General features: G+C 35.4%; 3 protein-coding genes, 2 long non-coding RNA genes and 2 pseudogenes across 11 annotated transcripts; 3 read left to right on the top strand and 4 right to left on the bottom strand.

Moving 5' to 3' along the window:
- The first annotated feature begins 298 nt into the window (after window positions 1-298).
- On the top strand, window positions 299-4,755 carry LOC147540145 (uncharacterized). Of its 4 annotated transcripts, XR_015226010.1 has the most exons (11): window positions 538-644; window positions 1,026-1,072; window positions 1,166-1,394; window positions 1,528-1,600; window positions 1,931-1,981; window positions 2,335-2,490; window positions 2,851-3,527; window positions 3,682-3,766; window positions 3,901-3,967; window positions 4,225-4,299; window positions 4,401-4,755. It is a non-coding gene; the product is annotated as an uncharacterized LOC147540145 (long non-coding RNA). The 4 variants fall into 4 exon arrangements; XR_015226009.1 differs by lacking the exon at window positions 1,026-1,072 and having other exon boundaries at window positions 528-644; window positions 2,851-2,914; XR_015226008.1 differs by lacking the exon at window positions 1,026-1,072 and having other exon boundaries at window positions 528-644.
- A 7,901-nt stretch (window positions 4,756-12,656) lies between these two features.
- Window positions 12,657-16,648, top strand: LOC147540144 (spindle/kinetochore-associated-like protein). Of its 2 annotated transcripts, none has more exons than XM_086643455.1 (9): window positions 12,657-13,048; window positions 13,157-13,281; window positions 13,405-13,511; window positions 13,642-13,723; window positions 14,931-14,998; window positions 15,190-15,295; window positions 15,386-15,415; window positions 15,630-15,743; window positions 16,369-16,648. In XM_086643455.1, exons 1-9 carry the CDS (start codon window positions 12,952-12,954, stop codon window positions 16,444-16,446), a joined length of 807 nt encoding a protein of 268 aa, XP_086499581.1. In that variant the 5' UTR covers window positions 12,657-12,951; the 3' UTR covers window positions 16,447-16,648. The 2 variants fall into 2 exon arrangements, with proteins under 2 accessions (XP_086499581.1, XP_086499580.1); XM_086643454.1 differs by having other exon boundaries at window positions 14,925-14,998.
- Window positions 16,649-17,960: 1,312 nt separating this feature from the next.
- On the bottom strand, window positions 17,961-18,728 carry LOC147540143 (uncharacterized). The gene has a single exon (XM_086643200.1). The coding sequence runs from the start codon at window positions 18,726-18,728 to the stop codon at window positions 17,961-17,963; it is 768 nt and encodes a 255-aa protein (XP_086499326.1).
- Window positions 18,729-23,215: 4,487 nt separating this feature from the next.
- On the bottom strand, window positions 23,216-24,057 carry LOC147540142 (14 kDa proline-rich protein DC2.15 pseudogene; annotated as a pseudogene).
- A 2,396-nt stretch (window positions 24,058-26,453) lies between these two features.
- LOC147540141 (14 kDa proline-rich protein DC2.15 pseudogene) lies at window positions 26,454-27,106 on the bottom strand (annotated as a pseudogene). The gene has a single exon (XR_015226005.1). The product of XR_015226005.1 is annotated as a 14 kDa proline-rich protein DC2.15 pseudogene (transcript).
- Window positions 27,107-29,164: 2,058 nt separating this feature from the next.
- LOC147540140 (uncharacterized) lies at window positions 29,165-33,293 on the top strand. The gene is made up of 2 exons (XR_015226006.1): window positions 29,165-30,558; window positions 30,646-33,293. It is a non-coding gene; the product is annotated as an uncharacterized LOC147540140 (long non-coding RNA).
- On the bottom strand, window positions 32,091-43,399 carry LOC147540139 (Transducin/WD40 repeat-like superfamily protein). Of its 2 annotated transcripts, none has more exons than XM_086643492.1 (18): window positions 43,163-43,399; window positions 43,026-43,078; window positions 42,644-42,766; window positions 42,384-42,569; window positions 41,150-41,320; window positions 39,726-40,125; window positions 39,306-39,424; window positions 39,105-39,182; window positions 38,364-38,501; window positions 37,049-37,093; window positions 36,421-36,587; window positions 35,647-35,725; window positions 35,479-35,555; window positions 34,856-34,985; window positions 34,343-34,475; window positions 33,745-33,908; window positions 33,302-33,497; window positions 32,091-32,620 (listed from the first exon to the last, which is right to left on the bottom strand). In XM_086643492.1, exons 3-18 carry the CDS (start codon window positions 42,761-42,763, stop codon window positions 32,415-32,417), a joined length of 2,409 nt encoding a protein of 802 aa, XP_086499618.1. In that variant the 5' UTR covers window positions 42,764-42,766; window positions 43,026-43,078; window positions 43,163-43,399; the 3' UTR covers window positions 32,091-32,414. The 2 variants fall into 2 exon arrangements, with proteins under 2 accessions (XP_086499618.1, XP_086499619.1); XM_086643493.1 differs by having other exon boundaries at window positions 43,030-43,078; window positions 43,163-43,304.
- Window positions 43,400-60,948: the final 17,549 nt, after the last annotated feature.

The following is a 60,948-nucleotide window of genomic DNA, read 5'->3' as shown; positions in this document are numbered from 1 at the left end:
AATTTTTTTTTTTTATATCAATGCACATGTGGGCCCGGCCAACATTAGTGGGCAGTTATTAGGAACTTTTAATCTCCTCTTCTCCAGTATCGCCCCACGGAAAACTACTTTGACTGGCACAAATTTTTTAATTAATAACAATGTGTTGTGGGCCCCACTGGTTGGGAGGCCGTGCGGGCGCCCTGCCCGCACTGGGTCATGCACGGCTCTGAGTTTGTAACAAGAAAGATTAATAGTTCGATAAATCCAGTAAAAACAGTTAGCATAGTCGGTTTTGTTAACAACATATCTATATAATAAGGGAGGAGGGTATCTTTCCCCCTCCTCCCAAAGGTTAGGATTTATCCTCACAAGTTATATCAAGTGGTGGAAATACAACTGATTAAATTTGGAGGGTGAGGATTTAATTACTATTCATCAAAGTGTTCAGATCGTAACAAAGAGCATCTTTAGATAGATGCCCTTTTTGAAAAAAAAAAAAAAACATACCCCCAAACAGGTCCTTCCCTCATTCCCTCCCATTCTTTGAGTCTTCTCACGCACGCACCCTCTCTCTCTTCTTCATGTCTCAAATTTTTTTTCCCGCTCACCTCCTCTCTCTCTCATGTTCCTCAAAATTTCATCTCATCGCACCACACAAACCCGTAAGTATTCTCTCTGTCGCTTTCTCTTGCTCTCTCTCTCTCTCTCTCTCTCTCTCTTTCTAACTATTTTCTGTCTTATAATCTTCTTCTTTTTTATCAAATTGTGAGGGTTTTTGCTACTTTTATCATGTTAGTAATTTAGGGTTTTTATCAAGAAAAAGTCTCTTAGGATTTGTAGAGGGTTTCTGCTGCTCTTATCAATTCAGTAATTATTAGGGTTTTATCAAGAAAAAAACTGACCTAAATCTATACAAAGTCTATTAGGGTTTTATCAATTCAGTAATTAATTAGGGTTTTATTAATTCAGTAATTATTAGGGTTTTATGAACATCTTACCAACAACTAGGATTTGAGGTTTTTTCTGCTTCACTATCTAACCAGGGATCAGTTGGTGCTACTTTTTACCTTAACAATTTTCTGATGCAAGGGTATGCTGAAATAATGACTTCTTGAACATTTTTTTGTTGAAAATCTGGGTGTGTGGTGTTATTCCTGTGCTTTACGTTTATTTTCTTTTTCAGAAGTTATTACTAGCCAAGAGAGGCGGAGATTCAATGCCGAACGAGTATGGCCCAACTAGAAGAGATAATTAGAGGGACCGTTTATGTATCTGAGCTTGATCACCAGGCAAAGCAAGATACATATGGTTCCCCCGAACTCGACATCTGATCTAATTTTGTTTTGTTCCATTGTCAACTTGCGTCTTGCGCAGCTAGCTGACTTTCTTATTGCTTGAAAGTTGGAACCAAGGTATTGAAGAACAGTTTGCTGCCCTTTTCACCATCTGTGGGCAGGTTATACGTGTTTCATTGGGTAATTTGACAGTAATTTTCATTGGGTAATTTGACAGTAAAGTTGGAACAAATTTTGTTTCTGGCTGAAGGTTGTAGATGTTGCATTTGTGGTGATCCAAACTCTATTCTCCATTCTGCTTATATGGAGTTTAACTAATGAGGGTATCTCTTGCAACCTTAAAACTTCCATTTATTTTTTGTGGGTTGTCTGAGAATTCATGAATTTCCGACATGGTATTACATTTAAACTTGATTCTGGCAGGGACTATGCTTGGGTACTACTACCCTATAAGGGTTTTGCCTTCATAAATCTGTTTACATAATCTCATTTGATTGACTATCTACATTTCAAAAATTTCCTTAAATATGAATCTCTTCACTGTTGTTTCATATGATTGTTAGGTTTGAAATCTGATGCAATCATGCAATAGTTAAAATGCCATTTTTTTTTCTGTTAAGGTATTTATTCTATTCTCTTTTTTTTGTTGACAGAGTTTGAAGAATGTGTCTGTGACAACATGCCGAACTATTACCTTAGACTTTGTAAGCATCCTTTTTGTTTTTTTTGTTTTGCTTTTTTAATGGAGTGTAATTGGTTTTTTGTACTTTTTTGATTTGTTAAGTCTACAGACTCAAACATTTTCACTGATACGTCAACACCATTTTTTTTAAGTTTAATAGTGATTGTGTGTTAAAATAACTTAGCTTTCTTTTTATCAGGTGAAGTGTTTAAGGTCAATTTTTTTAAGAGTTCTAATTTTTGTATGTGATCTCCGTATGAAATTCGGTTTGAAGTTTTGGTTGTTAAGGCCTTCAGAATATAAGCTTTCCGGCAAGTGGCTTGGTGTGAAAATCAATTCGATTTGTTTTGATACAGGTTCCTCTCTCTCATGCAGGTTTTGTCTTCCTCTCCCGAAGTCGATTTGATGTCCGTAAGATCTACCAGTCGATTTGATGTCCGTAAGATCTACCAGTCGATTTGAATGTCCGTAAGATCTACCAGTCGATTTGGCCGAAATCATTCTAAATAGCACTTTAAATCTATCAGAAAGGTACTAAGGAACTTCAGTTTCGGTTTTGTTTCATTTTGACTACAATTCATCTTTTCAGGTTTTTTACGATGTTATAATAACTTAGCTTTCTTTTTGTCATAACTATACATTACCTCTTAGCATTGTTTTCCGTTCAACGGGTAGAACATAATTATGAGGAAAATTGAAGTGCTTAACCTATGTGTATGAGTTTAATTGTTTAGGTGAAGTGTCATACCTTCAAGTTTGTTGTTTGTTTTGGATTCTATCCAAATCTATTTTGTGTGGTTAATCCGTATCCTATCTTGACAATTTTTTCGTTAATTTTCCTTGCATAATCCGAAGCCTATGTTGACAATTATTTTTCTTTCACTTAAACAGTTTCTACTCCATTTTCCTATAGTCCAGCATTAACCAATCGCAGTAAAGATATACTCGAAAACAGGTACCCCCATTATAATTGATTTAACCATTTAGAATATTGCACCTTCTTTCTTTTCTTTAAAGTTCTTTTAGGAAAAAAGTTATGTGTACTTTTTTTTCCTTGAATCTCTTCCTTTATGACTGTTCTAACGAGTTCGAGTGGAGGAAGGAATATTCTCTTTTTGTAAGAAATACCTCCTTTTTCCACCAGGTAACTCTATCTCTATGTTCTTATGTCTCTCTCACACATCCTGTTAGCATCTCCCTCTGTCGCTCTTTTTCTCTCTGCCCCCTCCCCTCTCTCGCGCGAACTACAAGGGATCGAGTAGGGATTTGATTTGGGCAGGTTGGTGACCTTTAGATGTTACGATTCAAGGTGAATCTTCTTTAGTGTTGGTGTTAACCACAGCATACCTTCGGTTCAGCTGAAGTGGTTAGAGAGAGAGTGAAATGCATTTAGGGGAATTTTAGGGGTTATTTAGTTCGCATCTTATAAGGACCTTCCGTTGTTTAGGTTGATTATTTAGTTTGATTAATGGTGATCTGTTTCATAACTTCTACCCGTTGTTTAGTAACTTCTACCAATTGCTGATACTTGAACTATTCAAAGCTCCGAGCATGCTACTATCTTTCAGGTAAATGATGAAATGCCTGAATCATTTTTGAATTCTCAGTAGGCTTATAGTGTTACTATTTCAACATTTCTTTACATGAATTATATTAGAACTGATGATGAGATAGTTGAAAGTTTAAGATATACTAAAAGAATAAAAGGGTTTAATTTTATAGGAATTCTATTGGAAGTAGTTCAACTTCTCACAAATATGAACCTGATTATAACAAAGGAATTCTAATGGTGGATGGTTCATGGATGGTAATCTCAGAGACCTACAAATTTCAGAGCAATTCAACACTTTTCGAAGTTCAAATTTGACATGTTTAAGTGTTCTATGTTACTAATCAAGATGGGTTGTGGTGCACATGGCCGTCTATGAATAATTTCTAAAGAACTGTCTGTGCCCCAAACTCCGCCCCTCTATCGTTCTCAACATTTCATCTCTCCGCCAGCCCCCAGGTATCTCATTGTCTCCCGGTTTCTCTCTCTCACACACGTTGAACAATTGATTTAGAGCTTCAAATTAAACATACATTCTGCTTCTCTCTCTGGCTCTTCCCTCTCTGAATTTATTTCACATCAAATCGATTTAGGGTTTTAAGTTAGAGTTATCGAATAGAAAACATTTCTCTTCTCATTTGTCGAGCACATCATTAACTTTGATTGAGGACCTATTTGTCGAGCACTCACTTACTCGGATTAAATCCTTTCTGCAGGTTTCAGTTTGTGTTCCCTATTTGGGCGGTAGAAATTGCTCATCAAAACCAACCTTGGGGACTTTATGAAGATAGGTAAGATACAATTTATCATTGATAAAAAGGACGTCATATGTACTGCGATCATGATATTTTTTGATGGTATTGTCAAAATTAATAACAATACGAGTGTACAGATTCATTCAAGGCAATAAATGACGGGAAATGTCGATATACTAGAGGCCATTAATGATGGATAAACTATACATACATTTCAAGAAATAGATGATCCTTCTGTACCAAGTAGCTCCAGCTCAATAGGCATACGAAGAGGATGAAGATATGCATGTTGGTGCTAATATGGTCCAATGTGCCAGTAGGAAGCTGAATGAATTCATTTCGATTTTTTTTTGTCGATTGTTTACTTTAATTAGTTTTGAATGTTTAGTTCATGGTTGTATTTATAAATGTCTGAGATTGTAAGTTTAGTTCTCAAATGCATTCATAAGAACATGACTATATTTTCTAATGAAGTCCCATGACTTTATTTCATTGCAAGTGTTTCTTATTGAACTTAGTTGTTAAAGTAGGTAAACAGTGAACCGATATGATGAATAAATACGAAAACAGTCATCCGATTGTAAAATAGATGATGTTACACATAATTTGTTCGATCTGTAACGCGTTCGAAAGAACTGTCCGTGCCCCACGGGCACGGGTTACACCCTCGTAGTAATATATGTCGTCAACAGTTTATAACAAGTCAAATAAAATAAAACGGATAAAAAAAAGATTATGGGAAAATATGACTCTTTTGTTAACAACATAATTATATATGTTGTCCACCGTTTAAAAAGTGGGTTTTAAAAAAAAAAAATTCTTGTTGGTATTTTCCTATTTGGACCCGTTTTTCGAGCTTTTCATTGAAAAATCCTTTAGAGCATCTCCAATGCAAAACTCAAAAAAAATCTCTAATCGTCCTATTTGTCAAGTTCCAATTGAGATTCTCACTCCTAGGTGTCGAAAATAGAGATCCTTAATTCTTGTATGTCTCCAATGCAACACTCTAAACTCTTTTATTTTACTTACGTGTCATGGTTATTTTTGTAAAAAAATAATGAGTTATTTTGAAAATATACGAAGACTTGATTTTTATTGGTTGAAATTTAAATATTGATGAGTTGGACAATTAGAGATATCTCAAGAGGATTCTCTGAAAATAGAGTGTCCTCTTGAGATATCTCTATTCCACTCTCGACACATCATCTTTGAGATCTTAGTTGAGTTTTGCATTGGAGATGATTGTTTAAGAAAAACTCAGAAAATCTTATGTGGCACTCCGAGTTTGTAAGATTGAGTTTTGCATTGGAGATGCTCTTAGTTAATGGGCAATAGGCCAAGGGTTTAAACCTTCCCGTAAGCACTATTAAAAATTTTATTTACTATTTTTTAACATATGTTATACGTAACCCCAATTTTAGTTCTGCTTGGGGGCTCCCAAATATTTGGAGCGTTTGCACACAATTGTTGTCTTTCATCGGATCACATTTCTACAACACGAAATTTTTTAAAAAATAAAACTGTACTACATAGATTAGAAAAATTGCCACTAATTAGTAACATTTTTTCTAAGAAAATTTGGTTATATATCAGAAGAACGTCTGGAGAAAATACTCCGTGTAGCAATCACAACGACCACGTAAAAGGAAAAGTGTATTGAAATACAAAAATGACAGTTATTGTATAACAGTTATTTAAGATATATAGCTACACTTTTTTAAACTAGTTTGGGGTTTGACAATTCAAATTTATTCAGATTCCCATGAAATAATGATAATTTTATAAGTATTTTAATATCATGAGGGAGGCAAGAGCTACAAACACTGAGCCAGAATCCATGCAGATAGTAGTTAAAATATCTTACACAAAGACAAGGAATCGAGTTCCTCCTCGATTCGAACAAGTTTGCTAAAATACCCCCTCAACCTTTTTGTTCCTCTGTTCCCATTTCTTAAATTTAACTATAAAAAAACAACTAATTTAACTTCTAACTACATAAAATACTCTCTTACCAAAAAGTCTATTTACCCCACCCAAATCCCACCTATCTCCCACCAGCCGACATGGACGTGCCACGTCTGCAGGTTAGAGCAATGCTAGAAGAGAAAATTATCAAAGCTTTACTCCAGAACTACTTTTTTCCTCTGGATGGACGGTAGATTTCTAATTACGTCTGAGGTATGTTCATGTTGCAGTCTCTTCTACTATCATTTTTCTTCGGATTAGCTCATCTTAGTTACTTTCGGATAGTGTTTATGTGGCGTGACTACTTCAGTTTTATCTTAGTCTGATGTAGAGTGGCACTAGTTAATTAGCTGGAAATTTCATATTAACTTCTGATTCGACGTCATTCTACACCTGACACGATCAGCTGATGACGTGGTTGTGCCACATGAGCTAGTGGGAGATTATTGGATTTTCTATTGGGATGAATAGAATTTGTAATACTATTATAAGCTCTAGATGTATATATACATATATATTCTTCTTTCTTATTATTCTTCTCATCTGGCTTATCTGAGAGTACTAGGGTCAATATCTCAATATCTAGGGTCCCAGTTTTGATTGAAGAGTGAGAGATTTAGGAGACAAGAAAGGTTACCCAGCCATATCTTCATTTTCATATCCTTCAATTCTCCTCATCACTTTTCATTCATTAACCCCACACCATCTCCTTCATGTTCTCTTTCTCAACCTCTTTCCATTTCTTCATAAACTGCATTTATTGCTTCTTTCATCCCTCCCCTTTTCTGCATATACTCCTACAAACTACTAATCTTCTCTACTGATCAAGAAATACATTTTGATCATATCCAAAAAGAGTCCTAAATAGTACACTATATATAAAATGTCATCAATCATGATTTCTAGTCTTATTTTTCTACTCTTCCTTTTGTGTCATTTTATGCATGCTTGTGAAGGTCGTCGAATCGGTGTGGTTAAGGAAATCAGTAAACATGTCCATCATCATTCAAGCAAGGTTAGTTTCTTTTTTATAATTTCTTTTCCAATTCATAGTTTGTTTGATGTGAAACCCACTTTAATTAGTTGGGTGGTAAGATGGGTGTCTCTATTTTGGAGACTAGGGTTTGAATCTTACTATATTAAAAAAGTATGATCAAGATATAAGTTCGATTAGTACTCATCGGTATATCAATATATATATGTTGCAGGGTATAGAGAAGGCAATAATCGGCGAAGAAATCCCAAAGGTGAAAACCTACTCAAAGAAGAAACTTAAACGAAAGCCAAGACATCGAAAAGCTACTATTACTAGTAGTAGTCCTTCTGTTGGAAGTGTTGTGTTGAATGGCAAGAGTGATGGAGATGGTACTATAGCTCATCAAAATCAGAATCAAGATGCCTTATTGAAAGAAGATCAAGAAAAGAAAGAAATTACTCAAGGTGATGATAATACCAAATCCTTTGTTTCCTTTTCTTGGAGAGTACCAAAGAAGAAACCCAAAGAACAACCAGGGTTTAGCCTAGATTATGCTCCTCCAAAGACTCATCCTCCTTCTCACAACTAATCATCATTATCAATCCTACCCAATATATAGGTCTTTTTGTCTTTTATCTTCATATCTCAGGTGCTGATTTTCTCTCTAACAGCTAGCTATTCTCCCTCCTTGATTTTATTTAGTCTTCTAGGTCTTAATTACATGTAACCCTAATTAACACTAGATCTCTTTTTTTTAACTCAAGAAAGTCTTAGGAGATAGATTGGTAGCTAGTTGCTTGGATGAGTAGTACTACAAACATAAGTACAACAAATCTTCATATATAATCTTTATATTAAAACATATGTTTCTTTAAGTTTTATGGTTCAATTCAAGTCTCTTCTTTATTGTACATCATATTATATATCTATTTTTACTGAAATATATATTACCCATTTCAGTAATCAATCCGATTACAGTGTATTCTTCGTCTTCTTGGTTTTAGTTTCTTCTTTCTTAATCTCATGTTCATGATGATGGATAGTAATTTATAGAGATTATTTACTATAGTGCTATTATGGATTCACTACTCAATAAACTGTCTCTTTTACGGCTTAAATTCGTAATAATAAGTTATAAGTGAGAAATCGTAGCAAATGATACTATAGAGAGTGGAATTTAGGAAGTGAACTTGTAGATGTGTGAGGGACTAGTACTCATGGCCCCATGATGTTAACAATTTGTCCCTTGGAAGGGGTTACAAGTGCAGATGGTTTGCTCCTAAATGGATACCATGTATTAATCATACACAATATTTTTTGTTTCTTTCTTTTCGCCCGCTAGAAAAAACTAAAAAATATAACATGGTGAAGCGGCGATGAAAAATCAAACAAATTAAACCGAATTGGCCTAGATGAGTTTGGAGAAGCAACTTAGTTTGTTGTTTGGAAATTTAATTTCTTCTGGTAAATGATCATGCCCTCTATCTATATTGGTACAAACCACAAAGGTATGTTAGAGGGGAACTCTAGGGAGTAAGGTTTGTGGATAAGAAATATGTACGAAATGCCTTAAATATAAGTGCAGGATGCCTATTCGCAAACTGAAAAATCGTTCTAAAATTTTGACTCAGACTCGTTTATTTATGTTTGTCTTAATCTTGTAAAGGATTGATATCAATGTTAAGGATGTATCATGAATTCAATTTTTGGGGAGAGAGTTAAGAGGCAGCTAAGTGCTAGGGTTTAGTTAGCTACAAATACTAAACTTTTGAGCTAGCTCTCTCTGTAATCTTGTTCTTCATTCCTAGTGAAAATCATTAGGTCATAGTTCGCGGTAGAGTAGGTCTCACCAATTGAACCATGTAGATATCTTGTGTTTGTGATTGTTCTCTTCTATTTTGTTTTTCTTTGTTTACTTGTTCTTCGTCATAGAAAAGTCAAGAAATTGAAGTCGTATGATAATGTTGCGTGAAATTCGAATTGTTGATGGAAAAGCTTTTTGATCAAAATTCATATCACATAAAGACGGTTCTTCTACAAATTGTATTCAATCAGTTTGAGCTAATCGTAATAATTCAATAGTTTATCTTATTTGAATTGTTCTTTTTATGAAGTTAAGCAGACGTCCTAAAACTTTACAATTCTTTCACTCCCTCGAAAAGATTACACGCGATGTACTTCATCACTCTACTTCATTTGAAAATGTAAAACACCTATAGCACAACATGGACAAGGACATCCTATAATATAAAATATAAAAGACTTTTTACTCATTATTCTTTTATGCGTTCACAACATTTTTAGAAACTTCTATTCCATATTTAACTTGACTAAAATATAGTCAAGTACTCGAGTAGTACACTAATGTTATCTTAGTTTGTGATTTTCTGATTCGAACTACCAACCAATACAAAAGAATATAAGTTATTGACCCTAACAAGATTAAAATATAAGAAAGAAACCTAAACTATCCTTATTCGGATCTTATATTTTATTCGTTTACTCCAACAACATATTATATTTAACCCTTTTTTTTTAATGAGAGATACACATAAGGTTAATTTAGCACCTAACCAGAGACACATCTTGAAACCAAATCAAGAATGTCTCCTAAATAAACAAGTTGAAGACACAAATGTTTCAACTTTTTAACCCTAATTTCATCAAAATCCCAACAAACTAAAACTACAAAGAATGAAAGACTAAATTCTTACTCTAAAAGAATGAATACCCACATCCCAAAACAAAATGGACAAACATTTCAAAACAAAAAAATTGCAGACATCGAAGCAAACGAACGGACGAGATTTCATCTTGGTCTGTTTCCCACTTGACGGTCCTAAATTTTATCACTAACATTTTGGAGTTATCAAGAACTACTTAAAAACTGAAACAAATCCCCAACTTCTCAACTTGGGATTAAGCTCTGATATTTTTGGAAAATTGAGTTGACTGTTTAAAAGTGTTTTTCTTTTTTCCTTTTAATAATCTCTAAGGGTTTTGATTCAAATAGGATAAATACTATGAACTACTAAATGTTCAACCTTAAGTCATTGACTCAAATGCACATTGTCAAGATGTATAAAATTAATTTTGCTATTTGACCCGTGTTCTTTGTTTCTATGATTTAGCTAAACAAAATGATTCAAATGTTTTTGAGTGATTCATATTTGCTGTTTGACCTTCACTCTTCAAAACATAATTAAAAATGTTTATGTCTTATATTTTTACTACACGGTGGGTGCACGATGAGACCGTAGGGATGGGAAAACAACAGCGCCGCTACATGTGGAAATGACTCCATCGAGTAGTCTGGGTCGAGTAGAAAATCCAATTCCGCATTAGGTTTATCAGGCGAGCGTGAGGCAAGGAGGGTTGGGCACTTGGGTGAAATTCAAATCACGTCATTGTCCAACGGCAAAGTAGGTTCGCGTTATCTTGAGATTTCGAGCCGAAGTGGTTTTCTCCAAGTCCCAAGTTAGCTGAACAGAGTTGTGCACTTGAAAATATTTATTTCTTACTAACCTTTTTCTCTAAATAGGGCCAAGAACCTTTAACAAGAATACATGTCTCTCATATATATATATATTCCCACAAAGGTGTGATTTTGTTACCACTAGATCGGCCAACCCGGTCCCAGGCAAACCCACAGATCGGCCAGGCGTGAGAAAAAATGGGTTGGACACAGGCTAGGCTTGAGTCGACCAGCCTATTTGATACCACTAGCTTAACATGCTTAGCGCCTCAATAACTTCCAATGTGGAACTAAAGTTATAGCATTAGTGTCATACGGTATGTGGTTTGGGATTTGAGAAAGTTTAGGATCTTATGAAGTCTCACATGAATAAGTGAGCTCGGAGGGGCAATGACTGTCACGATTTTGGTCCAGGGAGTGCGAATTGTATACCAAACGGAAAAATTACAAACACAAATAACGGTAGAAAAATTGTCTACACAAATACATTATATAGCACAGAGTGTTGTAGGGCGGAGCTAAAATTTTACGTTAAACATGTTGATTGTCAAACAAATATATTTGTTTCTTTCTTCAAGTCCAAGTGATAAGTTTGAAGTTAGGACCTCTTATGCCATAACTAAACTAATAACCACTAAGCTACCACTATTTTTAAGATAGAGTTATGCACATAGGTGTTTATGTATCATACTTTGTTTCCCCTTTTTATAAAAATTGGCGGAGATTCAACTGTTCGATGAAGTTTTGTTGAAGCTTCGACAACACGTTGAACGAACACTGTTGAACGAACACTATTGAAGCTTCAACAACCCTGGTTTGGGTTTTCCCCAAACTAGATTTAGAGTTTGGGGAAACCAAAACCCTAGCGGAAAGAGAAAAAAGAAGAAGAAGAAACGAACAAATCTTTTTTTAGTTTGAAGGTCGCCAACCGGTCGTCGGAAATTTCGGTCGGTCGGTGACTTTGCCAGATAAGATGATGAGGTGGTGAGAGGGGTGAAGTGGAGGTGAGTGGTGATAAAATGGAGGATGGAGGGAGGGATGAAGTGGAGTTTATGTTTTAAATTTGTTTGGATTAATTCTATTTTGGTCCCTAAGGGTAGTTCGGGAAAAAGTTGAAATGTTTTTGGTCTTTCGGAACCCAATCTAACTGCCAGACACTTATGGGACTAAAACGGTGAGTTGGTCACAAATTGGGGGCCAAAACAGAATTAACCCTAATATTAAATAAAAATGGTAAATTAAAAGGAGAGATTTTATAGACAATGCCAAATTTTTTATAGGTTGTCTCACTAAAGGCAATTCCTAATTTGGTTGAAGGAAATGTGCGTTTAAGAGGGAATGCCTCAACCAAGGTTTGACCAAATGGCGACGGTCGCCGGCTGGTTCCGGGCAAGAGCCTTGACTGAATTTTGTTTCTCTCTCTACCTTCCTCGTCCTCCTCCTTCTTCTTCCCAGTCTGTTAAGAAGATGGAGAGGGATTTTGTTTTTCTTATCAAAGTCGCCGACCGGAGATGGTAGGCCGACAACTTTTTATCGGGTGAGCGAAAATAATCCTCAAAAGTAGCATTGCCTTTAACCATGGTCATGATGAGTTGAGCAAGTCAAACTTGCAAAATACATTGCCTTTCACAAATAAAAGACAATGCCTACAAAATCTCCCAACTAAGAAAATTGAGTTTTTGTTGTGGCAGCAATCTCACATTGGTGGTGAGACGGAGTGTGGTGTTCCTCTTAAGAGGTTAAGCACCCTTCAATATTGAGGCCTTTTAATACAGTGAGGCTCAGGGGTGTCAAATCGGACAATATCACTAGCAGTCCGGAAGGCTGGTCCGCACCATCCTATAAAAGTTTTTAGGAACTCAGACTTATAATAGTTTAAAGATTGACTTTAAATCCGAGTCTCTATTCTTCTTGCTTACTTTCACTTTATTTCTCACGCTTGATATTATTAATTTAATTCGGTCAGATCGACCAACCAAATTCAATCGAGTCAAACCGAACTAGGCCGAAAAAAAAAGTTGATCAGCTGAGCTTCGGGTAACGGACCGCTGCTCACTCTTACATCCCACAGGCACAGTTCAAGGAACGCCTTTTCTTGGACCACTTGGTAGGACGTTGGTCGATATCTATGCCTCTGCCTGGTAGTCCCGCCAGATAGATTTTGAAATTTCGAGATATAAACAAACTCATGAAAAAAATTATAAAGATCAAAATTCATACTACTAGTTAAGAAGAAGAAAACGAAACAATTTCTTGAGATAGAGAGAGAGAGATGGATCTGAAACAGGCAGGTTCTTCACTCGATTCACTTATATCTTCCTTCAATACTCGAATTCTAGAACTCCAAGAACTGGTGATTGGTCGTAACAGTAAGTTCTACACCAAAAAAAAAAACCTAATTTTGTTTTACTTTCTCTATTTTGAATCAAATAAACAGATATTGAATACTATTAACACTTAACTCTTTGATTTCTCAGTGTATGCAGCAACCAGTATCGCGGATTTATCAGCAATTGATACAGCAGTTAAATCTATGGAGTTTCAAATGCAATCCATCAAAGATAGATTACGAGAAGAAACTGAAGCCATTCCTAAAGCTAAAGTATCAACTCTCTCTCTCTTTGAATGTTTTAATGTTCTCGAAAGAAAAAAAAATTAGGGTTTCTTTTGTTACGTATAAACAACTCTTACATTAGTTGTGCTTAATTATAATGTTGGTAATCAGAAACTAATTGATATGTCGACGCGTCAACAAAAGAAATTGCAACATATGTTGGCCAATTTGCCTCCACGAATGCCTGATTTGATGGTTCCAAGTAAGAACCCTAATAGGTATGAATTTATAGAAGTTTGTCCAATTGATCTATAAGAAGAATTGTATCTTTTGTATGAGTTAAAATTATATTGAAATTGGGCTTCCAATTCATTCATTGAAGTTGACTATAGAGATATTGTTTTGCAGTTTACCGCAGGAAACTTCTTCTAGTTATAACATTGTTACTAGTAGTTTAAAGCTTGATGAGGAGCCAGTGGCACAACCCAAGGTTAGAAATTCTTGGTTTTGTTGTTAGTTAATACTACTTAATAGTACTAGAACTTTTACTTGATGGAATTGTTATAAAGTTAAGACCTTTTAATTTGATAGGTTTTGTATAACAAACCATGTATATGCTCAGAGAGAACTTTGTATTACAGGGCTAATCATGATAGAGAGTTCCGATCAAAACTGTTACTTTAAAATATTATTCAAGTGTAAATTAGACATTTTGGATTCTCAATTCTTATAGTCGTTCATATTTTGTCTGAACCTATGGAAGACAGTTGTTGTCCAAAGGATTAGGACATGCTCGCACGGAGCAAATTTGTACTCCTTCCCATGAGTAAAGTATCCAGATTTCTCTCAAAGTCCACATAAACATAATTGCGACTAGTTGATTGGTTATCTTTGAGGTTGACAGAGAATGCCTTGTCTCCTGCCATGTATACAAGGAAAATCGTTAACAAAACAATAAGTCCTGGTTAAACTGACATTAAAATCATCGTTCATTTTGTGAATATCCATGAAATAACAACGTATTTAATACGAAGGCAAAAATAACAACACGTGTAGGACACATTCATCACAAGATGTATATTAGAATAGCAATAAAAATATCTTATCTTCGAAAGGCTTGGTGAGTAAGATTTAGGGCAATTCCATGCTTGGCCAACTTGCGGATGGTTAAGGTTCACTTGTTGTTGATGGCAATATTTTTATGGTTAAGACTTCCACAGAGGAATCAAGTAATGGAGATGAACATTGCCCAAGCAAACCACCAAAAGGTGCTGTTGTGAGTTGTCGATTTCCAGTTTCAAATACATTTTGGATATTCGTATACGTGATTTACCTGGATTGACTTTGAGCATAGGTTGTTCTGACTCTGTAATTGTGAACATTTCATCATGTCCTTCTGTGGTTAGTGGGTATGAATATTTCAACTTCCCAATTATCCTCATAAAATTGACATTCTTCTCTCGTTAGTCAAATTCTTTCTTTGTTCAGTTCTATTATTTGAAATGCGTTAGAAAAACTAGATACAAAAGCGAAAATATTAGTACCTACTAGGCTACTACCAAGTTGTTGGGCTGCTTTGACCAAGAAATGGAGAAAATAACAATTTTAAGATTCATTTGCTTTCAAGTACTAGATTAAGGACTTGTTGGATTCTTGGTTAATATCGGAGGTTGACTGATGATTCGTGTTAGTTGCAGGAGAAAAAGGGTCGTGGCTCTGCACCAATCTGGTATGTCACTGCTGATGAGCTTCTTTCGTTATCCTCGTAAGTACATTGTTCCTTTTCAGATTGAAATTCCTTCGGAAGAACACGTATACACAGGTTTCAAGCAATTATCTGTCCTCAAATCGTAATTAAACACATCATCAGTTATATCTTTATAACTTGTTATATTTAGTTTCTTGCCTATTTCAGCTTTCTCTTTCAATCTGTATCACCATACTTTCACCTTGCAGTTATATGAGGGGAAGGCTCACACTTGACAAAGTGAATGCAGCTATTAATGACATGGCTGCTTACGCGGACACTAATTCTCAACTTATATCAGCTCCAAAAAAGAAGGTTTTATTCTAATTTCCATTCACTTTTTGTTTACTTTCTAGTTCATTATTTTTCATGGCTTACTGATTAGAATAATTTTTGCTCGTAAAGTTGGCAGAAAATACTTGGGAAAGGGCACTTGTAAGTAAACTCTTTTAAGCTTACACTCTCTTTTGTTTCCTTTTGATTAAAATCTATTAAAAGTTCAAACATCGTAAAAATTCTTCTGTTTTCAGTTGATATGTGTCTCTTACTTTCCAAAACAGTTGAACCATTATTTCAAATGAAACGAATACAAGTGTTGAATACAAGTGGTGATAATTGTTTAAACAATGTTTCTATGAACATCATGCAGGAACTAAGAGATATTGCAATGAAAGAAGAAGTAAAAGGAAAACACTTCTTTGTCGAAAGTGATATAAAAGGACCAGCATTGAAGCTTGACAATACCGGAAAATCAATTTTGACTGTGAGTGATTTTGTACTTGCTATATTACCAAACTATTTCTGAAATTACAGCAAGAAGTTACGATACAAATAACATAGTTTATATTTTATACGATACAGAAACTCTTAGACTTGCTTAAATTTTAGTATCCAACTCCTTATCTTTGTTAGAGCCCATTGGGCCTGACTCTCCTTGGAAAAGCGATTGCAAGGAAAGATTCTCCAAGACTTATCAACTTAACAAATTCCAATGACTAAGCGATGTGGAATAATAACGCCCATCAACATAAGGGCTGGAGTCACGGGACACTCCACCTCCATCCAGAGCTAAGGTTAAGAAGTCCCGTCCCTCGCTGCAACACTAGCTCTGACCCAACGATAGATCCCATTGGGCATTACTCCCCTTAAAAACGGCTTGCAAGTAAAGGATGCCCAATACTTGTATACTTTACAGATTCTAATGATGATGTAGAGTAATTCTAATAATCTTGTCATTTCATTTTCACTAATATCCAAGATTCAGAAGTGTTTGACATTGGAGTTCATGTGAGATTATATCACAAGACATAAACTTTTCTTACAAACTTTGCTTAGGTGCTTGTGTTTTTCCAATGGTTGTTTAGCAACATTTAATATATGCTTGACAGGTTCTTCGTCATCTCGGTCGGATTAATGAAACAAGAATCGGTCATCATCGTGTGATTATCCTTTCAAAGCCTCAATGATTTACCTAGTAGGTTTGTTCTCTGTAAGACCTTGTAAATTGATGTTAATGTTTTCTTTCAAAAGCAAAATTTCTAACCCTGAAAAAGTTTGATAAGCGAATTAATATTTGCATAATCATGATACTGGAAGACGGTTCAATTTTATTAAGTCTTGATTAATGTGTAGTTGAAGGAATCGGTTTATTTAGTTTATTTTATGAAACTTATGACCGCCTTCTTCATTATCAGACTCTATTTCTTTGAAACTAATGTTACAAGTTAGTATTTGTATCTTAAAATCTATATGGTTAAGTAATATTGTCTAAGGTATTACTCTTCGTGTTCCTTCGACGGAGAGGGGTGGATTCAGTATAGCCGCACAAAAATGATTAGATAGTGAAAATGTGCAGATAATATGAAGTCATTATCATGGGACATGGTTTGTCGAAAATATTTGAGAACCATTCATAATCACAATTATGATATTCATTAATAATTGATTGATAGATACTATTTCACTCACATGAAAACTTTTGTCAATCAATTCACATAGATCATAGTTCACGGGTCAACTATTCTCTTTATTACAAGTACTTCATTTAGGTCTTATTAATTTTGCAACATAACCGTATGGTCCTGTCACTGTTTTAATCATCGTATTTTATCCTGAGATAAAAGCCACATCGAATTTTCGTCATGTCTTTGGATCCTGGGGTCGAGTTTGAAAACAATTGGATAAATGTTTAGCACTGTAAATCAATAGAGGGACTCCTTCCACATTTGCTTGGAATCAAGCTGATAGAAAGTGCGACATTAAATTTTATTTTTTATTTTTTGATGAAAGATTATTTTTTGTTAAAAGGGGACATTAAAATTGAGTCCAAGTATATATATTGGCTCTTATAGTCTTATACCAGAGGAAAGGCAGATGGTTGCCTCAAGATCCATAAGCCCTTAGAGTGAAGTACAACAAGGGTTATTTACAGAGTTTCCTATTGCAAAACCCACCAACCCACCAACCCACCAAGCAAATTAGCACACAAACACCTAATTTTTAGGGCATCCCTTGGGACTCACTGATGAAAGAGTTGGAGTTGGAGTTGGATTATTCGGGGTTTTTTTTTTTGTGTTGAAAGATGGATTATTCGGGTTGGGATTTGGATTAGAACAAAAGCAGAATTATGTGAAGACTAACCAAGGCTATAATCGGGGATAAATTTACAGAGTTTTGGACCAAATACTAGAAACTAGTCCCGTTGGTAGAAGCTTTACCCGTGTTTGTTAGGTCAAGGGTTTAATTCTTTTTTCCGGTGAGGTTTTGAGAAGGCTTAATTCTTTTCTAACCCCAATTTATAACTAAGTCCTAATTTAATCTCTATTGTGTAACCAACTATAGTTTTTGGTTCTTAATTGTGTCCAGACTTCATTTTTTTGCGCTTATTTTTTTTTTTTTGCATTGGACAGCTGGGATTAAAGGGCCCAGACCCAAAGGAAAGACAAGCTGAAAAGTAACAAAATAAAAAGATTACAAGCACTCAGTGCCAATATTTCCTTAGTCTAATCTTGCCATTCCTATCATCTTTAACAATATCAAGCAATTCCCTAGGAGTACTAGAGACATCCAACTCAATAACACCATTAGGCTTCCACTTAGCAAGAAAATTTGCTGCCTGATTGAGCTCTCTGACTACATGCTTGATGGTGCAATGCTGGAACTCAGTCCACAAGGTCCTAATCTTGAGCCAAGTATGCCAAACGCTCCATGGAGGCAGCTTGCTAGGATCAGCCAAGATAGAAAGGACCAACATAGAGTCTGTGGCAATAATAACCTTAGGACAATCATATTTCCTAGCAAGCTGGAGCCCAAGCTCTACTCCCTGAAGCTCATGAAGAAGGATGGACTGCTTCTCAGCTGTGCCTGTACCTGACACAAGCACATCACCATTAGCATCCCTAATAATAGCACCATACCCTGCTGAATTGTTATCCATGGATCCATCAGAGTGGATGAGGAAGTAGCCAAAGGGGGGAGGCTCCCACTTATATCCCTTAACAGCAGGCCTAGAGAGAGTGACTGACAAGTTCCATCTATCAACATACTCTAGGTTCTGAATAGAGTGCTCAAACCTGCCTTTCCAAGTTGCTGCCTTAAACTTCACTTCCTCAGTAATGATCTTTAAAAGGCCAGCAGTAGTACGAGCAACCTGTTGAAAGACCCTAGCATTTCTCTCTTGCCATATGTGGTAGATGAAAGAGTTCAGCACTAGGCAGTCAATCTTGGCTCTCACAGAAGACCCTAGCATTTCTGGGTTTTTTGCGCTTATTTTGCTGTACTTGAACTTTTTGTTGTTCTTACATTTTTTTGTTTTATTTTCACTCTCTTTTAACTTCATCTTTCCCTCTTCCTCTTGACCTTTCTCCACTTCCTCGCTTCTCCTAATTGTGGCGAAGGGGCCCCTCCTCGGAATCTTACCTCTTCGTGGATGTTCAACTTCGTATATTTACCTTATTTTGTTTCATTACTAGGTTTAGGTGAAAGAGTTATTTCTCAGAGCATCTCCAATGCAAAATTCAAAAAAATCTATATTCATCCTATGTGTCAAGTTCCAATTGAGATTCTCACCTCTAGGTCGCGAAAATAGAGATCCTCAATTTTTTGTGCATCCAATGCAAAACTCTAAACTTATCTTATTTACTTAAGTGACAGTTATTTTTGTAAATAAATAATTAGTTATCTTAGAAAATATAGAAGACTCGAATCCTATTAGTTGAAAATCAAATATTGATGAGTTGAACAATTAGAGATATCTCAAGAGAACACTCTAAAAATAGAGTGTCCTCTTGAGATATCTCTATTCCACCCTCGACACGTCATCTTAGAGATCCAAATAGAGTGTTACATTGCAGAGATTTTTTAAGAAAAAACTCTAAAAGTCATGTGGCACTCTGAATTTTTAAGATTGAGTGTTGCATTGGAGATGCTCTTATATTTGTGTCTTATCTCTAACCTAACTTCAAAAGTTCTCTTCGCTCTTCAAATCTTAGGCATGTCTGTTACCAAAAATTATCTCATGAAATGAATATTCAAATTTCATCTTTTGCAAGCATTGATGCCTTCTAAATATAATTTTTTTTTGTTGCAAGCCTTCTAAATATAAATTGAATATGCAAATTCTAATTAAGTTAACCCTCCATAGAATGAAATCCTGGCTGCGCCTAGGGGTGAGCAACGGTCGGTTTTTTTCGGTTTTGGCTCGAGCCGAAGTCGAACCAATAAGTGACGGTTTGGTTAAATCGTCGGCCGAAGGCGAGCTGATCATTCGGCCGGCCGACGTGGTTCGATTCGGTTTGGTTAGGCTCGGTTGAGTTCGATTGATCGGTTTAGCCTAACACAATTTAAAGAAAATTGTAAACTAATGTTATTCATTTCATTGCATAAGTCAAAAATAAAAATTAAGAACCCATCATAATTTTCCGTCATTACATATGCCGAGAATGAAAATTAAAAATTCATCGTACTTTTCCACCATTACAAAAAAATAGAAATGTGAATACAAAATTTATAATTTTAAGTTACTAACTAAGAATGGGTTGTGGTAAATAGAAAATCAGTGAAGACTTACCTTTAAAACCTTTCAATCAAGTTGAATAGGTTGTTGATGAAGGCGACAACAACAACTAGGAAGGAGGATGGCTATTAGTATGGAAGACTTAGATTAGGGTTTTTTTTAATTTTTACTCCTCTTTAGTTTAACACTTTCTAACTTTACAAAATTATTATTTCATTTTTCCTTAGGGTGATTTCTTGAAACTCAAGTCGAGGCCAAACCAGACCGATTTTGGGTTGTTCGATTTTTCGGTCAAACCGAGTCGATCGGTAATCGGTTCGACCCAAAAATCGATCGGTGCGGTTCGACTTGGTTTCGTTTGTCCAATTGATTCGGTTCGACAAGGTAAATCTGAGGACACTCTCCTATAATAGTAATTAGGTAATAGGGAAAAAATAACAAAGAGAAAAAAGAAATCCAGAGAAAGTTGGAAACCAAATCATCATATATCTAGATATTGCTATTTTATATTTATTCATTATTTTTATCTTAATCTCCTTGACATGTTTCTATTTTATGTAACCTCCTCAATATTATGAATAATGGTGAAGAGGAGTCTAAGAGCAAGTCCAACGGTGACCGGTCCCGGGCCCTTAAATTCACTTTTTCATTCAAATTTAAGGGCCCAAGCTCAGACCCTCAAAATCAACTCCAAGGGTGAGCGGTCCCGGACCTTTAAATTTGAAGTTTTAATTTCTCAGTTTACTTAAATAATTCGATTAAACAATATCGATTACAAACTTAACATTTGATTAGAAATTTAAATCTATGACAATACGACTAAACACCAATAAAAAAGTTAAAATAGCTAGAAGGGGTTTCTTCGTTCGTGTGGATTACTACCAAACCAAGCTTCACGCGCCTCCATAAGCAACCGTGCACCATATTCGTCAAGAGAATTAACATCAATCCTCATTAAGTCTATTCCATATTGTCGGTCCTTTGCTTTTTTTATCGGTTTCAAGGAACCCTTTTTGAATTTCTAAAGCTTCTTTCGTTGAAATCGATCTTTCTTTCCCTTCATCCATTCTATTTTGCCAATATTCCAGCGGAGCATCACCGGCTACTACTTTGTCTTTAGCGGTAGAATTTGTCGAATTTTCTCCGACTCTTGCATTTGCTTTGGCTTGTTTACGACCCATTGGTCTTTCCTCCGATGGATTGGTATTGAAATCTCTTTTTCCGGATGTTGACTCTCCTGGCATGTCTGTCATCCACTTGTTATGCGACATCAAAACTTTGTAAACATGTTGTAATTTAAACATTTTTCCTTTGTGATTGTTTTTATAAATATCAAGTGTTCTTTGAATCTGAAAAAGATAAAAATTGATTTAAAAGGATATTATGAAATCAAAAGATAAAAATATATAGATTACAAGTAAGAAAAATTACCCGGTCATAGTCGTTCTCCCCGCTTTTTGGAACTTTATTTACTATCCTCAAAGTAGAGATGAAACTTTGACACTCGGTATTTATGTCACTGAAACGAGATTTACAACCCTTTTTCGTGCGTTGAGAGTTTGTAATTTCATTAAATTCATCGGTTACTTTTTGCCAAAATATAGTAGATTTTTGGCAATTTCCGACAACCGCATCAAATGTGAATTTCAAATAAGAATTAGTAAGTACTATATCTTCATTGGTATTATACGCAACCCGTTTATTAGATTTCTTGGTTGAAGTCGTTCCTTCAAACTCGCAAGAATCATCTAAAGTTTCATCTACTACTGAGGGAACTCGTGAAGAATCCTTAAAAGTTTCATCACTTTCAAATTGGCTAGATTGATAACTGGGATTTTGAAAGAGATTCATAAATAACTCATTATCATTGAAGGAATCCATTGAAAATGATTGAAGAAATTAGTAAGAGAGTTGAAGAGATAAAATGAAAGAGAAAGAGTTGAAATAGAGTGAATGAGAGAGAGATGAAGGATGATTTGGGTTCAACCCCTATTTATAGGGGTTGAACCCAAAATCTGACCGTTGGATTTGCTCCAACGGCCAGATTTTGCTCCCCAATATGACCGTTGGGGAGCCCCAACGGTCTGTTGGGGAGCAAGGGGCCGGCCCCTAATAAGGGCTGGCTTCTTATTTGGGAGGGGGCTCCGCCCCCGCCCACATGCGATCCAAGGGGAGGGACCGGGTGTCCCAAGCCCTTAATTTGAATTAATGGCCCGTGACCCCTCCCCGTTGAATTAAGGGTCCGGGACCCCTCCCCGTTGGACTTGCTCTAACAACTCATTCCAGTTTCATAATCTACTGCTACTCTACTAGGGCAAAGAAAATAAGGTTGAGTAAAAGAAATGAAGCAGCTGATATTTTGCAAACCATTTCTCCCTATGCCCTAATAATATTCTAAGTAGTAAACTAAAATGTTGCAGTAATAACCAAAGAAGGGTTTCTTTTAGTGAACTAACATTTGAAGGGACTTTGTTATAAGCTGCATAAAAAAGGGTTAATGACAATTAATATTTATGAGATCTGAAATCAAACTGTGAATCATGAGTACCAATCCATTATTGAGTTGGTATGAAGCAAGAAATTAGTACACTAAATATTTTGGAGGTTTGTATGGTAGGGTTTGAAAGAAAAGTAGTAATTTTAAGTAACAACCTAGACCTTTCAACAAAAAAAAAGGTAACAACCTAGACAACTCTTCAACAAAAAAATAACCTAGACAACCACAACTTGAGGGCTAGCTTACACACTAGCTTATAAGTTGCCTCCATATAGAGTTATCATGCAGAAGATTTTTTTATTATTAATAATTCATTCGATGATCTTTCGGTGTTCGACATAGAATAAAACTCAATTTTTCGACGTAATACATTCACTTCAGAGTAATACGGAATAAAGAAACATATGTGATGCTATTTAAATTCCGATCCATAACTACTTAGCAATGAGGGGAAATGCTTCCTCGGGCTTTATAAGATTATAGCCAAATGCGCCTAACATACGTCTTTTGTTGGTTGACATGAAGCACGTTGTAACCGTAATGGACTATCATATGAGAACAAATTTGATATTGCATTAAGTTTGTGAATGTTAATTCAAAATCAACAACATATATACTTGGTGGTGAGAGTTTCCTTTGTCCACCCGTATTGTAGATCATTTTGAGAATATTAAGTAGGTCTCTATAGAGATGTGAATCATATAGAAATATACTAAAAAAAAAAAATCGGAAACTTGTATACCTAGATTTATTCAAAATCAAATTACAACGAATATAGAACTTACAAATTACAATCATGAGACTTAAACTTATGTAATAATCTCAGTGTACGAGTTATTTGATAATAAACATAAACACACAAAAACAATACAACATTAATGATAATAACAAAATGAAATTAAAGACAACCAATGTAGTAGAAGAAATAAGTTTAGTTGCTTAGGCACATATAAAATCAGCTGGGAGTTTCTTCCCACAAGTGTTTAGAAGCAAGCTGAGTGAGAGATCAACATTGAGGTGAAGACCAAGAACATTAGCTCTAATGGCTGTACAGAGACAAACAGCGGCTTCGAGGTCGGCTAGGCCATTAAGAAGAGTACAACAAGGGTAATTAGGAGGGTTACCGATAACGATGCTAAGAGGTCCACCTAACAATGAAGCACAAACACCCAACTTAAGGGTGTCCCTTGGGCAGCTAACCTTTGAATGAGCAGGAGTACTAGTGGGTGAGCTAGGGTTTGGTTTTGGCACTTTAGGAGTTGGGTACTTGGGTTTAGGAGTTGGAGTATTAGGCATGGTACAAGTGCCACAAGCTGATGCAAAAGTAAAGAACATTAGGTTTACAGTGAGAAAGAGAGCAACTGATGATGATGAACTCTTGAAATCCATCTTTCTTTCCCTCTCTTAAACCCTAATTGCTTCTATGAGTACAAGTAGTAGTATGAAGAAGAAGTTTTGTTGTGTGTTGGAAGAAGAGAATTGAGGTTGTATTTATAGATCGAAAGAGAAGTATGATTGATTGAGTTGATAATATAAGAAATGAAATGAGAAAACAAACTGCATGTGAATTAAGCAAAACTGGTTAGGGTTTTAGCTGGCAAAGTTTGCTATAAATAGTAGATCTTGGAGGCTTGTGAGGAATATAATTTATTTACAAATTGATGAGCACAAGATATGAAATAAAACTATCTAAAAGTTATCAAGAAATTGTATGTCTATATTTTATTGCAAATTGATATTTCTCTGTTTCTAATAATTAAGCAACTAGTTCTATGTAACACTATAGGGACTATAATGTGACGTTTTCTTATTTTGGGATGGAGGAAGCACCACCACTTGATCAATTTATCAATGGACTGTATATTTTAACAATAGTGACCACGCCGAACATTTATGCGTGGAATCCATTGGGACGGTTGGATTTCAAAATTTCGGCCGCCAAGGCATTTCGATATTTTAATCTCTAGTCGGTGTTTCTAGCTCATGGGAGTGGAGCTGAAGAACTAGGAGCTAATCCTGCGTCATATTTCGCAAAAGCAATTGTCGGAGGTGATAATTGAAGAAAAAAATTTGGTGCATCTCCTTGACTCCTTGTCAATAAAGAACGAAGAAGAAAGGAAAATATGCAGTGTAAAGAAACAGTGATAAATTGTGTAATGCTGGAAAATCAACACGATGACCAAGAATGATTAACGAAGACTCAAAGAAACTTTAGATCTATGTCCAAGACTTCGAAAATTCAAAAACACGCAAAAAATAAAGAAAAATTGAAATTTTAGAAAACTGAATGAATTAAACAATTATTAGTTTCCTAATCATAATCAAATTTCGAATCAACAACTTTTAAATATATAAATTGCAGAATCTCAAGAAAATATAAAAACAGCCTAAGAAAAACTTACTAAAATTTGTATAAAAAATACTAATGAAATTTTGTTTTGAAGGCCTAAACGACAGAATTCGACTCCAAAGTATATCGAATGTGGTGGTAGCTCAACTAATCTGCAAAAGCGTTTCGCATCAACACTCAACATTTTAACTTAGCTCCAATTGAAATTTTAGAGACATCTAATAGGTTTGAAGTCCAATGTGTATCGATTTCAGAATTCGAATTAAATGAACTTAGGTTCCATTAGTTTCTTCTTTCGTGAAAGAGGTCCGATTAGTTTTGAAGTCCAATATGTACCCAATTCATTATTCTAAGTTGAGTTATTTCTTCTCCTACTTTGTGACCAGCTTCCTTCTTGGCCCCCTATTTTTTATAAATTCAAATTCGGCCCACTTTTTTGAAGTAAATTCCTTAACTATCCTTCCTATAAATTATGTTTAAAATAAAAATAATAAAAAAAACATCTCTCCACTCCACCTCTCTCCACCTCACCTCTCACTGTCTTCTCCGACAAGGTCGCCGGTCGGAAAATTTTCCGGCCGACGACCTTGTCAGAAAAGACAGAGAGAGAGGTGAGGTAGACGGATGTTTTTGTTATTATTTTTATTTTAAACATATATTTATAAGAAGGATAGTTAAGGAACACTTTAAAAAGGGGTCAAATTTGAATTTATAATAAATAGGAGGTCAAGAAGGAAGTTGGTCACAAAATAGGGGACCAAAAAGGAAATAATTCTTGGAAGTTTTATAATATTTCAATATTAGACGTCCAAAGTTTTATCCAGTTTTTGGCTGCATCACTTTGGTCCAATTGAAATCAAAGAAAATAATTATTCAAGAAAGATTGATGTAAAAACGGATGCAGTAAAAAAGGAAATTAACTTGTTTTGTTCGAAATTATGAATAGGAAGTTAACTATCCTAACCACGACGAAAAAGAAAATTTAGATTAATTTTATGGTTGTCTAAAAGTTAAATATGATGTAATGCGTGACTACGTTAGATTGTTCAAAGTATAGGTTCATACTTCATAGTGCAATATGAGTTCAGAATTATTTGTTAATAACTCAAATTTGTCAAATTATATTGTATGAGAAGTTTAGGAGCCAAAGCTTTTAGTTGAATATGCATATAACATTAAGAGTAGGGTCATTAATGTATTAAAGATATCAATATAGAGAATCAAGAGAGAATGGGAATTAAGGAGAAAGAAGTAAAGAAGTTTCTAACAAGTGAGTTTTTAAGTGTTTTAGAGCTCTATACGAGCTTCTAGTCTGTAAATCTCCAAGTTAAGTACGGTTTATTATTTTATTGTATTTCTAATCTCTCTTCCTCATATATCTTCCTCAAAAATAATATTTACGGTTTATTATTTTATAGTATTCAAATGTCCTCACGAAAGAAAAGATAACATTTTTTTTTTTTTGGAAGAAGGTAGAATTGTATATAAGAATTGCAATTACAAACGAGAACATTCAAGAAGCATAGATAATATTTTCAGATTCGAAATTATTAGAAATGAACACACACATAGACACTAATAGGAACATATTGGAGAAAGGAAGAAAACAAGATTAATATAATTTAATTTATTCGATAAGAACCACAACTAAACAATCACATTTCTTACTTAGGGTCCATCTTATTACAATCACATTGACAATATGAAATTGGTGAACACATAATTCACACACACAAAGACAAATAAACAGGTTCCAATATTTCAAATGCACACTAAAGAGAGACAGAGGGAGGTGATGAGTAGGGCATCTAACAAGTGAAACCCTCAGGTACTTGCTTACCACAAGTATTAACTAACAAGCTGATAGCAATTGGGACTTCAAGTTTGACAAGACCCAAAACATTAGCCCTAACAGCAGTACACAAACACAATGCAGCTTCAAGTCCAGTAAGACCTGTCAGTAGAGCACAGCATGGGCTGTTTGGTGGTGTACCCACTACCAAGCTAGTCAACCCACCTAGCAAATCTGCACATACACCCAACTTTAGGGTATCCTTAGGGCACTTTGCAGGCTTTACTGCTGGTGGACTCTTAGGTTTTTTAGGTGTCTCAGGGGCACATGGAACCTTAACACTTGAAACACTAGTGAAGAAGATAAGGTTGAACAATATCAATAGGACTGCTACTTTAGAACCCATTTTAGCCACTAATTCAAACTTAATTGCTAGTTCTATTCTCTCACTATTGGGATTGTAATTTCTCCTTGCTTTGGTGTTCAGTATTTATAGAGAAAGATTAAGGTGAAAGGGTATTTTGGTAATATGAGCTAAATACCATAGTTGGAGTGGTGGTCTATATTATTTTTCATTTTGGACATACATTTATCCAAAATTTTAGAGCCACCGAAAAGAAAAAATTAGGTATTGGGGAAAAGTAAAATCAACCTCCTTGATTTTCTCTCTCTCTTGAAGGATTTTCTCTATTGAAATGGACAAATGGTGGCCATCGACTCTTTTTTCTCGTCACTCGTCAGTTTCGTCTTGTCTTTTCGGTTGGGTCTATCGTTTGTGTACACTTATTTTCTCTTACTCCAATTTAAAGTTGACCTTGGTTAGAACACGTTTTAGTATTATTTTTTTTTTAGGTGTGGGCTAGCGCTCTGTGTGCAGAACTGTGACAAGTCCAACATGTAACCCAACAAGCATACGTGTCACGCGACAAAAAGACATTTATTAGTCGCAAAGAATGACATGCATGAGGGGACATGTTAAAATAGTCCAACATGAATTGACGAAGATAAAGGTGCTCTAGTAGGCAAGTATTATATCTTGTCTTCTTCATTCACTGTAAATTAGTTTTTGTTTCAGTTGTAAAACAAAATGAATCTTCTTGTCTTAAGATCTGGTTTATTAAAAAAGGTAAAATACAAATGAACGTGATTAGATTCAGATAAAAAAAAACACAAAGACACCACAACTTTTAGGTTTTAGAGGACTTGTAAGAAAGTACTTCAAATTCCACAGAATATAGTGGACTATTGTGGTGATTACTGACTACTCTTATAGGGTAGGGACTAGGGAATATTGAACTAGTCCTAGCTTCAATACGGGTACAGTTCTTATAGGATGTTGACCTAAGAAATCAATTGAAGGTATTCCAATTGATCTTGATATAGTTTAGAGAAATAAAAAGTTCCCAAGATTTTTACAATAATGAAGAGCTCTTTATCTTGAGTGACAACCTCTCTCCAACGAAAAGAATGTTTTTAGGCAGTTATCATGTTTATCACATTTTCTTGATGTATCAATGTCCTGTAACGACTAACGTCGAACGTAGTGGATTTCTCAAAAAAAAAATGTTTTATCATGAGGAGAGAGAGCGAGAGGACAAGAAAACTGAGGGTGCTGGTTTTAATTGGAAGGAGATCGGGGCATGGATTGTACCGCGCTTGTAAAGATATGGTGGTGGTGACGGAAGCAGTGGTGGTGGTGGTTGGTGGTGTTGATAGGTAATAAAATTGGGTCGAACAGTATTTTTTATAACAAGTTTAATTTACATTACCAAACTAATTTTCTTATATAGTTTGAACAAAAGCAAAACGATGCCTAACCGAAAGACCTAAGAAAAATAAAAGGTTTATTGTATTGAACCCTGAGAAGTTTTGATTTTCAATTTGGATGCAGTAACTCATGTATGATTTTCTTTCACCATTGTAAACTTAGCAATTCCATGAATACAATTCTACCTTCTTCCGAAAAAAAAAAAACCCACTTTTATGTACATAGTTTCTTACATGTTCGATTAACTATATCATAGAGTCGTTAACTCATCATTCGTATCGAATACAAACATAGAACGCAGACAAAATATCTTTTCTACACAGCTAACATGTTTATATCTGAAAGCACCATCCATGTGGTAATTGGGATAAGTATAGATAAAGGTGAGGGAAGCTAGCCATTGGATGAATGAAGTATGGATTACTATGTAGAAGTATGGTTGAACTTGAACCACTTACAAAACTCTCTCAACCTTTTCTGCTGAGATTAGTATCTATCTGTATAGGAGGAGTATCTCATTATCCCATTTCTCACCATTGAATTTGGTGATTGTCTTGGTTTTTTGTGCCTATATGTGAGTCATGTGACCAATTCTATATTATAAACCACAAACCTAACCTACCCAAGTTTCAAATGGCATATCCTAGCTAGGGTTAAAATGTATGCAGTCATTTTTCTCTGTGATTATTTGGTGTGTCAATCTTTTCAATCTTCTTCCTTCATGTGGTTAACACATTTTGATGGTGATGGGAATTGGGTAAGTCATAAGTGGATGCATAATATCCTGTTGTATGTATTCTTGTGACAACAAGGTAAGGCTGGATTATACCACTGTCAATACAGGGACACTACGTGATGGCAAACGATATATACAGACAACTACCCGTCTGATGGATGTACATGTATAGAAAAACATGAAGGAGTTTACAAAGATCAAATCAATCCACAAAACCTGTCCAACAACAATAGAAGGGCTCATACGCATGCATGGGAAGCAAAGGCTCAACCAAAAAGCGAAGGGGAGCGGGGGGGTTATTAAAAGTTTTGAAGGTTTGATATGTCTAACATTACGTATTACTATCCATTATTATTTTGGCTTAAAATCCTATATTAATATTAGGGTAGATTAAATGTGTGTTTAGGTGTAGATTTTGGACTAGAACCCCAAAAATTAAAAATTATAGCTGGTATTAGAAAAATACCTAAATGATCTATTTTCTTGGCCCTTGATATAATCTGGTCATCTGTGACAAATATTTTTTTTATAGAAAATATGGAGAAAGATCGAAAATTATCGCAAATGTGGGCGACATTTCATGATACCCATATTAGTATATACAAGTACTATATTTCTAGGTACTTAAAACAATACCAATGTGTTGAACAATTTCGGTGTTGATTTTTTATCGTCTACCTTTTGTATGAAAACATGATCATGGGGAAGAAAAGCAGATTACGGACGAGGCGTGGTAGATTAGTTCAGCCAATAGATACGTGTACGTATGTCTTTCTTATGAGTATCGACAGAATAATGTATTACAGATCGAAAGAACAAAGCTAAGAAGCTAAAAGGACATGTCCTGATCCATTATAGACTTGCCTGCCTATCTTCTCCAATTTGATCCCATCACACTCTAAATCACATGGAAAACTATTCCTTCTTGTTTGAGTAGTTCTTGATCCTTACAACTTGCAGTGGGACTTCAGTGTTTTTTGTCCCTTCCATTATTTAAAATTTGTTCAATATGTCATCTTTGGAACTACTCAAAGTACAATTTTAGATTTACTGCAGCATTGTTTTGTTTTCATCTCCTTTTATCTACTTACTCTTACATCTCTTGTACACTGGCTAGTACCACTTGTGGATTAAATTGATCAAAACAAGATATAAAATTAGGGTGATTGTGTTACACATGTTTTTTTTTGTTGAACTATGTGTTACACATGTTCGGTTACATTATTGTTTGATAAAATAACTTATTTAGTTGGGGTGCAATTATTGTTGAAAATGTTAACAATGAAGCAAACAACGAACGCTATTTCGGGAGAAAAGAGCCGACTCCGGGAGCTAGGTTGTAGTTCTGTTGCAGCTAGGTTGCGACCGGCCCAATGGTGACTTTAAAACAAAAACCGAGTCGTCCATCTTTTGCTTCGGTGGTAGGTTCATGAATATCATACCGCTGCGATTATAATAGAAAATAAATTTTTCTCGCCCCTGCTCACAACATCAACTTTCTGTTGCAGAAATACAATCCTACATCGGGGGAAGACGAGGTGTGGTGCTCCTCTTAAGAAGTTAAGCATCCTTCCCTAGTAAGGTGCAGAAGTGTCAAAACAGACAATATCACTAGCAGCCTAGAAAGTCGGTCCACATCATTCTATAACACGTTATCAGCCTGATTAGCTCTACTATGATATGGTCTTGACAAGGTATGTTGTATAAATGCAATCATTCATCGGCAGGAGAGAGTCAAGAGTGGTGCTCCTCTTAGAAGGTTAAAGATCCTTATCTAGTGTAACTTTTTGAGACCATGACGCCTAGAAATGCCACAACGGACTCTATCACTAGCAGTCCAGGAGGCCGCTCTGCATCATCCTATCACGCTCTATTTAATCAACTTAATCGCCTTCTCTAACCAGCCCCCACTTGTATAAAATGCAAGCCCCTATTATCAACATGAATTTTTTGTTATTTTGGAACCCTGATTTCACTAGTATTTCAAAATTTCTTAAGCTGAAGCCATTCCTCCCCAGGGGAAACTAGTCTGCTACCTGGTCGCCCCAAAACAACCTGAAAATTTGTGTAGCTCGTCGATCCAGATTATTGCTACTTTTCTTCAACTTCATTACTATTGTGGTCACAACATTGTGGTCGTAGTAAATGATGCGATTGTAGAAAATAGTTTTCTCTCGCCTCTGCTCACAACATCCACTTTCTGTTGTAGAAATACAATCACATATAGGTATAAATGGGTGACGAGGCATGGGGCTCCCCTTAAGAGGTTAAGCATCATTTCCTAGTGAAACCTTTTAAACCCGTGAAGCCGATGAGTGCCAAAACACACTATTACTACCAGCCTAGAAAGCTGCAGGTCTACATCATCCTATAACATTATCAGCATGATTCATTTTATTCTGACACAATCTTTGGAAAGTATGTTGTATAAACACAATTGCACATAAGTGAAATACCGAGTGTTATGCGCTGCTTAAGAGGTTAAGCATCATTTTCTAGTAGAGCCTTATGAAACCGCGAGACTCAGAAATGTCATAGCGGACAGTATCACCAGCAGCCTAGGAGGCTCCTCGGCATCATCCTATAACACACTCTAATCAACGTAATAGTTTTCTCCAACCAGCCCCCACTTGTATAAAATGTAAACCCCTATTGTGCATGTTAAATTTCTCTTATTTTGGCACCTATTTCTCGCAGTGGTTAGGCTACACCTAGTATGCCAATATTTCTCCGGTTGACCTAAGGGCAAACTTGGCTGTTACCTGGTCGCCCCAAAACACCCTGAGAATTTGCGTACCTCCTCCCAGACTGTTGCTACTTTTCTCCAACTTCATTATTACTCTTCGACCATGGTGGGAATGTGTTGGTCGCCATATTGTGGTCGTATGGTCGTAAATGTTGCACTTCAAATACAATAGCATCATTTGAAGGAAAAGAGAATATACAACAGACCTAATTAACAAATCAACTTCAATAAAAAAAACGATTTCATACTAAGATTACAAAATTTTTAGCCATGTTTTGTCTCTCTTCAATTCATTTGATAACATAAATATATCTATTTGTAGTCAAAACTATGGAAATAAACATATCATGTTTCTTTCGATTTCTTTTTACCCATAAACAGAAATCACCAGCCACAATTGACTTGTTGGTCGAGTTGCAAAAACCTTCCCTGTTTGTAGTTGATTATACACGCACGATGAATTGTATACTGGAATAGATCATCAAGGGTCTCATCAAACTGCATTTTTCGAGATCACTAAAACTGCTGGAATCATTCTTCAACCAGTTGCCTTCTTTCAAGGAAGGATTCCAAGAATACCGAGCATAACTTTGAAAGAGGTGGAAGAACATGTGATGATCCACTGAATATAGTCTCCCATGGCCTTTCTGATGGTACGAATGGGGCCTGTATACTATGATCTTCCGTTCTGCTAATTTGGGGAAGCTCACCATAAATAGATGAATACCCAGATTTCCCTGATAGAGGAAAAAAATACTTACTGAGCCGAACATAACAAGTCATTAACTGCATAGACAGCACATATGGTATTTTTCAATTTAGAAAACTTCAGCATTCTTTCAGGTTTGAAGTTATCAAATTTCCTCAGACCAAAGCCATTTGATCCGGACACTACAAATGTTGGTTCCACCGATTTTCAGAATTATCTCTCATATGTGAATCATCCCCAAGTATTCCACTGCTACATGACCATTACTGTAATCTGGCTTATCCAGTATCAGGTTTAACTTGGGCCTAGCTCAAACAATCCGGATTACCAAATGTAACTCACTTACAACTAGTTTGGTCAAGTACGACATTCTCAATCGGTTAAATACTGACTCAACTAGAAATTGGGATGGGATATGAAGGTCCTTGCTAGGTTCTGCCATGCTTTGCATGATTTGGAATTTTGGACAAACTTGATGTTTACATCCAGTAAGTTCAGACAAGTTTTTGTTGAGATTCAACATGACTTCACAGGAACTGTAGCAATCTTAGTAGCATGGTTTGTAAAAAGTGAATAGTCGAATACTATTGAGGAGCAGAAACCAGAGAACATCATATGTTCACTCTCGCTCAAAAGGAAGTTTCGCGATTTCCAATATAATTCTAATCCAAGATTAATAAATAATAAAAAGTTGTAAGAAAGAGCTTACCTGTTTCTTCAATGGGAAAACTCTCCCGCTGGTGCCCACTAATAATGCTGTCTTCTTTGCCATGTGGATCGAAGATGATATACTCGTGAGCACCACTCATATAAGCTAGAACCTCAGCAGGTTGTTCTCCAACTAAGGATTTCTTATTAATTGGAGAAGGATTTGCTTGAATGAATGAAAGACTTCCTCCCTTGGCCTGAAACATGAAAAGAAAATCAAGAATTAGAATACTTGGTTAGTTTTCTCGTTAACGATAATCTTAAACACCAGATCAGTTGCCGTCATTTACAAGTGGAAAATGATCTCTTAGTTTTGCTATAATCAATATGGAGAACTGTAAACACGCTTGGATGATGTATGCAACTAGCTCCAACTAGGAGAAATGGTCTGATGGGTGAGTAATAGATTGACAACGTTGGAAATAGCATAAACACAAAAAATACCTCCTTCACTGTCCAAGTGGCCAAAGGAATCGGCTCTTCGACACTGAATAATATAATAACACCATCTCTGCCACGAATTGCAGTATCAGATACTGCCTTCTTAGATGACTTTTCAGTAAGGGCTAAAACAGCAAAACAAGAACCATCCCTGCTGCAGGTAACAGCTGCACAAACAACCTTTCTCTTAGTATGTGTCAAGGTTATAAATTTTGTGAGAAGGTATTTCCAACACTATTATCTAAGAACTACACTTTTCATCCTGATAAAAATTCCAACAATAATCTGAAGGCAAGTAATGTATTTCCAGTTCCTCTCGTGACTTTAATTTAAGAACCGCGTTCTTGCGACTCTTTTCCGTCTCTTGGAATCTTCCACCTGATACTTGCCCAGAAAACGACCTCTCCCACAGCCACTCCATTCTTAATTTACTACACTACACAATTTTTATGTGGGCAGCAATATAGAATATAGAATGGACATTAATATTAAGGATTTTGGTAGTTACTACATCAACATGAGAGGATGGATCCAGTGATTAATGACATCACCCACAAGTCAATGTCGCTTCCATAAGCAAAAAACAGGAGTATTAACATACCTTCTATGAGAAGATTATATGACCAAGACATGGACAGCTTTGCTGCACTCCAAACTGATAGCTGTGGATTTGAACCTCGGGATACTGATACAAGATATTCTGACTTCCCGACAAAAGAAAGAGAAACGATTCGCTGGAAGAAAATATAGATTTTGATTAGTGTCTGTATACCCACATAAGAAAACTTATGGTGGTGCCAATGTCAGCTTGTACATAAACATGTCATTAGTTGAAACTCTCCTTCTAGCATGGACTAACGCCTTACACTAAGTTATTTTCAAATTTCTTTTCTCCTGCCTCTGATAGCTTAATTTGTTTAATTAGTCCGCCCAAGATGTGTAAAAATAAAGAGTCGGTAGATTTACTTCATGCCCAAGAATGAAAACCTTTTACTGCAGATCTGGGGTCAAGTGTCTGGCACTACTATATGCCATGCATCTAAATCAGTGTGTTCATCTAGTCATAAGGGGCAACAAATTTATATTTTGCGTTAAAGAGATTCAAGTGGATTACCGTAAGCATCTCTCCGATTACAGCTACTAAAACGTTCTTTTCTGGGTTCCACAGTGTAACTACATTTTCAGCAGCAACAGCCAGAACAGAGCCATCAGCAGAAAATGCAGCAGCTGTTATGGGTTTTTCCCTGCACAGAAATCCATGTATAATTTATAGCAAGAACACAACATAATATGTTAAAAGCTACATCAATTTTTCAAATTGTTTCAACAAACACAAATTTTCCACCGTTAATATCATTGTAATTCATGTTTGCATATAGATTGGTTGACATTCAAGTGACAATAACTTTAAGAATTTAGATTACATGTTTCCTCCTTGTATCTGCATACTATATGTACATAGAAAATCATGTTTTACCCACTGAAGTGAATAATGAGTATCAGATAAAGAGGAGTCCATCTAACACGATCAGACGAGTCATATGACATAAATATCTGTCACAACAAATTTTTTAAAACAAGCTCCACCATGGAGAGATATTATATTGATGTAAACCAATGTTACCAGATACTCTCCCACTTGTGTACTGCATCCGCATATCACAGTCTATTCCAATGGTTACCAGAAAATCTTATTGAAATAATAAAAGAATGAAGTTACGTAAAGCAAGATCATACTTGTATGAACCAACAGAATGGCATCTCCAACCAGATTCCTGATCTTTTTGTTGTGCATCAGAGCTTCTAACCCAAATCTGAGAATGAGAAATTAGAAAAATTAATTGCAGAAACAACAAATAGAATAATAGATCACATGATTTTTATGCCATCACGAGATAAAATTACCTTGAAATCACCACCATAAGAAGCACTAACAGCCATATCACGGGTAGGATGGAAAGCTAGAGCAGAAATTCCAGCATCACTAATTCGATTCATTGAAAAAGAAAATCCTTAAGCAACCAGATATTTTCTACTAAGTTCAAATAATAACAATACACGTGTGACCCCAATGTTCAATTTGGACTGAATGACTGAACCCACTACGACAAGCTGATTTAATACTCTTTCCAACCACATGTCATAAAAATGTAACATGCAACAAACTAGTGAACCACGCCATCCCTCATAAAAACAAATATCTAACTGAATCTATGGAGCTATCTAGTTTAGCTAGTGGTTTCTGTTGTTGACAGCTTAAGCCGAAATTCATACACACTAAAATCGAGTGTAACTTTATTACAGACAGGATATCCTCTTCAAAATACATGTATACATAACTAACATACAATACTACCTGGTCGAAATAGTATAGAGAACAATTACTGACATTCAAATATTCATGGACATGAAAGACTACCTAGCGAGGTCTAGAGGGTCTTCATGTGCCCCTTTATTATCTTATCAATATATTATATCTGAATTGTATAATTAATTATTTATGCATTACTTTGAAGCACACAAACTATATTTAAAGGCCATGTCAGACGGTAGACACACAGAAGCTTAAGATTGATATTATTGGGATAGACTTTCTCACAACTAGTTCATGTCAGAGTAAGAAAACTAACACCAGAGGAACTTTATTCATCTTTTTGGAGGAGAGAGATCAATCCAAACCTGTGAGGCTCATATATGATCGTAGACAATGTGAAGGCTCCCCTATGAGACCCAGCTTCCCAGAATCTGAGGCAAACGAGACCGCCGATTCCATCTTCTGAATGCTTAATTTCAGCTGTACTCATCTTTGTACCGTCGACGGAGAGAGATATTAAAGTCACAACTAACTGCAACCAACAAAGAATATATCAGAACCTTCATAAGCAAGTTTGATTTTGGCCTTGCGCAAAAAAAGAAATAGAATTATTTCAGTTACTGCTCAAATTATCAGTCTCCAATGACATTGCGCCATATATGAATCCATTCACCGTCCAATTAGCAGTAGAAATAATCTAGGAGTTACTATAGTTGCTTATCTGTTTTCGAAATTATGAGAACATCAAATCTGATAATGTGAACTTCTTTCAAACATTTTACACCATTTCAATTCTTTGAGAATGGTCCAAAGTATTCCAACTCTAGAGTACATAATACATGAGAGCAACCTAATTTTTATATTTAGGAGCTAAAGCTTGAATTAACACAAACAACAAAAACCCAACATTCCTCTAACAGGTGAGCTCAATAAAGCTCGAAAAATCAATAACGACTACGGAACAGTCGAGCAACAGAGTTTGGCCTAACATACCGTAATATCATCGCCGGGCTGATGGTTTCTTTCGCAAACTTGAACCTGCAAAATGTATCACTACTTGTTAGAGAAAACCATTTTAGTAAGTTGATTAACAAGGTGGGGTTATTTTTCTAACTAGACTTTATATAATTGGGGAAGATCATCATTATAATAAGCCTGGAGTAAGAGACACTTATAAGCTGGGTAATTGATAAAGGATAAGTTTTGTCTGAACGACTAGTTTTATAGGATAGCAGACCATACTGGCAAAGAGGCTATACGTATGACCAATATATAGAGGATAACATTAGGAATCCTAGATAAAAGAATAAGCTGTAACTACTTCATATCTAGTTGTTACATTAACTAATATAGTGATATGTGGCTGTTAAGTTGGCTGACATGAGAAAATCAGCCAATATGGTAGATGCCATCGGTCAAATAATACATGTATTGTTGTCGCATAACGTACTCAGTACATGCCAATATCCAACCTATCACGAATAAATTGTGATATTAACTACTTAGCTTTAGTGTTCGATCTTACAATTTCATGCAACTAATTAGAAACGGGAAAGTATTTTGTATTCCACATCAGGTTTTTGACTGAGATGTCTAGCATAGTATAAATTAATCTCAAGTTGATAAGGAATCCATCCTTCGAGAGTCACAAGCGTGTTAGTTATATATGTTACAGATCACGCAGGTTAAAGTTTATCTTTCACGTGACTTCGACTTCAACAGCTTTCCTCATAAAATGTCAACTTGGAACATCACGTTGCCGTTATTAGCCATAAGTAGGTTGCATGCCTTTTTTGTTCTTATTCTATGAGTTTACTAATACCTTTCAAATAGTATCTCGGACATGTCAAACAACAACACTTACTGCCCATTAGCTGATATAGTAAGAAAACATACATCAACTACATAACCCACGTATATGAAAAGCTTATTTGACTGTGAAGAGAAATCGACAAGCAAGTCTATGATGATGAGAAAAGGAACATTAGGGAATTATAACATTAACCTGGCAAATATATATTGCAGAGTTCCCTATCGAATGAAATCTCTTCACTGTTCTTATATATTTCTATCAAAGAGACCTATTAAATGGTGGATCTTTATGAAGTATATCAACACTGGATTATCCCAAGACAAATATATCTCAGAAATTGCACCATTAACATGAGCCCCAAGAGGGTAATGATAGACAGTGCAGAAAGATTTGGAAACAAAAAGGTGGATATTGCAGTTCAACTCTTTGTCGTTTTAATCCAATACAACCTACTAATGGACATAAAGAAATTTGTGTAGAAACAGAAACACATACCTGTGAAATCTCACGATCATCGAACAAGCTGTAGAATTGTAGGCAGTAGTCTTCTGTTCTTATGGCTACTAAACCAGCATTATGATCAAAGGCAACACCCCTGCACAATCCTTCATCAACCTCTGGCAATGTGGGGAGCTGTTTATACACCATATTCAGATGAGCACATAGTAATCGAAAAAAATAATATCGTTTCAACATGGAAGAGAAATCCCGTCTAAATGGTTCGAAGTTGAACGTAGTCATAGCCTAAGGCGAAAAAGAACTTGTATATATGACAAAGAAAAAGAAGAAAAATCCTCTAGAAGTATTCACCAAAATGATGAAGATGGTTGAATTGCAATGGTATAGCGCTCTTTGGGCAATATGGATTAGGAGACACCGCTATCAAAATGATGAAGATGGTTGAATTGCAATGGTATAGCGCTCTTTGGGCAATATGGATTAGGAGACACCGCTATCAACTGATCATGCCAAACTAGGCCATCTTGTCACAAGTGCTTATCAACCCAAGAAAGCGCATGACAATAAATCTCTTCAAATTTTATTGACAATTGTTGGGAAAAACATGAAACTAAAATATGAAAGATGATTCTCTATACCTCAAAGCGATATACATTCTCTACAATTTCAAATGTATGATCCCTAGTTTCCAGTCTGTGTCTACCATGCATGGCACCATAACTATGTTGTCTTAGACTTAACCTACTATAAGACAATATGGAAAACCAGAGTACTGACCTTGATTCCAGCAATGGACTTCAAAACTTCCATGGAAGGCATTTTCAGAAGATGTAGTTTATTGTCCGCACATGATATCTAGTGAAGTCAAATTCAGTCACATTATTAAGTTAAAAAATGTTCCAACACTAAGGCTCGGCATGTTTAAGCATAAACAGGTGGAAATTTAGAACAGAAACTTAAATACAGAGTTGTTCTTACAGAAGAAAGAGATGGATCAAGAGATTCTGTAAAGTACAATAGTGGGGATCCAATACGTGGCAAGAATTTCTTTTTCCCCGTGTCTAGCTGCCAAACCACAAGAACTCCTTCCTTTCCACCTAAACAGGAATTCAGGGGAAAGATATAACAACTAACGTCAACAGAAGATCAAATCGATAAGTATCGATAGTAAAGACCATATGGAATTAGATAAATGAAGTTTCAAATGGAAGTCAGCCTACTGCCAAAACACTCTCAATGAAAATTAATGTTTTCCATGAAACCCAAACATGGCATTCGACTCAACAAACAGGAAAAGAAATCGTAACAACAGAAACTTAGTTTCATGATCAATGCATAACCAAGGACAACAAATTGACATGAACCTTGCAGTGGCATGATGGTGCAACTATGATTTACCCGAGTATAGATAAGCTCCGTCTGAAGAAAAATGTAGAACCTTTACTTCAGATGGGTGCCAATGCCAGGTTGAGCAGGACTCGGCATCATCATCACCCCTCACTCCAGGCCTTTCTTCTTCATTCTTTATGAGTGTCTTGCTCTGGTGTTTCCTGGAAAAAGTTTTCTTTCCGCAACCTCTCCAAATCAAAATTCTACCTGTAACATCACCTGCAGCTACAATTGCCTCAGTTGGATGGAAAGCAAGAACTGTCAAGTTCTTCGTATGATGTAGTTTTATCTTCTTGACATCATAATTAGATTCCTTAGCAAAGATCTTCCATATATGAACCTTGCGCTTATTTATAATGCCAAAAAAATCTCCAGAGGTGCCAGCAGTTATGAACTCCGGATATTTAGTCTGGAATAGAGAAAGACGCAAGTCAGACAAAACAAGTGTAAGAAAGTACAAGATATGAGGGTGAACCCCTCAAATCTTAATATTAAAAAAACAGAAGTACATGTATTGTACTCAGAATGGTACTCGGCAGTTGCATGTGACCTCACACAAAAAGTTGATAAACAAAATGTACATTATCTGTTCCTAGTCTTTCTAATTCTTTAGTTCCCGGACCGTTAAATCATTTAGTTTTAGGCTATCATATTTCAGAAATATTTTCCTCTTGTCAGTAATTTTAGTCATCAGCTTTTGACATAAATGCAAGTACCAAAACACCTGGAATGTACAATATTTTATATGCATCTGATTGACTACAAACAAACATAACAAATAAAGTATTAAGATTTCTGCTTACAAATAAACTGCGATACTAATAATAATAAATATAGTTGCATGTATAATTGAGGAAAACATAAAAATAAGAAAATACTAGAGGAGATGGGGAAAATGGTAAACTTTTAGTTAGTGCATGGGAAAGAAAATGAGAAATAAATGCAGTTATACAGAAAATCTACAAATACAAATATCAAAGGCTTTCTCTCTGGAATGCTTCTCCAATAGCCTAGCACAATGTTTTAGAGCTCAAGTTCCTCCTAAAAGACAATATCCTACCTCCTGAGTGCATTCCATTTATAACACTTTTCTTCGAACCAGATATATTCATTTGAAAAATCATATAAAAGTTATACAAAATGCTGCTCCATTTGTTACATTAAACATGAGTCAGAGGAGGCCAATTCCGCTACAATATCATTTAAATTTTATAGACATCATAAAGTAGAAGTTATCCAGAATTCAGAGATGTTCACAGACAAATAGCAGATAAGGAAAGTAGAAATGACATATAGTGCATTATTACACTACTATCACAACACGCATTTGCGCCCAACAACTGACATTAGATATGTTAACCTTATAACAACAAATAAATATACTTACATACTGTAGAAGTATATCAACATATACAAGAGTTATCAAACTGTACCTCTGCCAAAACTCCGCCAACTACAGATGACTTTCTCAAGTTACACTTCTTTATCTTTCCCCTTAGTGCTTTACTCTGGTCATCCACTATATCTTCAACCGAAATAAATGCAAAATGGTCTGGCAACTTTCCATTATTCTCGGTAGGTAATCCAGGAAATGTGGGAATCACCTGAAAAATAGTTACATAAACATAAAAGTCAAACCTTAATAGCAAGTAAGACTATCGTAGAAGTTAACACCCTAGCTGTCCAATCTTTTGCTCTGTAGTTGGTTGAGGGGGGATAAATGAGCAAGTACAAATCTTATTTGGACTCGGCGATTAATAGGAAGTTATGATAGAAACAATATACTTTGTATTTTGTTTTTCATACAGGTTTTCCTGCTTATTTTTGTTGCTTCAACAGGAGTGAACAGTTTTCTTTTCAATGATTAAATCAAAATTTTCAAAAAACAACACGCTGGCTAAATTCAGAATACCACAATACCTACTGTAGCAGGAGCCCTAAACCTTAAATCGATTTCCTACCAATGAATCCCAAATATTAATTTATCCCAGAAGACTCCCCAATCCCCAAAACCCTACTTTTGGCTTAAACCCTGAAGTATTTTTGTACAATAGTTATCGAAGTATCAACTGAATGTTTTGAATCACAAACTTACTAATACATTATCATACACCTCTTATTTATTACTTATTAGTTATTAGTAATTTAGTATACCATCTCTGGGCATTCAAAGATCAAACATTATTTTTCCAGTATTGGTTTTATAAGAGAATAAAAAATGAGAAAACAAAAACTTCTAAAAGTCATCAGTATATCATGTCAATGCCAATAAAAACAAAAACACAATACAAATTTGCAGACCAAAACATGCCATCCAATAGAATAAGAAAAATGGTAGAGCAACAAATGAATGGATCCATAAACATAACACCATATCTCGTTTTGAAACAAACCCCAGAAAGAAAAGGTCTTTAAATTCCTCCATACGTTTTCTTTTCTACACCACCCCCCACGAGCACTACCTACAAAGCTCTGACAAAATCAAGGGTCTCAATCTCAACTTGATTGTGTAACTTCTTGCCATTGTCAGCCATACGAAAGAGATAGGATTACATATATTCCACCAATTACAAGTAACATTATACAGCAGGAAGATGTGAATATAAAATAGTTTACTAGCTACGAACTCAACCAAAACAACTCTGTAAACCAATCGTAGTATCATACCATTGAGAAAATTGGAAGCTGAATATTGACCGTTCTGATCAATTCAGGTATGGAATAGTCCCAATAGCAAATTGTTCCATCAAGCGACGACGTCCAACAATAACACAGAATATTACTGGCAGGGGTAGGAGCTGGTACAACAATAACAGAAGTGACCCGTGCTTTGTGACCTTCCAACTCTGTTATCTACAAATTTCAATAGTCTAAATTAGTAACTGCAATTTCTTCAAAGAAAGTATAATAACTAAAACAACACCTACAAGCATTCCGGTAGAGGTACTAAAAACTGAGACAGTGTTGCCTGTACAAACAAGAAGCTTCTTCCCATCACTAGAAAATGCTGGTGGTGCCGAAACATAGCTTTTCCCACCTGTTATCATTGTCTGTCACAAAAAAAAGGGGGAAAAAACTTGAGTTTTTCAAAAATCAGAAGTCAAGAACTGATTTTGAACTTCAAAAACATAACTGATTTACACAAAATGCAAACATAAATGGTTTCAATCTCTTACAAATAAGTAGAAATCATTTTGAATTTAAACATAAGAGCCAACTTGAACGATTACAACTAAGAGAACAAATAGTCACTGACGATTTGTTTTGATACGAAGAAAAAGAATGAAGAAGAAGGAGGAGGATAATAACTTAATGACGGAGTGACGGACTGATGGAGGAGGAGAAAGAGGCAGTCGGCGGCGCTGAAGAGGAGGAGGAAGAAGGAGCTTCTGTAAGAAAAGAAAAAAACCCTAGAAATGGAAGTCGGAGTTAAGTGAAGGACTTACTGATGGTTGAGGAGGGAGACTGAGATGTGCAGAGAGAATCGGCTGTTGGCGGGGAAGACGGCTCCCTCCCTCGTTTAAGGGTTTATTTGAGGTTTTCGGGAGAGAACGAAGTGCTTCACTGGCAAAACTGCCAACGGATTAGGGTTGGGTCGCCCCCATGTCCTTCCTATTGGCGGGTCGAATTAATCAAAATGTGTTTGTTCAATCTCCCTCTTGTCAACAATTGGTAGCCCAAGTGGTTCGAAGGTGTTGACATACGTATATCGTAGTCGACTTCCAAAAAAAAAAAATCTCCCTCTTAGAATATGACTCGTCTCACCATCTGTCCCGTCTGAATCTGAATCATTTAATTCAAATACCGTATTCACAAAATCAGCTCAAATCAATTAGAGACATCACTCAGACCGTTAAAAACAAACATTTGAAATCTAACTCATATCGATACAGACCGCGAGTTAGATTCCGTATCATTTAAACATTGGCCTCATTTGGTTTTTTTTTGTGGAGTAAAATTTCCAGCAAACCAAATTGTTTTTAATCTTTTTTCTGAAATATCAATTTATCTTCTTTTTTTAATGAAAGATTATCAGTGGGTTTGTATTCATTTTAGTTTTTTCACAAAAAAAATGATGGATTTAACATGAAATTAAGCATAAAGTCAAGTTTCATTGCTTCGATTGTGGATAAGGAGACTCAGTCTAGGTCAGTTTTGTATAGCCATATATACAACCGCAAGATTTATCAAGAAAAACATTGTTAGGGCCTCTCAGTGTATAATATAAAAAAACGTATTCTTCAAACTGTATCAGAATAAATCAGGGCATCTAATGGTGATATAAGGTCTTTGTGTTTGGTCTAGTTTGCACAACACATATAGCTTGTTTATTAAGTTTTTCTTTTTTGTTGAAACCGAAACACTATTTTAGTAAGTCATATTCTTAAGACATCTTGGCATCGCTATTTGTAAAACAACTTAGGAGAAATTTTAAAGATAAAAAACAACTTAGGAAAATTTGTCCATAAACAAATACGAATATTAAACATGCTATTTATATAGGAAAGACGATGAGCAAAAACATCGACAGAAGCGTTGAGGAATAAAGGTGTTTTGAAAATTGACTAATTCATAATACATCTGAAGAAATCAATGGCGGATCTCTGACCAAGTCATACATAGCATTAATATGAGAAGAAACGACTTAGGCCATGCACCAACAGAAAGAAGACACGCGTCCCACGACTAATAGAGAAAGTACCTTGGTCAGTTATCCAAAAGATATACTCCGAAAGCGTGTGATCAGAAGATCAAGCGTCTGACGTTAGAAGATCAAGCGTCTGACGTTAGAACATCGCATGCGGAGAAACACGTCGACAAGCTCGGCAGAAGTGAGGTGGGCAATTGCGAGATCAACAAAAAATAAACTCGGAGATGCAACCCTGACAACCAGCGCTGCCAAAACATTCAAGTCACACAGAAAAACACTTGGGCTTCATGTACAACCCTGGTTTAGCTATATTCAAAACTTTAAAGTTTTACTTGTTTAGGTTATTTATTGCAGCATCATAATCCACGTGATGATTGTACGCATAAGAGAAAGCCAAAGGAAAATCTTCCAAGTTCTTCTAATCCTTAGTTTCTCTACTTTCGACTAAGGAGTGAAGGGACTCGTGATGATAAAAGACAATGGTCATCAATTGACTGAGGTCAACGAGCCAAGAATAGACCAAAAGCCCGTGAGTCAACCCACGTCAAGTCAACAAGGGAGATCGAATTCAAAGGAAGTCAGCCAAACTAAAGCCCAGAATTAGAGGGTCAACACGATTGTCATAGGCACCTTAAGCCCTGTCCTAACTCAAGTACAACAATGTTTGCCCTGAAATTTACGAGAAGGCTAGGAAAGTCCATGTAAGCAAGTCTGATACCTTAAACTCAAAACACAGGAAGGTAGAAACGTGCTAAACGCTTACCGAATTAACATCAAATCTAATTAAAGATATCAATCATTGAAGATCTTAAGTATTTGCCTAACTTGGGCTTCAAGAGTCTAAAAGGAGGAAACATCTCCCAAAAGATCTTTCAACTCAAAAAGATATCTATCAAAGATCCTAAAACAAAGGAATTCATAGATATATAAGATACGAGATAACTCGAAAATGAAACCCTAAATCTCTCTCTAAATCCCCTTCGCGGCAGTCTAGTAACCAGAAGATTCCAAATCAAAGAGGCTTGGGAATGGGTAAACTAGCAATAACATAGGGAATAGGGTGAACTAATTACTCAAAGGAAAACTCTCATTAAATCTCCCACCTCACTCTATCCTTCCCAACGTAACCCTCGATCAAGTACCAATACTGATATTCCGTTTCTCTATATTGTTGAGTCAGAGGAGTTTCAGGATGGAATATTTAGGATTGGATTTTAGTTCATTATGGGTAGGGGTGGGAATCGGGCGGGCGCGGACGGGCTCGGGCTACAAAGTGTCGGGCTCGGGCGGATCGGGCTCGGATAAGCCGAGCCCGAGGTAGGGAGTCGGGCGGATCGGGCCGGACGAAACACGCCATCTAAGTGCCCGTAGCCCGTCCGAGCCCGGCTGCCCGAGCGGGTTCCAACGGGCTCGGGCCGGACGGGCTCGGGTTTTTGAGAATTAAAAAAATTTTAAAAAATAATTATTTAATAAAAAAACAAAAATTAATTAAATACCAACCATTTCTAATTCTTCATACAATCCTGCCTTCTTCTCCCCAAAACAAGCAATGTGTTTCTTATTAAGATTCAACACAAACAAACAAAAAAACATTTTGAATTGAATCCTCATTTCCCCTTTTCAAAACCTTTCATTGATCTTCACACAGAGATAGAGAGGGAGAGAGTTGATGTTACACAAACAAAATATACAAAACCCATTTTGAAATCAAACCTCATTTCCCTTTTATACCTATCAAAAGCATGTTAGAAAAATATTCACAGATCTCAAATCAGGGAAGAGAGAGAGAGTTGATCTTAGACCAAGACTTATATAACCTCTTTCTCTAGTATGGGAAGAAGATTACCATCAACTACTATTTCTTCGATAAATCCAACAGTTTCGTTATCGTTAGTTGCTGCAGGAATTATTGCTACAATGGCCATTCTTGCTACCCTTTGTGCTGCTCATTCTCGAAAACCTTCAACTCCATATCCATCAACTTCATCTAAAAGAAAAAATTACAGCATAGTGTTGTTTTTGAAACAACATTTAGATTAACCACATAAAAAGAAAAAAATTACAACATAAGAAGATAATGGAGTATTTAGGTTTAGGGTAGTATTTTTGGAAGAGAGAGAGAGAGGCGGAAAGAGAGAGAGAGGCGGAAAGAGAAAGAGAAAGAGAGGTAGTGTTTAGGTTTAGGGTTTGGTTTACTCTGAAAAAAAGAGAGTATTTATAGCTTGGTGTCGGGTTCGGGCTCTCTTTCGGGCTACCTATCGGGCTCATCTATCGGGCCGGGCTTCGGACGGGTTATACGGGCCGGGACTCGGAATTGAGAACCTGACCGAGCCCGGCCCTATTAGCCCGATTTATCGGGCCGGGCTAACCCGGCTCGGGGTGCTTTCGGTCAGCGGTCACTCACGGTTCGGGCCGAACGGGCCGGATCGCGGGATTTCGGACCGTTTTCCCAGCCCTAATTATGGGTATAGCTTGTGGAATTATTGCTCATCACGAAAATGCACTCTAATGAAGAAAGAAGAAGGATGAAGATGACAAAGAAAAGTAAAGAAATTTTTTTTTTTTTTTTGGTTAAGGTCGTCTGCCGGAACTTTGTGGACCTTTGGTTTGAGAGAGAAGGGGAAAGAAAAAGAGAGAGAAATGAGACTAAGGTTTTATTTATTTAGATAAGAGAAGAGAAACTAGAAATTAGGTTTTGTTTTTGTCAATAATGTCAATTAGCAGTATAAATGTCAAAAAATTTATTCTAACATAACGATTTAGATTTAGCTAACAAATATCTAACTTCTAAAATAATAATTTAGTCAATTTAGATTAAGCAAATTCAGATTTAGGCATAACTTGAAAAACAAACACAACCTAAGTCGCAAAATTTCTATAAGGAAACCCTTTAATGGCTATTGTGTTCAAAAGGCCGGGTCGGCCCGTACGGAAAACGGGTCCGTTCAACCCGAGTTCTATCACGGGCTTGGGCTGGACCTCTATTTTGGGCCCGACGGGCTAGGCTTGGTTGGTCAATTTTTTTTTCTTTATATATTTGTGTTCCTATTAAGGGTATATCTTATGTAAAAAAATATAAAAAATCTTAAGTTAGAAAATAATTTTTTTTTAAGCTTTAGAAGGTCTTTTCTAAAAAATAAATTTGGATATGTTTAGAGAAGAAATATTTATAGGCCGATGTTTTGGGGAAATAAAGAAATATTCCGGGGTACAAAATTTTGGGTGGAATTTACCTGAGGAAATTTGGAAGATTTACCTGAGGAAATTAGGAAACTGGTAGCCAAGGAGCTACCTCTTCACTGCACCTAGAAACAAAGAATGAAGGTTGAGAAATAGAAGTTGAAGTATCCGAGTAGTTTAAAATTGACTAGCTTCATTTGATGGAAACTGATTTAGGGTCTTGGTTTTGTTTTTTGAGAATTAGATCTTAGGTAAATTTTACAATTAGGAGTTCACCGTTGAGGGTATAATACTTTTGCCTCTTATGTTAGATATTTGATTGTTAAGAAAATGTGTGAGAAAGCTTAGAAAGCTTAGGGTCTGTTTGATACGCGAGAAAATGTATGGGTAAGAAAATGACTTTCTTTCTGATGAGACATGAAAATGTCCCATTTGAGTCTCTTGAATTGGATGAGTTAGTCTATCTAGGGCAAGTTACTCTCATGAATTACCTCTTTTTCTTTCTCAGGTGTCTTTTACGGAGTTCAGTGTGAAAAACAGATAAAAACGGAAGAAAAACACGTCTAGGGGCATTTTGGTAATTTGGGAGATTATTGTAGTCTGGTGGTTAGGCCAATTTTGATGCTCGGATGAAAGTAGAGTCCAAGACGAGTCCAACGGCGAAGACGGAAGTCAAATCGGAATTCGAATGAGAAAGATAGTAAAAGTCGAAATTGGAGTCAATTGAGGTTGACCAGTGGGATAAGTTTGGGTGTGATTCTGGCAATCGGTATAGAGTTCGATGACGTGGCGCGACAAGAATTGTGGAACATCTCAGTTTTGTGTACCAGCGCAACACGGAAACCAAAATTTCGAGAGGATAAACCGGTGTAACCCATCTCAAGATAATCTATGTAATCCCGCCTGCCACCTCACTTCTTGATCCGTGTCCTCGAAATCAACGGTCGGGAGCGGTTGAAGCAATCCATTTTTCATTTGCCGCGAAGCACAAAGTCGTCTGACCCTTACCATTCACGAGTAACCCAGCTGTGTACGTATTTCCTTCTTCCTCTCTTATCTTCTAATTTCAAAAACAGAAATAAAGAGAGAGAGAAGGAACGAGATGAAACTAACAGAGAAAGAAGATTTGAGGTGATATTCTTGATAAGAACGGCTGGAAATTTAGAGAGAGAGAATGAGCTGTAATGGAGATGGAGATATTTAGAAAATGGAAAGAGAGATTAGAGAGGATTGATTATCACTCTCGGCTGAAGAAGAATAAAAGGAAAGAATAGCAGACGATTGAGGGGGACTGCTCGGTTTTGGTTTAAAACAGGGAGAGAAGGGAGTTGGGAGACATCTCGGATTGGGGGTCTCTCGAGCTCAACTAAACAAGACATTACAGAGAGAGAGAGAGAGAGAGAGAGAGAGAGATCAAAGAACTCAGCCATTAAAGTGAGAAATCGAGAGCTAGAGAGAGAAAGTGAGAGAAAGAGTTTTCTTTTCTGTTTTCTTTTTGTTCTTCTTCTTTATTCTTCTCTTAGTGACAGAGAGAAGTTTATATTGAAATAAGAGAGAGAGAAAGCTATTGTTTGTAGAGAGAGTAAGAGATTGAATTATTTATAAACTCCATTAATCTCATCTTTTTCTTCTTCTTTATTTATCATTACTATTAGAGAGAGAAAGAGAGTATATTTCCTGTTTATAGATAGAGAAAGAGAAGCTTTAGAGTGAGAAAGAAGGAGAAAACAGAGAAGGAGAAGAAAAACCAGGGAAGGAAAATTATTTTCTCACCTGGAAATCGTTTCCGAGAAGATGAGAAAATAATTTTCTCTAAGGGTCTGTTTGGTTTGGAATTTTGGGAAAACAGAAGGAAAATCTTTCCCTAAGGCTCTGTTTGGTTTGGAAAAAGCGAAAAAGTTGAGTTTTCTTCTTCCTCTCTTTATTTAATTTTCTAATTTATTTTATCCATGAGTAACTAACTTTCCTATCTAGGGTTTTAGATGAAGTTTTAATAATTGTTCTAATGATAAATTTATTACAGTTTTTATTATTTTAACGATAATATCTTCCGGGTTTTTAGACCATCCATGGACTGAAAATCTGAGTTATACAAAGAACAATCGAATCAGACCAAATTAAATTGTCGTTAGAACTGATTATATGGATGAATTCAGAAAACCTAGACTCTCTCCCATTTGATTTCTCCCCATTTGAGTTTCACCTTTTTAATCGTTTTAATATTTTATTTATTTATTTATTTTCAAAACCAAAACCAAAATCAATTTCAAAAATCTTATTACTTCCTAGTTTTAGAATAAATTTCACTTAGTCTCTGAGGAACGAACCGGTCTTACCGGAAATTATTACAACTTGACACCCGTGCACTTGCGGGTGTAGACCTATTTAGGGTAACCTTCTAGGCCCATCACTTTCCCATTAGAAAGAAAAGAGATTTCTTACTCAAAGTCAAATTTTAGGCATTTGATAAGAAGGTGAGAAAATAAGGTGAGAAAGAGAGTGTCTTTAGACAAATGTTTATTAATTATGTTTTATTTATTAATTGGGTCTTTAACCAATATATAAATGTTAGGCATTTAAGGAGTGCCTTTAGAATTTAAGGGGGTGCCTTTAGACAAATGTTTATTAATTAGGTGTTATTTATTCATTGGGCAGTTAACTAATATATAAATGTTAAGCATTTAGGGGGTGCCTTTAGAATTTCAATTTATTTATTAATTGGACATAGATGAGTAGAAAGAGTTACGGTAATAGAGAAATAGAGAGAGAAAGTTTTGGGAGGAGGGATAGAGTGAGAAATCAACTTTCCCATCTAAAAGGTGGGAAAAAAATTAGACCATTTGCACACTTTTTTTTCCCTTAGTAAATCGGTTTTCTTAACCAAAGTGGCCAACCAAACAGTGGAAAACTGATTTTCCTGAGAAAACGACTTTCTTACACACATTCTCACACGTATCAAACGGACCCTTAGTGTTTGGTTGCTTGTTCTTATCAAGTTTTATTCTGCTGGGAGCATTTGTTTTTCGCCTTTTTCAGGAAATCTGATTCACCTACTGTATCATGTAGTGATCGGTTATTTTGATCTATTGTATTTATATTATATACTGATTTGATCTTTCTTTTTTTCGATGAAAGGATACTGATCTGATCTTGGCAAGGAAAACTTTGACTTTTTTTTTTTGTTGAAATATGGAAAACTTTGACTTGAACCAAAAATATGTTAGATGTGTATGTATATAAAAAAAATGGTGACTGCATCTAAATTTTGAGAAATTTTAAATGTACTCCCAGTTTTTGTTATACACACTCACATCTGAGGTAATTTTTGTTGAAGTTGAAAGAAATGTGAGTGTGGCTATTTTCTCCCATGTAATTCCCTCCCCACTAAGCATTAGGCTATGTGGCTTATTCCAGGCTCGGCTCAATGGGCCTTGTTACAGGCTGTCCTGGCAAGCCTGTTTATGGGCACCACCACTTTGAAACAATAGAAAAAGTGTAGTCACCAGAAAAGGGTCTCCCTCTGCCAAAAGAAGAGTCAAACAAGGCTCCATTCAAAGGATCTTTATGTGTGAGAATAGTCTCACATAGAACAAAGGAAAAAAGGCTTAATTTGTCCATATACAGGAAGTGCATTTGCTCAATTAAGTAATCTCGAACGCTTGTAAACCAAATTAATTTTATTTAGTTGGATTTGAAGTCTTTCTTATTACTTTCGCCTTTTCTCTCTTTTTGCTCTTCTAGTGAATCCCCCCCTTTGGTGCGAGTAGTAGTATATATGTCTCTCCAATTTGGAGAACAAAGTTCAACTCTTAGTTATAAATGTTTATGGTACTTACTCCTCTATAATATAAGTGTTATTTAATAGACCTTTTATGCCAAGAAGCTTAAAAGATAACTAGTTATCTAATGCATTCTTTATAATAATTTCCTTTAGTTCAACCACTAATTCTGATAAAAGTTTACGTGGCTATCGGGGCTTATAGACGTCTTAACATAACGATTCTTATATAAATCAAACAATGACGTCAATCATGACATGTTTGTGAACTTATCTGGACGTGTGTGTATATATATGTATATGTATATATATAAAATGAACTTATCTTCATCCACTTTTGGCAATCACTTATGGGATTGACTTATTTATAAATAATAAAACAATATATAAATTATATATTTGACAAATATATAACTTTTTGGCAATCACATGTTAATTGAGTAATTGACTTATCTTGATATTAATTTGGCAATCACTTAGTGTGACAAACATATGAACTCGTTTGACAAAGATGTTAGTTTGGCTTATTGTCTTCTTTGTTTTCAACCTAAATATAAACAATAAAGCATTATAAATTCTAGGTATAAAAAACCATATACTCGGACGAATACAAAATTTCTGACAAGGATAAAATCAAATGGCTCTTGAGATTCATGAAGGAATATATAAGACTATAAAATGCCATATTTCCAATGAAAATGTGCATGATCTCTTTAGCTATTCAATTCTTCTTTAATTTTTCCAAACTATTTTTTTTTAACCGGCCACATCATAATATGTATCTTGAACATATTATTACTAGTGTGATTTGTCAATCACCGTGGAGAATTAGAAGCATTGTCGCAAAAATCTTCGAGCAAATAAACACTTTCGAAGATTTTAGTTTCAAATATACAGATTGAGAAGCCAATTTTGTGGCACGTGATCTTGTTAAACATGTACTAGTTAGTAACATAATTGTAAACACATGAGTAGGTCAAGTAGCACCTACATGTACCGATGATTCTATTTTCGCGGATAGTCTTCACATTACTTCTTTGACTTCTAATAAATAAGAGGTTTAAAAGTCACTTTTTCATCAATGAAAAATTGTGACTTGTCAATCTATTATGAAGGGACAAATAGTTGGGGTTCACCTATGTTTGTGGAACCCTAACTTACTATTTTTATTTTTGATGATGCAAACCTTCACTAACTTTATTTTATTTATTTTTTTGTTGAAAATGCAAACCTGTATTGATTAACTCCGAAATTCTTCTACCTCAAGTCAAACTCCCTTTCTTCTTCAAATAAAAAGTGAAAGCTACACTACCAATTTAAGTCAATTTGAAGTTGGTTTTTTCTTAGTTTGATTTAAAAGCAATTATTGAATTTGAAAAACGTTTACTCAAGGAGCATAGGGAGATAGTGAATATATAGAAATTTATCATTGGAAGGAGTGACCTTTCATATGCTTGTAAAGTTGAGGAATTGGGGGAAGAAGAGGCAGAGTTATAATCAAAATTCAGGAGAGGCAAGTTAATTCATGTGGAAAAGGGAGAAGTTGTTCTTTTGTCTCCACAAATGTCTTTTAAATTTTGTTAAAAACATAGTAATTAACTTGTTAATTACATGCTTCATTTGTCAATTACATCGTTAACGTACGGGTCAAGAGCAGTTGGTACATCCGTTCGTATAGGAAGATCTATGAAAACCTTTCGTTTTCAAATAACATGATTACATTCGGTAGTTTTGATTCATAAAATGCTCATTATCTTCATTAACTAACTTCATCACACTTTTAACACACACAAAAAAAAAAAACTAATTTGTTCATACTCCAAAAAGCCACACAAACTATATAATAGGTCATTATTATACTCTTAATAACTCAAATTCAGGCAACAACTGGTAGTCTAGTTGGTTAGTCCATTACTCCGCAGTGCAGAGGTCCCAAGTTCGATCCACTGAAAGTGCAAATCCGGATATTGACCTTAGGTTATTATTAGTATAAATAATGAAATAAATTTGTCGGGCTTTAGGACTCTTTCATCTTGTTGGGCTTCAGGCCTCTTTCATGGTTTATCAAGAGGTCTAAAAATATAATATGATCATTTACTAATTTGTATGTAAAGAAGAAGTACTAATGGACAATTTCGTACGGGGACTCCTAAGTGAAAGAAATTCTGTAGGCACCAATGAAATGTTAGGGGCACATGGTTGCTTACAACAACATCAGATAAAAGCACACAACCCATACTTTCACATCTCATGTAGGAGTCGGTCCTACATGAGAAATTGAGGAGGGCGGCTGTGATTCGAACACAGGCCCGTATGGATTTGCTTAAACGAAACAAAACTTGATTCTGTATCTTGTAGTCTTCATCAATGTAGAGTAATGCATTTGAGAGAGTTTTTAAGGAAAACTCTACTACCACATCTCAATAGATAGATATAATAGTCAAGTTGCATGTAGTTCAATTGTTGAGAGTGTGGCTTGTGTTAGTGTTTAGAGGTAAAAGTATACGTGAAGATATCTCTATTGTTTCTCTATTGTTCTCTCCCCTTGCAATTAAAAACAATAAATTAAATCAAAAGTATTGAAAATTGGACTAGATAGGAAAGATATATACTACCTAGGTTGGCTAACTTTTCTTGTGAAAATTGTCAAACCCTTGGTTGGAATGGTAAAAAGTATAATCTTTCACCTTAGAGGTCAAGGGTTCGAGGCACACGCTGAACAATTCAAAAAAAAAGAAAAAACTTTTCTTGTGAAAACTCTATAACTCAATATTGTCCTATTTCAAAACCTTTACCACAATTACAAGGGGTAAAAGGAAATAAAACTCTTGAAAATACTGATATGGGGTAAATCCTCCTGCTTTTTTGTCTTCGAAACTTCATGTTTCAACCAAGGACAGATTCAGGATTTCCTTTAGGCTTGCACCTTAACATTCACACCAAACTATACGAATCCCGTAATCGATTTTAACTTTTACCTTTTTACTATTCTCAAAAGGACGCTATTAAATTTACCTCTGATTTAAAACACTTTTAACGCAAAGACCGACCCTAAAAAGAATCCAAAAGCCGCTTAGTATTCGCCAAATAATTAGTCTTATAGTAAAAATTAATTAAAGATTAGATGAAGTCTCGAGATTGTGTATATGTTTATACACATTATGTACATTATATATATGAATTATTGCATAGGGAATTGCTGACAAGGATAGAATCAACTGGCTCTTGAAGTTCGCGAAGGAATATATCAGAATATACAATACAAGATTTTTAATTCTATTGTGCATGATCTTCGTATATTCTATCCACACATATACTCCCAATTCCATTCTTTTATTGTCTCAAAATTCATTTCTTATTGTAAGCTATTATCAAATCTGAATTTAGGTCAAATGAGACTCTTAAAACCGACCACATTTTGGTATGTATTTTCAACTTAGTTTATATGAGTTGTCCATTCATCATTAAGTTATAAATGTATTTATTAGTGTTTATCCATTTTTAGGGAACCTTGATCGTGAGGTCATGATTTTGTTTTAGGATGACAATCTTGTGCCCTAGCTTACTATTTTATTCTTGATGATGCAAATATTTTATTAATTAACTATTAATAGTTTAGTAGTATTTTCCATTGGAGAAAGTCAAATAGTGTTGTTTATTTGACTCTTTTACCTTAAACATTCTTCAATTAAAAACCAGTTTCATTAATGGTTGTGGGTAGATATGTAAAACAGTTACTAAGGTATGTAGTTCGACAAAATTTAGAAAAAAAAATGTTGAATCACTCCAACTGTGTTTGATTCAGAGTATGTACAAAACTATAAACACACTCATTATCTGAAATCAAAATATTTTCTTAGTCGATTGAAAGTATCCAACAGAAACAAGTGAGAATATTAATTTTTGTCTTAAAATTTTGCATTGTTCGCATCTGACTAGCTAGTTATTTTTAATACTTGTTCGTGTAAATTACGTAGTGTAAGAGAAGTAAGAGTCTCTACAAAGAACTAAAAATAGTTTGTAGTCTACATGGTTTCCTTTTTTATTTGTTTTTCTCTGAATATTTCTTCTTTGAACTTGTAAACTCATGATCATTTTATTCTTTTTCTCCATCGTTTTCGAGTTGTTTTCTTCATCTTTTACACATAAACCTCCTCCAAAGCTCCAAGTTGCTCCTTTATATTCTTAAGTGCTCGGAACATATCCGCCGTTAATATATTTGAAACGCCCAAAAAGTACTACTCGTACTCAACACTGGAAACTAAAAACAACATACAACCTAAAAATAAAACAAATAGAGAAATGTTGAACTGATTGGTCGAGATCCATCGAATGATCGAAAATAAAATTGATAAACATAGATTATACTAACAAGTAAAAGCCTGAAATGGACTTGAATACTCCATAATGGAAAAAGAATGATGGAACCAAAGTGAAAATATTTGTTTACTACGATAGAATAAGTAAATTATTATTTTTTGTTTTATATCACTGAACAACTATGTATAAAATTTTGTACCGGCTCCGTTCTTTTTAACCACGCCACTGGTACTTACAAGTTAGTTTTCACCCTTTAGATCCGGCATTTGGGACACCTTCCTAGTTACTTTTATTAGTTTATAAGATTCAATGGAAAACTCTTTCACAAAAAAAAAAAAAAGCTTCAATGGCAAACTTTTTAGACTCTTGTTCTTAACCGAAAGTCTAACCCTAGAAATGACGGAGTACTAGTAGCTAGGCTACCTAGGGCTTAAATTGATCTTAACAGTATCAATTATTGTATATTTTAATAGGTATGAATCATCTCAAACGAATCTATCCATTAAAATAGCCAATGAAACTGGTATAAAATTTCTCTGATTACCTAAACCCTAAGAAATAACTAAGATCGGCCATTATTGCAAACAGGATGAAGACAAACACCCCTTTAGTTAAGTCAACTTGAGGTTTGATTGTTCACCAAGTTGACTCCCTTGATCATGGCACCCAATAATTTCATCAATAGACCAACTTTAGCAACAAACCCTAGAAAAAAAATATGAATCTTACATACTAGAATGTGGGGCTTTTAGGTTACCATCTAGGCGCCCTTATCCATTAAGCCGACACTTGCATTATAATATGTGATACCCATCAAATTTCTTATAAAAAGTAATGGAGTGTGTCTTCTAATTTTTCTTTAGTTTAAGTTGTCATGAGATTATAGTGAATAGATGATTGGTCAATTTTGAGTTTATTTATTGGATACTTCAAATCACATGGAATTTACTTTTACCACACGAAAAATCTTCGATTAAGACATTATTATTATATAAAGTTGAATTTGACTATCTCGTCTTTCATCTAGATGAATCATCCAATAATCCTTCGCCATTGTATTAGGAGTCCGTATTTCTATTGTTTGTTTTTGTATTAATTCTTAATAATTGAGTGGTTTGTCTTCGATGGAAGACCTGACAATCGTCTGGTTTCTGATTCTAAATATATTATTTTCTCTTGTATACTTTGCTTTTTTATATATAGGAAAAAAATATATAAAAAAAGATATAAATACTTATTGGATCTCGTAATCAATATTAATAAAATACATATACACTAGGACATGGACTGATCATCGAAATAATGCTAAAAAAAAATATAAAAAGAGATATGAACGTTTACGCAGGAACATAGGAGAAAATGACTAAAATTTTATTTTATTGTGAGAGAAGTGGCCTTTCAGATACCTATAAAGTTGAGTAATTGTGATAAGAAAAGACAAAGTTAGCGCCAAATTTTATAATAAGTATGCTAGTTAAGTAGTTATGATACCCATATACATATCTAACACGAGAATACAATGACCATATAGACCAAGTTGTCACGAGCATGGAATTATCACTTCGAAAATATAAAGTATATACAATATCATTTTGTAAGATCATATTAACCTTATACTTAAGATGATTTCACGTGTCCAACCAACTAACTAGCGTGTTGTCAATCGATACCAAGACTACCGCCATTGAATTTCATGAAATTATGCTTGGAATTTCTTCAAAAAGACAATGAAATTTTGATGATAATATCTTTATTTTCCTCTTTATTTTTTTTTAAAAAATAAATACATGTCAAATGAAAACTATGGGTGGGAAACTTGAACTATTTAGGACTCATTCTTTGTGGAATCGCATGTGGGACATACTCTCTCAAATTCAATGCCAATAAAAATGGCCCCCTACTTTTGGGATAACACTCAAAACAAAAAGGAATCAGTTTGATTAGAGACTTTTGGGACCCCTGACCCCACAAAGGGTTCTTTTCATAAAGCCAAGTTGTGCTCAAATCCAAAATCATTTATGTTGAAAATAATGTGCCAAGTAAGATTGAACTAATTCAATTGTTGTGCTTTGAAATCACAAGATAATTACAAAATATTAACTATTTTACTTCATTATTGAGAAAAGGACGATGCCCTAGTGGTACATGAATTCTATCGATATCACAACTTTACAGTATGTCTTATGTCCCCTTATGAAGGTGCTTGAGATCTGCAAAACAAAAAATCAATCATATCAATGACTAAATAGTAGTAAAAGTGTGGTAAAATTATGATTTTTTTTAGAGAATGATGCTCTAGTGAAGTGAAAGATACTATAGTTCTATCAATATCACAAATCGTAGTCTTATGGAGACCCTCTTTGAAATCAATGGAAAAGAAATCAAATCGTGTGGACTAGTGACATTTACTGTTAAAGTGTGGTAGAATTATCATTGTTATTGTCTCAAGCTATTTGTGTCTTATTAAAGAAGTGTATCCTAGGTAGTGTGAGAAATGGGCAGCCATATCTCATATGAGATGTCATTATTATGTACCAAGGTTTTCTTTTTTTGTTGAATTATGTACCAAGGTCCTTGGTAATACTTATACTACATTATATCGACCTTGCTATTATTATCGACAAATACGGTGGTTTGATGACCGAATGTGGTTTCTTAAACTAGTTTAATTAGAAAAGTATTGTCACTAGTATTGTTTTCTCATAAATAATTGTTCTATTATTATTAATGATGGCAGTTCTAAAAATTTTCGGGATGACCTTGGGTTAACTCCAAACCATCTTAAACACCATTTCTCTCTTCAAGGACTTGATGAAATTTGATTTTTTTTTAATCTAGTCTGGTAAAGACAATGAGGTATCAACATTTATACGTCCATTGGAAATGCAAAATACAAAAGGAATCAACTTACTTAAAGCAAAAAAGTTTGGATAACTTTATTTCATTCTATATTTTGAACTAATATTAAAAAGAATAAAAAAAAAAAACAATCAGAGAGCTTAGAATAAAATTGTAAAGTTGGCCATTGTCAATAATATACTTTCTTAATTTTTAAGGCAACCATTTTAGAGACCAGACAAATAAATATTACTCATTCATTGCTTGAATCATGTCAATTTGTGTGTTTGAGATGATATGATGTGAAATTCGGAAACCATTTGATTAGATTAGAGATTTGATGGAATAATGTTGTCAAGTTGGTAGGTTTAAATTGTGTGATTTGTTGATATTTATTAGCCATTGACTAATAGCCACTCTACATCTGGCATACAACTTACTCTTAAATAGTGGCGTAATTAACAATATGTATTAGGGTTACACATTTGGGCAAGGTTTTAGTAGTTCTTTGAGTTATTCCCACTTAACAATTACAATCTCACGTGCTTGAACCCTGATTCTTGGAGCATGAATGCAAATAAAAAGGACAAATTATCTCTTGAATCATGATTACATTAATTTTTCCTTAGTTTATAGTTGGGTGTCACAGAACGTGTCACAGAACAAGGCTGTCAGATATTCTTTTTATTATTTTACGTTAATATTTACGGCTAACTTTTATTTAGCTCTTAATATGGGACCAACTAATCTGTTAGTTCTCCGTTTATAATTTTGGGGTTTTTGTCTTCCACTTCTTAGTTCGGTGGTTAAACACGGATTCAAAAAAATCTTGTGGGTATATTTTGGGATATGTAGCTGCATGCTAAGCGTAAAGAAAAAGACAACTTGATTCCCGACCGACCCATAATAGGCACGTCATTCATCAGCCTCTTTGTCTCACTTACTCGAGTTTTTTCTTTTCGATTTGTCTATCATCTGTTTAGAATATGTAGGCTGGTCCCAAGAATAATTTCAGTGGCCCATTACAATTCACCTACGGCCTCTATGGGGAAACCTGTGAAGAGGTGCGTACCTTTTGATAATCGACTCGGATGAAGCCGAGGATGACGAAGTAATAACTCGGTTGAATCCGAGTAATGGAAGAAGATGCTCTCGGTGTGAACCGTGAGGAAGGACAGCAGCTCTCGGTTGAACCCGAGAGGTATGAGAGTGATTCTCGGGTGAAACCGAGAGTGGAAGAATAACTAAACTCGGTTGAATCCGAGAGGAGGCAGCAGCAGCTCCGGTGAGACCGAGAGATGAAGTGAGATAGTTTCGGAGAGAACCGAGAAGAAGAAGATGATATGTTAATTGTGTGAGAGAGAGATTAAGGTAAAACCTTTTTGTTTATTCACAATAACATGTTTATTACATTATGTATCGATCTCTTTATATAGGTTTACATTGAAGAAGTTTTAGAAATAGAAAATAGAAATAGAAAAACTAATTAATACAACATTCCTAATAGCACTAGGATTAGGATTCCTAATTATAGTAGGAAATCCTTGCCCTAACAATGGACTAATCCACTCGGTTTAGCCGAGTGGAGTAGACTCTCTAACACTCCCCCTCAAGTTAGAGCGGGAATGGAAGTAACGCCTAACTTGCCAATAATGTTCTTGAACGGTTCTGCCCCGAGTGGTTTGGTGAAGATATCTGCAAGCTGAGAATCTGAACTTGTAAAGCGCGTGGCAATGACGTTATCTTTGATCTTCTCACGAACGATGTGGCAATCTATCTCAATGTGTTTGGTACGTTCGTGAAAGACTGGATTATCAGCAATGTGGAGAGCGGCTTTATTGTCGCAATAAACTGTCATCGGATCCGAGTGATCAATTCCAAAATCAAGTAATAAATACTTGAGCCATTGTAATTCGCATGTGAGGATGGCTAAAGCTCGATATTCTGCTTCTGCCGAAGACTTGGCAACGGTGGGTTGCTTCTTTGATTTCCATGAAAGTGGGCTAGATCCCAACATTGTAAAATATCCTGTAGTCGATCTACGGGTCGAAGGACAACCAGCCCAATCTGAATCACAGTAACCTGTGATATGGAGAGAGCTGTTTGCGGATAAAAATACTCCTTTATCAAGGGTACCTTTCAAGTATCGTAGTACGCGATGGGCGGCGTCTAGGTGTACCTGACTAGGTGTTTGCATGAATTGACTAAGGTTATTCACAGCAAAAGCGATATCTGGCCGTGTAACTGTTAAGTAGAGAAGCCGGCCAATTAGGCGACGGTAAACTGACGGATCCGTCAATGGTGTACCGTCAGTGGGACTAAGGCGAAGTTTCTGTTCCATAGGGAACTCAGAGGGACGTGCAGCGGTTAGTCCAGAATCTTTTAAAATATCAAGTGCATATTTTCTTTGACATAGAAAGATGCCTTGTGACGAACGAGAAACTTCAATACCAAGGAAGTACTGG

Source organism: Eschscholzia californica, unplaced genomic scaffold (genome assembly GCF_041429995.1).
Source record: "Eschscholzia californica isolate CP2 unplaced genomic scaffold, dmEscCali1.0.p SCAF_5, whole genome shotgun sequence".
Taxonomy (NCBI): Eukaryota; Viridiplantae; Streptophyta; class Magnoliopsida; order Ranunculales; family Papaveraceae; genus Eschscholzia; species Eschscholzia californica.
This window is presented reverse-complemented; position numbering and strand designations above follow the sequence as displayed.

Coding starts and splice junctions, on each gene's coding strand:
- LOC147540144 (XM_086643454.1), top strand. CDS start 12,952: ATGGATCTGAAACAGGCAGGTTCTTCACTCGATTCACTTATATCTTCC. Junction 13,049..13,156: donor ACTGGTGATTGGTCGTAACA/GTAAGTTCTACA, acceptor TTGATTTCTCAG/TGTATGCAGCAACCAGTATC. Junction 15,744..16,368: donor CCGGAAAATCAATTTTGACT/GTGAGTGATTTT, acceptor TATGCTTGACAG/GTTCTTCGTCATCTCGGTCG.
- LOC147540143 (XM_086643200.1), bottom strand. CDS start 18,728: ATGCTAGGGTCTTCTGTGAGAGCCAAGATTGACTGCCTAGTGCTGAAC.
- LOC147540139 (XM_086643492.1), bottom strand. CDS start 42,763: ATGATAACAGGTGGGAAAAGCTATGTTTCGGCACCACCAGCATTTTCT. Junction 41,321..42,383: donor AGCTTCCAATTTTCTCAATG/GTATGATACTAC, acceptor ACTATTTTTCAG/GTGATTCCCACATTTCCTGG. Junction 33,498..33,744: donor CCACTTGGACAGTGAAGGAG/GTATTTTTTGTG, acceptor TTCATGTTTCAG/GCCAAGGGAGGAAGTCTTTC.